This window comes from Elgaria multicarinata, chromosome 3, assembly GCF_023053635.1.
Source record: "Elgaria multicarinata webbii isolate HBS135686 ecotype San Diego chromosome 3, rElgMul1.1.pri, whole genome shotgun sequence".
Taxonomy (NCBI): Eukaryota; Metazoa; Chordata; class Lepidosauria; order Squamata; family Anguidae; genus Elgaria; species Elgaria multicarinata.
The window spans coordinates 43,029,406-43,101,494 of record NC_086173.1 but is presented as its reverse complement, the minus strand read 5'-3'; the positions used below and the strand labels follow the sequence as shown (position 1 = coordinate 43,101,494).

Genomic DNA, 72,089 nt, shown 5'->3' with positions numbered 1-72,089 from the left:
GGATTGGCCTGCTCCGCCTTACCCAGAGGCGGAGTAGGAGCGGACCGCGGACCCCTAGAAGCAAGGCGAAGAGAAGCGGCCATTTTCGGAGCGCTTCTCTTTCCGCGGAGCGCTCCGATCGCCATCTTGAAAACATTTCGCCATAGGATTGCATTGCGGCAAATAATCGCGGATAACTACGTTCTTTTTGAAGCTATCGTTCTGGAAATTCTTGTGCTCAGAGAGTCGTGGATGGGGGTCATTTTGAGACCACTCTCACCTCTCTGCGTCGTGCGGGTCGCGTGCTATATTTTTTTGAAAATCGGGTCAACCGCGCGGCTCAAACGGCGTTTTCGGCTTTTCGCCCATAGGATTGCATTGCGGGAAAGACTCGGGCATAACTGGGTTGGTTTTTAAGCTATCGTTCTGAAAATTCTTGTGCACAGAGAGTCGTGGATGGGGGTCATTTTGAGACTACTCTCACCTCTCTGCGTCGTGCGGGTCGCGCGCTAGAATTTTTGGAAAAATCGGCGGGAAAAATACCTTTTTCAAAGGGCTGAGGGGCAGAGTCAGCTCCCGGTCATAATCACATGATCCCAAAGTTAGAGGAGGGCATAGGCAAAATGGGTGACTTGGGATTCTGGGAAACTTCTCTTTCTTCATCTGAACGGACTTTTCCCAGTGTTTTTTAACACAGTAGCCCCACCAAATGCACAAACACAACCTGAAATCATATACTAAGCCAAGAATAAGAGATAGAAACACAGCACTGCTACCCACCCTAACTTTGGGGAACAACTGAAAAGATGTGGTGCAAGGGGATGAGCTCCCCTAGGGCATCTCATCGTGGACGTGCCCCCACTCTCTCCTGCACTGGAAGGCCATTAGAGCCTTCCAAAGAGAGTAAAACGGTGGAGCAATGCCTATTATGAGTCGAAGTGAGCGTTTACTTCTTAGTGGTGGAGCGATGCCTATTATGAGTTGAAGTGAGCGTTTACTTCTCAGAGCTCTTGGTGAAGCAATGGCTGTCTTGAGTTGAACTGGCAGCTACTTCCCCCTCCCCTGGGCACGTCCCCCTATTGCTGGTAAAAGACAGATATAGCCTTTTTAAAAAAATTCTTCTTGCTGTTTATTGAGCAACACTGCTGCTTTTAATTCCACCCCTCCTTTGTTTATTTATTGATTTATTCCATTTTATATGCATTACTGGCTTATCCTTGGCTCACTTCCTTATGCCCCCAGAAATGCCAGCTGCATGCCTGCCTGCCTTCCCTCCCTCCTCCCCTGCCCACCTCGCAGGGATGTTGTGTGTGTGTGGCTTTGACTCAGGGGAGAAGTCCTTCCTGCGCTCACTTGGAGTTTTGGAAGTTCCAAATTTTGCAGGTTTAAGCCCTGCCAAAAAACAGGGGATGATGGGACTGCCTTGAGTCTCGGCGTGTGGCGTATGTATCCCTGGATAAGCTGTCATGGTGGTGAGTTTGAGGTTTTTTTTTAACGTGCAAAATTGACGGAGCTATGGAAAGGGGTGTTGGATTTTCATAAATTCCCCAAAAATCAGGGGATGATGGGACTGCCTTGAGTCTCGGCGTGCGTATGTATCCCTGGATAAGCTTTCATGGTGGCGTATTTGAGGTTTCTAACGTGCAAATTGACGGAGCTATTGAAAGGGGTGTGAATGGGGTGCCCGATTTTCAAAAATTCCCCCAAAATCAGGGGATGATGGGATTGCTTTGAAACTTGGCGTGCATGTGTATACCCCCATGAGGTGTCATGGTGCCAAACGTGAGGTTTCTAACTTGAACAGAAAAAAAGTTGTATAATTTTTTAGCTTTCAATGCAAGCCTATGGGGGGGGGGAAATGGAGCTCCGATCCGGATCCGGAGCTCCGAGCGGAGCGGAGCGGAAGTGGGCGGAGCGGGGGCGGGGCAGAGCGGCCCGATCCGAAAAATGGCGGATCTGCAAGTGAAGCGGAGCGGGGGGTCTGTGCACACCCCTAGTATACAGTATGTTGGGACATGGGAGAGGGCTTCCTCTGTTGTGGCACCCCAGTTCTGGAATACCCTTCCCTTGGAGGCCCAACTGGCGCTGACACTGGCTTCATTTCGGCACCAAGTTAAAACATGGCTTTTTAACAAAGCATTTGATGGCTAAATTCATCAAGATTGCACATTGCTTTAATTGTTTTACTGATTTCTACTGCTTTTAAATTCTCTACTGGTTTTAGCTTGGTTAATGGTTTGACTTGTTTTTATTGTTTTACAGTGTCTATATGATTTTATCTGTACGCTGCTTTGAGATCCCAGTGATATAGGCCAGAATACAAATGTTAAAATAAATAAATAAACTCTTCAGACCTCCCCCACAACTCAACCACAGCAGTGGGACATGTTCAGTAGGGGCGGGGCCCTGCTCTGCCCTTCCACATAATATTAATTCTTGGTTTTGAACTCCCGAGTAGGCCTGCTATGTGAGCACAAATTGCATGTGCATAGGCTCGCTTTTTATTATTCCAGCCCTCAGTCCTACGGTTCGTATGTACATAGGCTCCTCAGACCTTCTGCCAAATGTGTGTTGTATGGAGGCCTTGCCAGCAACCCAAAGTGGGCCTGATCTTACTCACTACATGCACACATTTCAGACAAACATCTGAACAGTGCTTTTACATGCTCTGCCAATATATGAGCAGAGGAGATAATGAAAGACAAGGCATGGGTAATTGTGTATTGAGGGGTTAAGATATTTAGCACATGACTTACCTCTTTATTTATGAGAGCCAGTGTAGTGTAGTGGCTGGAGTGTTGGACTGAGAGTCAGGAGATCCGGGTTCTAGTCCTCAGTTAGCCATGGAAGCTCACTGGGTGACTTTGTGGCAAGTCAATGGCTCTCATCCCAACCTACCTCACAGGGCTGTTGTTATGAGGATAAAATAGATAGGAGGAGGACAATGTATGTTGCCTTGGGTTTCTTGGATGAAAAAGGTGGGATATAAATGTAATAAATAAATAATACAGAAACCCTGATATCATATGGAGATTCTATGCCATAGTTCTTGGCTCTGGGTTGTTTTCTTTCTTAAACTGCCATTTCAAACTTCATATATTTTGGAAAATCTAAAGTTTATGTGTATACGTGTGTGCGTTTGCATGTGAAGGACAGCTGTTGGAGCAAAAATAATGTAAAATTAATTCTGTGCTGAAGCAAGCCAGGCTCTGAAACTGGGCTTTGGTGAAACACATGCCAAGCACAAGGGATAAAATGATCTTCAGTGCAAACGGCCGATCAAAAGCTCGTCTCTCAAACCTGTTCTCCTACTTGCAATGAAGGCACATGTTGGCCTACGTGAGTTGAGTTTGCTGGCACTGCTGGATAGGTGACAGCGGCTGTCCTATCAGAGAGGAAATATCAAGTGTGTGAAGCAACAACTTTATGGCGGCAGGATTTCATAAGCACAAATCCTCTCTTGGCTGAAGTGTTTCCTCTTGGGGAAGAACATGAGCAGGCACCCAGTAATTAAGCCAACTATATGACTGGAGCACTCCCCTCCCTCTCACTCCTCTCTCCTTCCCCCAAGGGGAGAAAAAAGGGCTTTGGTTATTTGTGCTTGTATTATTCCAGACATTGGGTGTGGGAGGGGGGCTGCATTTCTTTGTCCCCTTTCGCTCTTTGTGCCACCTGCAATGAGCTAATCAAGTGCTTGTCCTCGAATTCTGGTCAGGTTGGCACACACTCAGCGCAGCTGTCTGGGATTGTATGTGTGCTGCCCATTAACACATAGTATCAGGAAAGACATGGAGCAGAGTGGGGTGGGTGTGTGGAGAGTGGAGGTTTTCTTGTTTGGAAAGGGCTGGGGGGAGAAGAGGGGAAAGATTGGCTGGAGGAAAACCGCCTCGACATCTTGACAGGCAGCGGGCAAAGTTGAAAAGATCTCAATTTGCTAAACTGCTTTTTTTTTTTAAAGAGATGAGGGGAGTGTGAGTGTGTGTGTGTGTGTGTATTCTCAAGTAGTTCCCCTTGAACTCACATTAGATTGTTGGGTTGCACAAACACTAGGGCACTGGATTGTTTTATCTTTTGAATGTAAAGAAAACCCGTGGAAAGCACATTTTAGGCTTCTTACTCATGATGTGTGTGGGTTTGTTTTTGTTAATTTTTGCATTGGAATATTTTTTTATTTGGGGGGCATTGCATTACTCTCATTCCTAAAGTGCAGCAGCTACGTGTGATGCTCTGTGTGTGGCGCCTGGTGAACCAATTGATGGTCTAGTGCCTTTCTTTGACTTCTGCAATGCTGAATCACTAGAGTTTGCAAAGAATGCAGCGATTCACACAGGAAGCTGCCTTATACCAACAGCTGCTACATTGTCCATCTTGCCCAGTGTTGTCCACTATGTCAACTCGCAGTGGTTCTTCGTCGTCTTTGGCAGGGGTCTTTCACATCACACTGGAGATCCCAGGAATTGAATCTGGGATCTTCAGTATATAAAGCATGCACTCTCCCACTTGTGCTTGGATGTATGGGTTTTCATCTGTTCTCTCTGCATTTCATGGATTGTTAGGTGCCTTTTGTTCCATTATCTGCTCATTGATGGGATTGGAATTTTTTCTAATTTCCCAAATTTCCACAAATTCACAGGTCTTCCTCAAAATATGCAAATACCCTCTCCCCCCCCCCCCCCAGTTCACATTTTCATGCTTTATTCTATGGGGAAATGCACATTTTTGGCCTGTATCTTTTTAGTTTTTTTTTAAACATATTTTTCTAGAACTAAATTTGCACGGAATTCCAGAAAGTTAAATAAAAAACTGGTCCACAGGTCTGCGGAATCTGTGCAACTTAGGAAAAACTGATCCACTGCAGGGTCTGCAGGTTGGATTCATAGACATTTCTCTGACATCTCTAACTATGACCCCTCTTATGGACAGTTGTAGAAGCAGTCCAATTTTTCCAGAGTATGTGCTAATCCACTCCCTACTCCCTCCTAATCACAGGAGGCCATATTTAACCCAAGGAAGCATACATATTCCTCCTCTCCATTTTTATCCTCATAACAACCACCCTGTGACTGGCCCAAAGTCACCCAGTGAGCTTCCATGGCCAAATGGGGACTAGAACCTGGATCTCCATATAACATATTTCTTGGGTTTGTATGCATGTATAATACTAATAAATACGGATAACATTCTGAAGTACACACACATTATTTATATGTTAGATATATTTGCCACCCAACTGCCAAACGTCGTCAGCTCAGTTTACAACCATAAACTCCAAACCAACAATAAAATAATGCAACCAATGTAAATATTTTTACAAATTAAGATATTAAAAGCATTGAAATTGTAAAGAGCCCATGGTAAAACTGATAACAAAGACAGCAAATTAAAGATTAAATGCCTGCCTGAAGAGGAAGGGCTTAGGCTGACTTCAAAATGTATACAATGAAGACACCAGGCAGATCTCCCTGGGAAGGGCATTCCACAGATGGAAGGCTACTGCAGAGAAATCTCTTCCTCTGCTGCTAGCCACCTATCATACCATTGGGGGATGATGGCAACCAGATAAGAGCCTCCAAAGATGATCTTAGTAATCAAGCAGGAACATATGTGAGAAAGTGCTCCTTCAGGTAGATTGGTCCTAAGCCATTTAAAGGACACCACCAATGCTTTGATTTGGGCCTAGAAACTGACTGGCATTCCTGGATGCTACCTGAATCTGCACACACACCCTTGCATTACTTAGGTAACATTAAAAGCTCAAGACCATGGAGTCCATGACATGGTGCTCCTTCCCATGCCAGTGTGCCCCCCCTAATTGAAGCAATACTGGCAAGGGAAGGAGACATGTTGTGGAGGCATCCCACATGTGCTGGAACCTCGCATATTACCTTCACTGGAGAGGTGGAAAGTTTTACAAAGTTAACATCAGAAGAATCTCCCAACAACAGCATTCTAATAGCCTAGGATGACCATGGAACAGAGCTCCTGTATCTTTAATAGTTGCATAGAAAAGGGAATTTCAGCAGGTGTCATTTGTATGTATATAGCACCTGGTGAAATCCCTTCTTCATCACAACAGTTAAAACTGCAGAAACCCTGCCCTCTTTTGTATCTGGTCACGCTTGGCAGGGCTCCTGCAGCTTTAACTGTTGTGATGAAGAGGGAATTTCACCAGGTGCTGCATGCATACAAATGACAGGTGCTGAAATTCCTTTTTCAATACAACTGTTAGATTGTATTTGCCTCCTTTCCTCCTGTCCTCCTTTCCATATGGCCACCCTATCATAGCCAAGTATTCTGTCCCACATGCAGTTTGGCTTTTTCTGAGTTGTTCTGGATACTGTTATGAGTTAAACATAAGCCCTTTCAACCATTACCCATGCATAGAATACATGCATACACAAGGCAGTGGGGAGTACACAGCTCTGGTCCTGCCCCACCATTTGCTGAGCCCTATCAAAGTGGCTTGTAGTGCAAAGGAAAACCCAGTGTGATTGTAGGGAGAAGGCTTGCATTTGGGTTGAACCTGAGGCCTTCCAATTGCTAGCCACTACTGCGGCTCCTTATACATTTCCAAAAACGAGGACATAATTTGCATAAAATTTGCACATGCATATGTAGAGGAGCAAATTTAAAATGAATAACAATTATCTCAATAGAAATACAAGATTCCCCATAGTGAAGAGAGTGATCAGGTGATCTGTACACCTGCTTGCTCAGTCTGCTGTCCAGGTGTGAACTGTTGATTGGCGACTTTGAGGACCCTGTGTCCCCTTCTTAGGGTTCTTGATTTTTAAATCAAACTTGGACTAGACACCTGTTCAAAGAGGGGACACCTTCAAATAGAGGACCTTCCTCTGCCAGGTCTTCCAAATAGAGGACTGTCCTCTGTAACAGTAGCCACTTTACATCATACCTCCTGCTCAGCCCCAAAGGGAAAGAAATTGATGGCATGGCTGCTTTTGGCAGTGCCGTGGCATCTTCATGAGATATTTCCAGGGCCTGGAGTGCAGCAGCAATTGTGTGTGTATTGCCAGGAAAGTGTGTGTGTGTGTGTGTGTGTGTGTGTGTGTGTGTGTGTGTTACCATTACAGTCAACCTGTAAAGACACGTGCATCTTCTATTTGCCAGACAAAACCCAGGGTGATATTTAACAGATTAGTTTCCCAAAGGATGTTGAGCCTCTCAGGGCTATGTGTCTGCATGTTTATGGGACTCAGGATTTTACAGAGCCTCTCTCTCTCTCTCTCCCTCCCTCCCTCCCTCTCCCTCTCTCCACTTGGCAGAGCCCGTTGTGAAGTTTGGTGACACTGAGAAAATAATAGGAGAAGAGCTTGAACAAAACTGTCACCTGTTAACAGCCCTGAGAATAAGGGGCAGGGTAGGAAATAGATGTTAGCCACAGGAACTTCCTTGTTAATGACAGAGCTTGACACATCACTTAAGTTTAAAAGCAGCCAGATGAAGTTAGGTCTCCCCCCTCCCCTTCTTTCTTTTCACATGCTCCACCCAGAGAGGTCACCCAGGGATCTAGCACATGAGGCGGTGGTGAGAGTTTTCACTACCCCTCCTTTTTTTTTTTTTAAAGTCCTCAGCCTTTGCTTAATTTTCAGAGTGAAAGAAGTTATGCTGAGGCCCAAGTTGGTCTGAAAAATTAGTTTGAGGTGGAGAAAGGACTTTACATTGTTTTAAACAAGTCCTTGGGAAAGGTACATTGCAACGTTAATATTAGAAATTCCTGCACTTGGGTGGCAGGCTAAAGAACAGCTGCAGGTAGCTGATTCATTGCCCAAATCCCTGGAAAAAAAGAAAGGGGGAAAAAAGCTGCAGGGCCCCCTGCCAAAAATGAGCAATGGTTTTTCAAGCTGGAAAAGGCCTCAGAATAAGACGGAGTTTGGGGGGGGGGGAGTGGGGAAGCAAAGTTCTGGAAGCTGGTGCATATTTAATAGGATTAGAGCACATGGGTTTCAGGCCGAGATTCCTCAGACAGGACTCGTTAAACAGCCGATGTGCACTCGGTGCCTGCTCCTGAAGTGGGGACAAGGAGGTGTGAAGTGGACAAGAAACAGATCTCATTCAGAAAGGATTGTTTCAGCACAAGCAAAGAGGTGGCAAAAAGGTATCACTTGCTCCTGTCCCTCCGCTGCATCGCCATAAACAGAGGACGCAGGTTGCATAACATTTGCATATGCAAATGTATATGTATAATATCTGAATTTGGGGGCCTGGCCTGTAGTTGGGCTTCTGTATTGCTTTGGAACAATCACATTTCTCCACCCCGCCTCAGTTCACAAGTTCAGCTGGGCACAAGGTTGAAAGAGCACGGTGGCATAGCAGCGCATGCGCCCCCTTTCCGGCAGGTGGTAGGGTCCTTCTTCACTCCGAAGTGGGCCCTCCATGTGAGTGGCATTGTGCAGGGAGTCCGCAGTTCATATGATTTCTCCCCTTTAAAAAATGGGAGGGGGAATTGGGTTTCTGCACTCAGAGGTCCAAATATGGTGGCATTGCCAAAAAGAGGAATTCCATCACCACATAAAGAGGACACAGGTTAAGAACATAAGAAGAGCCCTGCTGGATCAGACCAAGGGTCCATCTAGTCCAATACTCTGTTCACACATTGGCCAACCAGCTGTCAACTAGGGACCCACAAGCGGGATGTGAGTGTAACAGCACCCTCCCACCCATGTTCCCCAGCAAGTGGCATATATAGGCTTACTGCCTCTGATACTGGTGGCATAACATTTGCACATGCAAATATATGTATAAGTGCAAATTTAGAAATAAGTATAAGTAGAAATATAAAATATCTCACAATAGTGGTGAGATGCAAATTGCCTCCCTCTGCATCATTTGCCCCATGCTTGAAGGCAAGCTATGTTATTTCTGAGCAGAGCTATTTTTTTTAGAACTTCTGTGCAGGTGAGATGGTCTTTGAAGGTTACACAAATGGCCCTCCTTGAAGTTTTCTGTTTAATTTAAGATTTCCTACTGTGTACAGGGGAAGTTGTACTGCAAATCACCCAGCAGAAGGCGCTGTCCCATTCAGGGCTATGACCAGGGAGGGGGAGTTTTTCCATTATAGACTATGTGATTACCCTCTCTGGCCATGTAATGCAGCACCATTACAATTATGTAAGAGAAGCAGGAAGCAAAGCCCTGGTAAGGAGCACGATTTCCCCTTATTCTAAAGAAGCTCCGTATGTTCAGGTGAAAGCTGGGGGTAAGAGACACTGAGTGGTGGCTGCTCTATGTCTCTGAGAACATATCACTCAGCTTTAGGTAGCACAAAGTTGTTTTCCCAATAATAGCTAATGACTTGTGGAAATGGTCTTAGAAAACATACTCTATAATACAGCAGCCCGTTTTAGGGCTTTGCTTTCCAGTGAACCCCTTAGTCTTTTCATTATTGAGCCAGCCTGAGTTCACAGTTTGAATAATGCAAACTCACAGTTTCCTCACATGTGAATTCAGACCTTAGTTACCCAGCTGACTTTGTTTTTGAAGTATAAACATGGTTTCTCTTTCTGCTTGGCTGCTGTAATGAATTTTGGTGAACAAATAGTTTAGTAAGGTTTATATATGTATATTTATTTTAAAAATCCATGAAAAACACAGCTGACTCAAAATATCTCCCATAACATACAATTGTGCAGAAGCAGGAAGCAAAGCTCCAGTAAAGAAACATGGTTTCCTCTTAATCCAATGAAGTTCTACTGATTTATTCTTTCCACAGTGTGTGCACGGATGGTGCCTGTGACACAAAGGTTTCTCCAGTAGTCTCTTTGCAATATCCCATAAAGTAGTAATACTGCATTTTATAATATGCATAAAATAAGTTTTAAAATAATGACGACAACAAGACAATTGTCCGCTGGGAATATTATATATAAACCTATCTACAAACCAGTTAAACCAGAGTGCTTGACTTATTGCCTGTCATCTTGTTTATTGCCATTGCTTTCAGGATGCTAAATCCATTTAATTCCATGTTTGCTGATTTAACTGGTTCATGGATCCTAGACACAGTTCTATCTTTCACCAACCTCATGTTTCCCTCATAACACTAATGTGGGGAAGGGGTCCTTGTGACAACCCCCGCCTCATAGTGCTCCGTTATTCCTTTCCTGAATCAAAGGACCCAGCTCAGGTGCAGGTGTCAAGGTGTTTGGAATGCTGCAACCATCCCTGTGACACACACCTTCCTCTACTTAGGCGCCACAGCTATACAGCTCAGCACCTGAGCCCCAAATTCTCCCTTCCGCTGCCACCATTAATCTGTACCATTCCCAGGTACTCCAAGGACCACACCAGTTAGAATTTAATGTAATTTATTAACAAGAAGTCTCATGTACAAAAGCTTAATGGTTCCCTCAGTTCAAAAGCATGATGGCTACAAAGCATATTGGTTTCAGTCAGTACTTTCACTTAAATATTTCAAATGTAACTTAAATTTTCTCCTGCCTACTGTACCCCTTCCAGGCTACACTATTCTCTCTCCCACACACTAGTCCACCCAAAACAACAAAGCACGCAGATCCTTCCTTTCTCTACTCCCAAATCACTTCTCTCTCTCCTGTCAGCAGAACTATATATACCACACAGTCCTCTGACTCCTCCCATGCTCTCACAGCCAATCCAGACACTCCACACAAATATCCAATCAGCACTCTGCTTCCATCCAGCACTCACTCCCCCTCTATGACTTTATACTTACGAATCTGCTACAAATACAAACACAGTGAGTAATACATTCTTTAAACCTTTCCACTAATTATATTCATAAATATTAATACCCTATTTCTTCGATTCTAAGACACACTTTTTCCCCCATATAAACATCTCTAAAAATGGGGTGCGTCTTAGAATCGCGGGTGTGTCTTAAGTTTTTTTTTTCTGTTGGTGGTACTGAAATTAGTGTGCGTCTTACAATCGAAGAAATACGGTATCAGCCTTAACAACACAGTGTAGTGTAGTGCAGTAGAACATCACAGTCCTAGCTGGGGAGAATACATGTGCAGGAAAGCTGTGCTTCATGTTGTCCCCGTCTGCGGATTCTTTGCTGCTAAAGGCCCCCTTACCACCTGTTTTTGTCTGATTCTCCTCCCAATCCACAGCCAGGCATCCAAACTGGAAGCCAACCCAGCTGAGGGAAAAACAGCCCAGGTGAGACATTTCCATTAGTGAATTGGCAGGCATATGAGGAGTCAAACAACTCTCTTGGGCACCCTGTCCACTACACCGAGCTGGCTCTAGGTTTTATGGGCACTGAGCAAGAGATGTGAAGTGTTCCCTAGGGTGGCCACTTATGCATCACCAAAAAAGAGGACAAAAGAAAATACAGACTTATGTAATATTTGCATATGTTAATTTATATGCATGCATGCAGATTTTGAAATAATTACTGTAATTGGCATAGAAATACAATACTCCTTACCCTAGTGGAGAAGACAATGACTGGGAGACCGGTGTGCCTGATCTGTCTGCTATTCAGTGGGAACTGTCATTGGGCATCTAGAAGGACCCTCTTCAAATAGAGGACAGTCCTGGAAACCTTAAGTGCTCCACTCCCTGCTGTGCATGTGTGTCTACACATTCTTTCCACAGCAAGGGATTGTGTAGCCTCATGTGCATATTGGAGGATACACACAAGGTGAATCAAAACGGCAGCATCTAAATGCCATTGAATTTGTGGTTTCTATCTCAGCATTCCCCAACCATTTGCTCACCTTTTGGACCACAACTCCCCAACCTGGTACTCTCCAGATGTTTTGGACTACAATGTATTTTATTGTTGTAAGACACCTTATGAGGGCCTCTGCCCTGGAAGGTGGCCAAGAAATATTTTAAATAAAAGAAATAAAACTCCCAATGTCCCTGACCATTGGTCATGCTGGCTGGAGCAGATGGAGGTTGAAGTCCAAAACATCTGGATGGACCAGGTTTGGGGAAGGCTGAGCTAGCCAGTACTAGGCTGCTTGGCAGGGCATTGGCCCCAGTTGGTGGCCCTGATGTGGGCCCTGGGCTGCATTCCCTTTTTCATGGCAATCATGGGGTTTGGAACTCACCGTGATTGAGCTATTGTCTAGCTCAGTCCTCATAGTCATCATGACATCTGTTTGTGGAGTGCAGATCCTTAGTGGAATTTACACAAAGTTCTGCATTCTAGTTTTACTGGGGATCTCCCCACCCCAATCAGATGAATCTCATTTTGCTGTGAGCTTTGCAGGTTATACTTACCAGGCTGCCTGTCATTTGCATTCAGCTATCAATTTAGTTCAATGTGATGCTTGCATAAGGCTTTTAAAATTAGCACCGCCTTTCAAGCTGAGAGGGCCAGAACAGAGTTTGCAAGCCATAAAAGCTTCTTATCAAAGCTTATTTCCTCAGACCTACCTTTCATCTTTTATAATATTTGCTTTGTAAATCCTTGAACTTAAAAGGATTAAACAGGTTAGAGAGAGAGAGAGAGAGAGAGCGCGCTAGGATGCATTGAATTTAGATTGTCAGTGGCCTGTAAAAAGTTGTAGATAAGGATTAAGCAATTTAAGGCACTTGTGCTTTCAGGATCACTGAAAGCTTTTAGTAAGTTTGAAACCGTCTGTCTGTTGAAATGTTAAAGGATGGTCGTGCACTATGGCTGAGGAAAGTAACCCATCTAATTTTCTTGGGCATAAGCAGGAAATGGCCATAGCTCACAGGCAGAGTATGTGTATTGCATGCAAAAGGTTCCAGTTTCAATCCCTCCCAATTCCAGGTAGGCTGGGAAAGGCATCTGTCTAAAATCTTGGAGAGCCCCTGCCCAAAATCTTGGAGAGCCCCTGACCATAACATAGACACTGCCAAATTAGATGCACCAACAATCTGACTTGGTAACATGGTTGCCATTTGTCAGGATCTGCAGGCTTCAAAACATGGCCAACACATTCTCAGGCTTCAGCTATGGGCCTTGCTAGACGAGGCCTTAGCGCGCTTTGTGGGCCGGTTTCCCTGCTGTGCGTCCACATGACGCACAGGGGAATCCAGCCCCAGGACGCGCTAAGGCCTCCCTTAACGCGCCATAAGCGAAGTCGCTTACGGCACGCTTTTTCCACAGCCCCGGCCTGAGGCCGGGGCTGCGGAACGTCTAGCTACTTCCATGGCTTTTTGCGGCTACTCGCTTACTCGCGAGTAGCCACAAAAAGCCGCGGACTGCGCACAGCGCTCAGCGCTGTGCCCATCAGCCGGGGTGGATCCCAAGGGGGGGAGAGGGGCAGTGGGAAGGCCAGACCTGCCAGGAGAGAGGGGGGGAAGCCGGACATCGACGATGGCAAGGGAGGGGGCAAAGATCGGGGACGGGGCTGCTAAGGGAGCAGGGGAGAAGATCGGGGACGGGGCTGCCGAGGGACGGGGGAGAAGATCGGGGACGGGGCTGCTAAGGGAGCGGGGGAGAAGATCGGTGACGGGGCTGCTGAGGGAGGGGGGAGAAGATCGGGGACGGGGCTGCTAAGGGAGCGGTGGAGAAGATCGGGGACGGGGCTGCCGAGGGGGGGGAGAAGATCGGGGATGGGGCTGCTAAGGGAGGGGGGCAAAGATCAGGGACGGGATCGGGGATGGCGGATGCGGGGAGGACGAGCGAGCAGGCAGGGGCCTATGGGGAGGGATCAGCAGCGGGTGGAGGGGCTAAATTAAAAAAAAACTTACCTTGTCCGCAGTCTTCGGGCCGCACGTGGCCCCTTTAAACTTAAAAGAAATGGCTGACGCTGCAGAGCTTCCGTTGTCCCTGCGCGTTGGCCGTCTAGGAGGCGGGGCGGCGTGCGCTAAAGTTAATGCGCCGTCGCCCCGCCTCCCTGCCGGCTTATCCCGGCAGGTCTAGCAAGGCCCTATGTATCACTGGCTTCTGAGCAACTTCTGACCATCATCAGTGGATACTCCCAGCCTCTTGTTAAAACATGCTGCCATAGATGATCTACATTAGCAATCCTCTGGTTGGCTCCCAGATACAATAATTCTATTCCCAGCCACAACCCTTTGTTTGAGCATCTGCCATTTCTCTGATATTTTGATGTGTACATCGATTTACCTGCTTACACCTGTAATCTGCCTTGCTTTGCTGTTGTTGTTTCAATGTGTCATGCCATGAAATGATGTTCCTTTACCCACCTAAGTGGAGCTTGATAATACTACATTTGCCTTGGATTATTGTTTACTTATGAACTGATTTTACCAACGTTTTATCCTTGTTAACTATGTATGTGGCATTCACAGTTGACTCGGGTACCAGTTTTGATGTTTCTGCAAAGACCTGGCTTGTTCTGGTCATGTTGACTGGTCACACCTTAATGGGGTTGTGCTCCATTCTCCCCCACCCCAATTCCAAACTTTAAGACTATCATGCTGTAGCATGCCTTAAGTGATTCATATTAGATGCTAAAAATCACCTTTTTAGAATCATAGAATAGTAGAGTTGGAAGGGGCCTATAAGGCCATCACGTCCAACCCCACGCTCAGTGCAGGAATCCACCCTAAAGCATACCTGACAGATGGTTTAGCTGCCTCTTGAATGCCTCTAGTGTGGGAGTAACTGGGTCCATTGTACTACTCTGACAGTGAGGACGTTTTTCCTGATGTCCAGCCAGAATCTGGCTTCCTATAACTTGAGCCCATTATTCCATGTCCTGCACTCTGGGAGGATCGAGAAGAGATCCTGGCCCTCCTCTGTGTGACAACCTTTCAAGTATTTGAAGAGTGCTATCATGTCTCCCCTCTCAACCTTCTCTTCTCCAGGCTAAACATGCCCAGTTGTTTCAGTCTCTCTCCATAGACTCTTTGTTGTGTTGTATTCTGACAGTGGGGCCAACCCTGCCCCATAAAGTTCCATCTCCCTCAAATACAACCGTGGGTTTTTTTAATCAGAACTCTGTTCTTTTAAATTTAGTAATTTTAATATGGCGTTTTGATTCTTTTATTCTAACTGTTGTTTACCGCTCCAAAATCTTTTGTATGTGAAGTGGCATATACTGTAGATATTGAAAACAAAACACACAGCTCTTAATATTTAGCAAGAGGAGAATTTTGGCAGTAGAATGATGTCTCTTTCAGGGCAGGAGATTAGAAAGATATGTCCTTGTGAAATCTCTCTGTCATCATCATCATTTCTAGGAAAGAAATACATAGTATCCAGAGTCTGGGAAGCTCATCACATGTTTTTCATTTGATGACACTGGATTGCTTAGTGTAATCCCATCTGCCTTTCAGCAAAATACAGAGTCATACAAGTGAAACTATTTGTGCATTCTATGTACAGTTTTCTAGTAGTGGCTCAAATGTAAATCCAGGAAAAGTGCTTCGTGCAGACTCTTGTGCCTATTTATGAAATTTTTGGTAGAAGATTCCCCTATGTTAAAGAACTGTTTTTTAGATGATGGTGATGCAGCAAAGCTCTGCAGATTGAACTGAATGTCCTTTACGTTACAGCATCACTGAAAGGTTTGGGGAAAACACGTTTTGAATGGCTTTTTAGCTTTATTTTAACGCGTTAATCTGAAAATCCTAACCCTTCCAACCACCCTTGCTGCAGCAACAGGTGTGATAGTGCACCAGTGTTTGTTTACAGACAAGGATGGGGAAGGTAATTCTAGGGAGCTTTGCAAGGTGCTCTGGATTAATCATTAATCACAAACTCTATTCTTCAGCTTCTCTCCGTGGATTTACCCTCTCCTTAAAGAATGTTTTGAAGTAGCCGCATTTATAGCAACAGGCCAAATGGGGATGAAGAACAGGCAGGGGTGCAATTATGCGATAGCAATAGGACATGTAATTCGCTGTTACTACTGTGCCTTTGGGTGGTCGTGAATCACCTGGACACATGCCGAATTTTCAGTTGCACACGTGCTATTGATTGGACAAGAATAGGTTAGTCAAGCGGCTGCAATCCCATAACCCAAGGGTGCTGAACATCTTTCAGCCCGAGGGCCAAATGGAGAAGCTTCTGGGAGCTGCATTCCAGTGGTGGGCGGGGCTGAAGGCAAAAGAGGTGGGGCCAAAATGCCAGGCTATTGTAGCTGACAGCTCTTCCTGCCAATAACTAAGGCTGTTTGGTCATGTAAAGGTGGATTCCTGCATTAAGCAGGGGAGTTGGACTCGATGACAAGATGGGGGGTGTTCTACCGGTTCTGGATGGAATTGCACTCACCCTGAAGGAGCAGGTTCGTAGCTTGGGGGTTCTTTTAGATCCATCATTGTCACTTGAGGCTCAGGTGACCTCAGTGGCATGGAGTGCCTTCTACAGACTCCGGTTGGTGGCCCAGCTACGCCCCTATCTAGACAGGGATAACCTGGCTTCAGTTGTCCATGCTCTGGTAACCTCCAAGTTAGACTACTGCAATGCACTCTACGTAGGGCTGCCTTTGAAGACGGTTTGGAAGCTGCAGCTCGTGCAAAATGCAGCGGCCAGATTGATTTTGAGAACCAGAAGGTTCGATCATATAACACCTGCTCTGGTCCGCTTGCACTGGCTGCCTGTATGTTTCCGAGCCCAATTCAAGGTGTTGGTTTTGACCTATAAAGCCTTACACGGCTTGGGACCACAATACCTGACGGAACGCCTCTCCCGACGTGAATATACCCGGTCACTACGTTCAACATCTAAGGTCCTCCTCCGGGTGCCTACTCCGAGAGAGGCTCGGAGTGTGGCAACGAGGGACAGGGCCTTTTCGGTGGTGGCCCCCAGACTATGGAACAATCTCCCTGATGAGGCTTGCCTGTCGCCAACGCTGCTATCTTTCCGGCGCCAGGTTAAGACTGTCCTCTTTGCCCAGACATATGGCGGCACATCTTAATTACCCACATGTTTTAGTTTTTTAACATTTTTTAATGCTTTATGTGTGTATGTTCTATGTTTTAAAATTTTTAAATTTTGTATACTCATTTTAATCTTAATTGTAGAATTTCTGTAAACCGCCCAGAGAGCCCTGGCTATGGGAGCGGTATATAAGTGCAATAAATAAATGGCCCTATAGGCCCCTTCCAACTCTACTATTCTAGGATTGTAGGATTCTATGAGACGTGTTGAAAATGAAATGTGTGCAATTGCAGTCCCATAATACCAGAGTGCAGATAGTCTCATTTTAACTGATGCTCCTTCACACACTGTACTTAGCCTCAAGAGACTTCCCCCATTTGGTTGCTAATTACAGCATATTTATAAGCACATTCCTATCCTGTCTTTCTGTTTTAATAAAATGCCTGAGGCAGCTAAGAAGCATACTTTTAAAACACTCAAATTTAAACAAAACTAAACCAAGACCGAGGATACTTCTAGATGGGCGCTTTTCCCTGCGGTAACTTTGGAGTGGTGGCAGGTGGCAGCTGCCACTCCAAAGGGATCCAGGGGCAAAGCCCCAAAGCTCCACACTAAAAAAGTCAGGAACTTACCTTGACTTTTTTAGCTTGGAGTGAGGCGACGACGGCATCTGCTATCTGTCGCCCTTGCTACGGAGCTGCTGCAAGGTGTACCACAACCTATGGTGACCACTGCTTGGTCGCCATCGGCTGGGCAGGGCAGAGGGTGGACCAGCAAGCTGAAAGATCACTGGACCACCTCTGTGGACCCTTGTTTCTTTAAAAAAAAATTTAAAGGGGAGGGGTGGATATTCTGAGAGGGAGGGGGCACCCTGTTCCTCCCCCCGCAATTTAGCGTAGGGTGACCGGAGGACAGGGCTCCTGTATCTTTAACAGTTGCATAGAAAAGGGAATTTCAGCAGGTGTCATTTGTATGCATAAAGCACCTGGTGAAATTCCCTCTTCATCACTACAGTTAAAGCTGCAGGAGCTATACTAGAGTGACCAGATTTAAAAGAGGGCAGGGCACCTGCAGCATTAACTGGTGTGATGAAGAGGGAATTTCACCAAGTTCTCCATATATACAAATAACTCCTGCTGAAATTCCCTTTTCAATACAACTGTTAAAGATACAGGAGCCCTGTCCTCCTTTTCATATGGTCACCCTAATTTAGCTGTAAATGCAGCCCTTCATACTTACAGCTTAAAAAACAAAAACAAAACGTAGGCCAATATATATATATATATATATATATATATATATATATACCCTAACCTTGGGCATGGATGCTCCCAGGCGCCCCTGAACTGCAGGTGGGCGCGGCAGCGGCACCTTCAGGAAAGGCCGTAATTGCGCTCCTTCCGCTGTAGATGGTCAGAAGGAGCACCCATGTGGGTGGGTGTGCCACCTCGTAATGCCCCCACGCTGCTGACCTGATGGCATCAAGACAAGGGTCAAGGAGAAAACAGACAGGAGCAGCAGATAAAAAGCACCAGCAGAGAGATAGCCATAATCAAAGTCCAGCCAAGTCAAAAGCCTGCTGTAGAAAATGTTGGTTTATTATCAGCCATGTAAGGACCTGACAGATCTGCTGGAGCAAGGACTTTATTGTATGCTAAAGAACTGAATGAGGGGATAATGAAGAAAGAACAAGACTGGTCCCCAACAAACATGTTGCATATGTCATAATGGCCTGGGTGTGACACTGAAAACCATGACCATAAGGATAGTTATTTATTTATTTATTTATTTATTGCATTTCTATACCGCCCAATAGCCAGAGCTCTCTGGGCGGTTCACAAATATTAAAACCATTCAAAGTATAAAACAACAGTATAAAACCATAATATAAACTACAATATAAAAGCTCAACCAGATAAATGTGAATCAAGGGTGGGAAAAAGTAGATCAGGATGTACTGAGAGATCTCTGGGTGATTTAAAGTATATTGGTCAGGGTTTTCTGACTCCCAATTGTTTAACAATGGCAACAAATGAGCATCCCCAAATTATACTGTTGAAGATATTTTTGTATGTGAAAGGACTATGAGCTCAGTTCAGTTCTGGTACTGAAAACAAATTTCTAGGTTCAGAATTCTTTAATGCAAAATGTATAGCTTTTGCACCTAGTTTTGATTGGTAGATCTTGGGGCTGTAGGAAAAACCCCAAAGTAGATCCCATAGACTCTTGATCTAATTGCTCTATAAAAGGCAATGCACAGAAAAACATCTCAACAGGTAGCAACATGATTGTGTACTTCAGTCCTGTATGAAATAAAAAGACAGCAAGTATCTTCTCTAAAAGAAAGCTACCTCCTTGGTAAAACTTAGACTAGCTTTCCCCAACCTGTTGACCCACAGATGTTTTGGACTTCAACTCTCATCATCTCCAGCCAGGATGGGCAACAGTCATGAATGCTGGGATTTGTAATTCAAAACATCTGGGAGGGGGCGTACCAGATGGGGAAGAATGGTTTAGATTGCCTATGTCAATCTAGAGCAGAAAGGCCAAAGCCAAGTTATTAATCAAGGGCCATTTTTGGTAAAATAAAGGGAGCGGCTTACTTTACAGGTACTCCTTCCTGGGATTCCTATGGCTGGAAGCAGGCAAACTGAGAAGGTATCTCCCCCTGTCCCTTGGTAGATTATGCTCACTCTATAATGCCAGGTGCAATTGTTAGTTGCACAATGAACTATAAATTGTTAAGCTGTGTAGCAGCAGTACAATATAGTACTGTATGGCAGCATTATATATACCATATAATCCTATAACAGCAGCATAAGGTAATAAGTATTTTGTACAGTAATACTTTATTATTGTTTTTTATCATTGTTTGTATTGTTTTTCTTTTATGTTGTACATCAACCTGACAGCTTCAGGTATGGGGCAATGCAAAAATTGAATGAATAAATGTCATTGTAAATTTAACAAGGGATTAATTAATTGTGCTTCATCACATGCACGGCCATTGTTACACCTCCCTAGAGAATGTAAAAAACCTGAGGTGTGGTCTTGACTAAGATCTGAGCAGAGAGGCAGAGACAGGTATGAAAATGGTATTTAAATTCCTTAACTAGTAGTTGACTGTGAGGCAGCACCTTTTATAAACAGGATGGTCATTTGAATAGATTATTCTTAAAGAGGACTTAGTGCTTTAATGCTGCTTGATTGGCCAATTGATTGGCTGACAGAGGAAATAGATCCATCAGTTTAGGTATTCCTGACTGTTGCTAAAAATAGCTGCTCAGTAGCTGTTAAGCTAAACAGGGAAAAATGACGGGCTGCTTTGAAGTGAAGTGACTTAATTCCACCAGACGTTGTTGACTCACAAGCTCCCCCCCCCCCCGTTCATACAGAAACTTACTTCTTCCCATGTCCCCTCTGCCTCCCCCCCTTCTCTTTCCGCAGCCATCTCCCTAGGCAAAACACAGGAAGTTGGGATCGCCATGGACATTCAAGGCCCAAAAAGGTCAAAAACGCATTCTGATTGGAGTTTCCCAGTGTGTTTGCTTTGCATGCCCCATGGACCTTCTGACAGAAAGCGAGTCAGGGACTGACCCTTCTGGTGACCCATAACTGGACCATCCAAGCCCCTGATTGCAACCTTCTGGCTGATGTAAGAGGTTTTAATAGAACCCTCTTGAGTTCAGGCACTCCAAATGGAGCTTCCAGAGTGCCTCATTGCAGAAAAAGAGTTTCCCCCCTTACCTGGATCAAAAAAACCCATAGAGCAATACATCAAGAAACCGTGTTCCATACACCATATTCTGAGATCTCTTTAATTAGAGCTGAACCCAGTATCATTTTACAGCTATCTGCAAATACATCCAATTTGCACTGAGCACATCTGGTGGCTGATTATTCCTAGTGCTGTTCAAGGTTCCTTTTTGCTCTGTACTAACTAAATCATGGGACAAAAAAGAGGAATCTTGATATAATTAAGGTTGCAGTCCTGTAAGCACTACCTGAGAGTAAGATCTACTGACTAAGTGGGACCTACTTCTCCGTAGGCATGTATACAATGGATCACACTGTTAATGCACATCAATAACCATAGAATCATAGAATAGTATAGTTGGAAGAGGCCTATAAGGCTATTGAGTCCAATTCTCTGCTCAATGCAGGAATCCACCTTAAAGCATCCTTGACAGACGGTTGTCCAGCTGCCTCCTGAATGCCTCTAGTGTGGGAGAGCCCACACAGCTGTATGGTTGTTGTTTTTTAAAAAATGATTCTAATAGAAAACTGTGGCAAAACTACAACACAGGTGTAGCAGTCTGAACAAAGTCAAGAAATGGTAGGATCCGAACTCATTAGGACCATACTGCAAAAAGGAGCTGGAACCCCCATATCTAAGGAGAAACTCTGCTGTAGATAATTTTTGAAGGCACGCCCTATTTTATAGAGAAAATGAGGCTGGGGTGGGTGGGTCAGAATAGATTGTTTGGCAAAGGGCTCCTTGTTTTTTAAATCTGCCCTCTGACATTTCTTTTCTGATTTAGCCACTGTTTCTCTGTTTTTCTATTGGAGATTTACAAAGCAGAAGCTTTCTTTAGCACTGCCCTTTAGAACAGGGGTGGGGAACTGCAGGCCCAGGAGCCATAACTGGCCTTCCTGGAGTCCCCATCTGGCCCCCTGGGATTTCCCATAAGGCCCTCAACCACCAAACATGTAATGGTTTCACAGTTTGGGGGCAGTCCTTTTGCCCCAATTTAAAAGGCTGAAATGCCCTACCTAAGGCTTAGCTACTGGCAGTAAGACCATTAGGACACAATCCAATGCACGTTGAGAGAGAGAGAGGGAGAGGGAGAGGGAGAGAAGGCCTGGGGAATGCTGGGAGTTGTAGGATGTTCTTCTGTCTAAACTGGCATAGGGTTGCATCCTTATCTCTTTCTCGCTCATGGTTGTTTTTCTCGCTCATGGTTGTTTTTCTAAACGGACATGACAAGCATTGCCAAGTCATGCTGCCTTTTACAGATTCAGGAATTTCCTGACAATTTAGCATGTTTTAAGTATGACTACTTTCTGGATTTTGGTGTAGATGTATTTTGGTAGGCCCAGTTTCAGAAGGTTTTCTGTATAGTTTTTTGATGTGATGCCGGTAACTGATGTGACTAATGGAATAATTATGACCTTTTCCTGTTGCCATAGTTCTTTGACTTCCATGGCCAGTAGTGTATATTTTTCTCTTTTCCGCTTCCTTTCCAACATTTTTGTCATTGGATATTGCTATGTTGATGAGGTAAGTGTGTTTTTCTTTTTTGCTCTTTGACTGTTACGTCTGGTCAGTTGCAAGGTATTGTTTTGTCAGTATGAATTGTTCTGTCCCAGTATATTTTATGATCTGCATTTTTCAGGATTGTTTTGGGTGACTAGGTATAGTATGGTGTAGGTTGTTTGATAAGGTTGAATTTCATTGCCAGTTGTTGTTGAATTATTTTTGCAGCTGTATTGTGTCTGTCCATATAGTCCATTCCTGCCAAAATTTTGCATCCTCCTGTTACACGGTTTATTGTTTCTTGGAGTTGATGGCATTTCCTGCATAGGTCTGTTGTTATATTGTTATCTTTTATGAAGTATTTTTGGTAGTTCTTGGTCATTATTGTTGTTATTATTTGTATTTTTGGCCCCAACATCTTTGCTTTTGGCCTCGCTTACCTCTAGAAAGCAGCCCCTGAGAGCTTCTTTGAAATGGAATAGGGCCCTCGAGCTGAACGATGTTTCCCACCCCTGTTATAGCAGAACTAAAGGGGAAGAATGATAGCTCAGTGGTAGAGCACCCGCTTGGCATGCTGGAGGCCACAGGTTCAATCTTCAGTATCTCCAGGTAAGGCAGGGAAACACTCCCATTTGAAAGCCACATCTGGTCAGTGTGGTTGAGACTGAACAAGATGTAGCTGTGGTTTGAATTGGCATATGGCTGCTTCATGCTGTATTCCCAGTGGTAGGATGCTGGTAGCATATCGACGTTACCCGAGTCCAAGAAGGGCAATCATTAGCATATCAAAACACACTTCTCTGTGTGGCCAACCCTTCTGGAAAAAGGCCCAAAGGTGATGCATGGGCTGTATGCATGGTTCCTTTTTCTAGGTTGGGGCCATATACACATGCCTCAAACAGCTGTCAGCTGATCTCCCAGTCCCCCTTGGGTTTTGTACGCACACATTTAAGACAACAGATGTCTCTCTGGTGTTTCTGCTGAAGTAGTGCAAAGGGGGAAAGGAGGTGTATACATCTGCTACCTGGTGCAAAGAGGCCAAGGGAAAGCAGGCACTTCATGTTTCTTCGCTTAACACAGTGACATACAGCAGTGTGTGTCATCGGGATGGTGCTCGTGATCCCTTAATGCAGTCTCAAGAAGGCTAAGTGGGAGTACCAGAGTCGATTGGCTCTAACATTATGTTGTCCCATGCTGGGCTGATTGGCAAGTGTTGCAATACAGAATGTGCCCTGGGGAAGAATCAAAGGCATGGATGCTCCTCAGGGTCACCATCAAAGCCGTCTTTCCTCTCTACACTAGCCACTGATGTCCTTTTTTCTGTTGTTCAGCAGGATGGATTACTGGGGAGAAGAAGAAAGCAGAATTCATGTTGTGCTGTCTTCCTGGTTTGCGGGCATTAGTTGAACGCACCTGTTTATGGAGTCATCTGAGCTCCATTTTCATACTTGGTGGCCCATGTTCCCCAGAGGCTTGAGTTTTTTTGTCACTGGTGGGCATCTCTCAGTGCTTTAGTGGTCAACTGATGGATGGGTTGAGGAAGAAGAGCCATCAATTTAATATTCATAAAGGTATAATTTAATATTCATAAAGAATATTAAACCAAATATGGTCAAATTGCCATGTGCATGCATGCACAGACAAACACATATTCCCACCAGATGCTGCAGCCAATAAGCTGCACTGTCTGAGTAAGCTTGGCTTCCATTCTTCTCAAGTGATGCGTAATGAAGAAGTCCCTAACAGAAGTCATTGGATTCTGCATTGTTCTTCATAGGGATGGCATTTCTCACCTGCTCTCATGAGGACTAGCTTCTCCAGAGTTCTAAAACGCTGTGATTTGAGGACATTGCTTGTTTGTTTATGCAATCATATGCATAAGCCCTCCTAAGGTGACTCATGACATATTAAAAATGTCAAATTTCTTAAAAGGTATTAGAATCAATAAAAACAATAAAGAAGCAAGTTCTTAGTAGCAGTAGCAGATAAAACAATATAAACGACATCACATTTAAGATATTAACTAAATATAGTTAACTACTAAAATGAGAGATTAAAAAGCAGCAGTTTAATACAGAACATTAAAACATCAGTTAAAAGTAGACTGGAAAAGAAAAAATCCTCAAGACCACTTAAAAGCAGGCAGTGCAGGGGGCCATACATCTTGGGAGGAACTTCCATAAACATGGGGCGGCCACTGAAAAGATCCACTGGACTAATACTCCATGGGTAGTGCTTCAGAGACTGATTGTAAGGTACAGGTACATTTGTACAGGTGGGTCCCAAACCATTTGGAGCTGTAGAGCTAACTGTCAGCACTATAAATGGGCCCCAGAAATGAACAGGTAGCCAATGTAGCTGGGACAGTATAGGTGTCCTGTGCTCTGACCGCTTCGCTCCCACTAAGCTACTGCATTCTATACAAGCCAAAGCTTCCAAATTCTCCTTAAGGGCAGCCCCACATAGAGCATGTTGCAGTAATCCAGCTTCGATGTGACCAGGGCAGGTATAACTGTGGCATGTGGCAAGGTCCACTGTCTCTAGATAGGGTTGCAGCTGGTGAGTCAGCCTAAGTTGATAAAAGCCTTTGCGGTTGTTTGAGGATGGAGAAACAAATGACAGAAACAGGAAGAAACATTCTTCAAGATTATTATTCATTTATACAATGGAGATGAAACTTTAATAATCAAGTTATTCATGCTGGAATGATCTGTGGGGAAGGGGAACAGACATCTATGCATTCACATCTGCAGATCTGAATCTAACAGTACATTAATGAGCACATCACAATGCTCATTCAGTCTCTGTTGAACTGATTAAGTGGAGGGGAATTGTGGTAGGTGAATTGCATGCTGGGAGTTGGGAATGCACACCCATAATACTGTTGCATGTGAGTAGGGCTTTGATCCAGCTAACTTGGGTGCCTCTGCTGCCATTGGTCACCCTTGGTCTGTGAGGTGCGCCAACTGTGGCATGCTTTAGGCATCAGTTAGGCTATGGCTAGACAGGGCGCTATCCCAGGGATCGTCCCTGTGCATCCACATGGCGCACAAGGCATCCTGGGAGCAAGGAGGGATGATCCCTCCCTTTCCCCGGGATATCGCCCTACCCATTCATTTTGATTTTTCCATGGTCTCTTGATGATCCCGAGATCGCAGAATGTGTGGCCCGCAGTTGCGTTTTTTTTTGGCTTCTCGCGAGTAACAATTTCGGTGGAGCGCACATGCGCTCCTTCTCCTTTAAGAAAACTAAATTCAAAATGGTGGCCGCAATGTCACGTGCCACATGTAGATGAGGGTGACGATCTCGTAATCATAAAATTGCAAGATCGTCGCCCTCTACTCCCCCCACCACCACCATCTAGACATGGCCTTAAAGACCTATCTTTTCACCCTGGTCTTCCTTGTTTGTGGACTGTTAGTTCTCCAACTTTTAATGTTTCAATTGACGATTTTATCTTTTGGTTTTAAATGTTTTTAACTGAGATGTTTTTATCTGTTTTGAATTTTTTTCACTGTGGATGTTATGTATTTTAAATTCTTATGTTGGAAACCACTTCAAGGTGTTTTGTAGATATAGCTAATTAGTCCAGAAGTTGATTAAACAAAATAAATAAATACTTGCAAGCCTACCATTGCCGTTCGGGGGCTCTGCTCTTGTCACCATGCCTTTTGAAGGGCCACCAATATATTTGACCATGGATTTGAGTGCTGCAGAAAGTAAAGGGATTATCAAAGCCAAGGAATTGCTGTCTCATGATTTAGACACTCTGAAGTGTTTGCCCTTCCTCTAAGTGCAAAATTGAAATTTGAGATTGGGGACTCGGTGCCTGCCAAGCAGCTCATTCTAGCACGAAGGTCAGTAGCAACTGAGCTTCAGCCAGATGTCATTCAGCTCAGCTTAGTTCCATGTTAGAATCGCAGTTATTGGCCCTGTGCTGGAGCAGAGGGAAATCCTAGAATTCTTCTTAGGATTCATCAGCGAAAAGAAGCTGCCAGTACGTTTTTGAAGCGCTTCTCTCTCACCACTATTGTTTTGGCAAGCCCCAGCACAGGGAAATCCTGACAGATCTTCACTATGGCAACAGTTCCATCATATGTTTATGTCACAATGGGCCTGTTCAGGTGACACAGTAAACAATGGTTAGGCTGCTAATCCTTTTGCAGCAAACAACTAGTGAGCATGTTTAAACTGTGTTTATGTAGCCACCATGGTTAGGAATGGTTCACATGGCACACATAATACGTACCGTATTTCTTCGATTCTAAGACGCCATCGATTGTAAGACGCACCCTAATTTCAGTACCACCACCAGAAAAAAAGCTTTATTCTAAGATATAATAAACTCACCCGCGATTCTAAGACGCACCCCATTTTTAGAGATGTTTATATGGGGAAAAAAGTGTGTCTTAGAATCTAAGAAATACGGTAGCTCAAAATGCTTAACCATCGTGGCTTAGCATGTCATCTGGACAGGGTCAATATTTTTTGCAGAAAACACATCTGTCAGCCTTTTATTGTCTTTCTTTTTTTTGCTAACCACCTTGTGGAAGAATAGGCTATTTATTACAGTAGGGAGATAGCCCTAGTCATGGTAGCATTGATAAGAATGCTAGAAGATCAGGATTCTAAATTGCACTGGGGACCAAACTAAATTGCACTGGGAACTTGAAGTGGTTTACAACATAAAGCAGTCTCCCTGCTGCAGAAGTTACCCCTTCAATGTATGGAGGGTTGTGGGGATCAGCAAAGAGGGATGCAACAGAGTGAGGTCAATGGGCTCATTTTCAGAGGTGTGGTAAACTCTGAAAGGCAGGCGCTCATCATGACAGTCCCCATAGCCACACCCCCAAGGAGAGTCCAAACATTGAGGCAGCTGTGTTGCTCCATATCAACAAATCAGTTCTAGTAGCTTTCATCTCCATCAGTAGCAGGTCTTTCATGAATCTAATGGGTCTTAATTCCCCACTCAAGACTAAGCCACTGCAAGGTATATTGTATTACAACATTGAACAATATATTGTTGTTGGAGACGTTCATTCTCCCCACCCCAGCTACTGTGAGGATTGCAGCTAAGCTCAGAGGGAACAGGGGAGTCTGAGGAGGGTGGCAGATGATGTCAGGGTCCCTGCTAATAAAAAAGTGTCAAGGCTACATATGTCCCTGTGAGCCCTGGCTCAACTATACCTCTGCTCTCACGTGATTTTAATTGCATGGGGCCAAACCTTTGACTAAGGCTTATGGAGGTGTTTCTGTTCACACCCCAGTCTGTGACATTCTGGGATATCCTCTAAAACCTCATGTGTCTGAGGAAATGTTCTTTCTCTACCATTGTATTGCTAAACTACAATCACATCTGCTCAGTTAGGCCAAACCTATATTGGATACTCAATGAATACTCAAGTGGCGCTTTGCTGGGGGTTTTCCAAGTACAGAACATGACATCAGTGGTGGTGGTATTGGAGAGAGATGAGCTGCGTGGATGCATTTAATGGTTATAACCCACGGGAGACCATGGAGCATTTTCAGGCCTAGATACAACAATTGCCAACAATTGCAGATTGGGTGGGGGGCAGGTAGTTGAGGTGAAAATATATATGCCTATATTGCAAAGAAAGGGGTGGGGGCTGAAGCTGAGAAAGGGGCACATGACAACCCTATAATATTGTCCACTGTTAAATATCCTCATATTACAGGTTGGTGGTTATGACGTTTATTAACATCTCCACATTTCAGATGGGGCCTGAGGTTAAGAACTTGCTTGTTTTGTACCCCTCCTTTCTACCAAAAAATGGCACTCAAAGCAGATTATAGGCACAATTAAAATTAATTAAAGCAATAAAACAATACATTAAAATACAGTAAAAAGATATCATCATCATCATCATCATCATCAATTATTTATTTTTTAAAAAGAACAGCACCCAAACCAACAGATTCACTTACAGGCAAAAGACCTTCTTGAATAAAGTGGTCTTTTGCCTGCCAGTTGAAGGGCAGCGGAGAAACAGCAAACCTAGCCTACTTTGGGAGGATGTTCCACACACTGGGAGCAGCCATCAAAAAGGCCATCTCTCAGGATGCCACCAAACTCCCTTTTAAAGGCAGGAGTCTTGAAAGAAGGACCTCTCCAGAAGTTCTTAAGCGCCAGGCAGGCTTGTTTGGGAGAAGGCGATCTTTAAGGTAGCCTGGTCCCACCTCATACAGGGCTTTATAGGTCATAACAAGCACTTTGAATTCTACCCAGCAACAGACCGATAGCCAGTGAGGCAACTGTAACAAGGGGGTCACATGCTTACATATGTAAGAAAAGCCCTGCTGAATCAGACCAAAGTCTTATCCTAATTAGTCCAGCATCCTGTTTCCCAAAGGGGCAGCCAGATCCTTCTGGGAAGCCCATCACAAGTGGGACATGTTGTTCCTCTCCCACTGTTGTTCCCCAGCAACTGGGGAACAACAACAATTCAGAGAAATGCTGCCTCTGGTGCTGGACATAACATATAGTCCTCATAACTAGTAGTGATTGATAGCCTTCTCCTCTGTGAATTTGTAACCCCCTTTTAACGATTGGTAGGTAGTGACTTACAGCTCTCTAATAAGAGCTGTCACTTACTCTGCCTTTATTGGTTAATTACAAGGCCTTCTCCATAGTGGAAACTGACATGATGGGCATCATTTTCCTGCTAGTTGATACTGGGAATTGTAGTCCCAGACCCATCTGTGGCAGGAATGGATGCTCTATTCCTTCCCAGTGGTGCAGCTCAGTAATAATAAACCCTGGACTTAATAGTTTGATGGGGTGTCAGGCTCAGGCTCAGGCTCATTCTCCCTCATGAGTACCCCAAATTGGACTTAGATCCTGAAGAAGAAGAAATAGACCAGCCAAGACAGGAAGCGGGGGAGGAAATTCTCCAAGACTCTCTAGGAGTCAAAGAGGAATCTTCCCAGGAGCTTATCAATGTCTATTTACTGAATAAAGTTTTGTGGATTGCACAGCAGACCTCTTTATTGTCTCATATTTTTTGCAGGATTTATATGGCCTTAGCTCACTTGTGAAGCACACTATTGACATTTCTATTCCCCCCTCAGCCCAACTATAATTCCATGATTTACAATTGCTTCTACATTGCTGATATGTTTGAAGAGCAAAAACAAACATGTTTGCCAACCCTGATTTAAGAACAAAATATTATGAGGGAAGGTTACAACAGCTGAGATTGTTTAGCCCACTACCTCCAGTATCAGAGGCAGTAAGCCTATATACACAGGTTGCTGGGAAACATGGATGGGAGAGTGCTGTTGCACCATGTCCTGCTTGTGGGTCCCTGGTTAACAGCTGGTTGGCCACTTTGTGAACAGAGTGCTGGACTAGATGGATCCTTGGTCTAATCCAGTATGGCTCTTCTTATGTTCTTACTTTGTGTGGTTTTGCCATTTTGAACTCACTTAAATCATGGCACCATCACAACTACAGGAATAAAATGGAGTTTGCTTCATTCAAGATCATCTGAGGCACTCTGGGTGGTCATCTGGCGGGGGAGTGGACTTTTGGACTTTGCCCCCAAGGTCCAACCCTAAATGCACTACCGCTCTTGCCTCTTTGGTCTTCCTGCCAATGGAGGTAAGTTATAGACCCTGGGATGGAGCAGGGGGCTGCAGAGGTTCTAGAAGTGGACTCTGGTAAGCACGCTTGAGCTTTTTGCCAGCACTCAAATGGCAAAAGACTTGAATTTTGTGAGTTCTCAACTCAAGCACTCTTTTCTGGTTGAACTTTAGGATGCTTCTGCATCTCTAAATGCTTGGTTAGATGGACAAACTGCCTGACTGATATCGGGCAGCTTCTCATGCTTTTTGTTTTGAGTGGCAGGGAACTATTCCGCACCCCCCCCCCACACACACACACCCACGCACCCAAATGCTTCTGTTCTCATTTAGCAAATTAAAGGACTGCTTCTTCTTTTTTAAAAAGTTTCTTTCTCTCACATACAAACACATTGATCTTTAAAGAGACCCCTTTTCGGCAGCTGGGATCGGAAGCATGCCACGAGTGGGTGCAAGCATCCCCAACCGTCCCCAATTAATTAATTTTGAAACTATGCAGAGGGCCAGTTTGCATTGGCGAAAACTGTGTGAGAAAGTGTCTCCCAGCATTTCTGTGTTGTCCAGGATGCAGTTTTGTCATCTGAGGCTGCTTTGCATAACAATGCACCAAGCTCTAATTATGCACAAGGGATGCTAATGGGGCCTGGGCATGTTGTATCGCCCTGGGAAAAGTATCTCTCTGGGAGAAAGAAAGAAAGAAAGAAATCTACCCATTGAGACAAAACCACACTGTGGAGTGGGGGTTGGAAGGAGAAGGGAATGTTGCATGGTGTGAATGTAACAGATCAAAATTATTATTGCTATTATTTATAAGGCGCAATCAAAGTATATAGTTCTATACACAGGCTCATAAGCAGAAGACAGATTACTGCCTCAAGGAGATTACAATATAAACGTAGACAGTATAAGAGAGAACAGGTGGTCTGGGAGGAAAGGAAGAAAGAGAGGCCAGAATTAGCTATAATGGAGGATACATGGATTCTACCATAAACAGCAACACGGGCTCTCCTGTTCCTCTCCCCCTTGTAACTTCTTGCAATCTGAAATATAAGAGGTGACACCAATGGTGAGCCAATGGCAGAACTGGATTGGGGGAAATCAAAGCATAATGATATAATTTAAAACATTATTACTAGGCATTAGTGGGAAGAGCGAAGATGTGGGGCGGCTAGTTTGGGTGGCAAGTTTGCATCCTTTATAATGTCTTATTCCATCCAGGCAGAAGAGTGCAACAAGGAACAGTTCTGATGTTCTCTGATGCGCCCATACTGGATAGGCCCATCCTTAGTACCATTACATCTTTAGGATTTGCTTCCCACCCACTTTGCAGTGATAAGACCGAGCCATCCGTGCTCCAGACATGGACGCTTTGGAAAACTGCTCTTCCAGCCTGGCCCAGCTGATTAACCAATTGACTAACAAAATCGTGATCCAATTTGTCCACTGATTTAAATCCGGCAGCTCCCGTGGCGTCACACCTTTCAGGTTCATCGGAGGAGTGAAAATATTTCACGGACTTTTGAGTGCTCCATAATATTGTTAAGTTTTGTTAGTACTTGGAAGCCTCCAGAATCTGGGACAAAGAGAGCCATGGGACTGTGGCACTTGAAAACAGGAATGGGAGCGGAGTGGGGGCAGGAAAGAGAAGAGTGAAAGCTGGGATTTGAGAAACCATCATATTTGAATGTGGTGGCTCTGGGCTGTTCTCTGAGAAAAACAACAACTTTGCTCCCCTTGAGGACAGTCCAAGTTCGCAAGCACTCTGCCCACCCACCCCCTGCTGCGCTCAGAGATGCTTATTGTTTGATTGGGCTGTGAGACAGATTAGAGGCCCCAGGTGGAAAGTCATCATAATCTGCATTTAAATGGGCCAGTTATAAAAGGTAGGGAGCTCAGGAGCCCATGGCATTATGCTGCCTTCTCTAGGCTCAGTAATCACTCTTTATTTTCCCCGTAGTCTGACCTGGGGGCACAGTTTCTAATTGCCAGGTCACTCCTGCTAATATTGTCATTTCCAGCCAGTGAGTGCGAAACCATGGCAACACCACATTTCGTTCCAAGTATCTAGAAGAATGAAATTTCCCTTCTCATTGCAGAAAACGGCTGGGCTGGACTTCTGGGGGTTTTCAGAGGTTTTGCTCCCATCCCATCCCATCCCATCCCATCCCTCAGGCCCTGTAGCTTTGTGGCTTTGGGGATTGTTCAAGGGGCTTCCTACAGAGGTGAAACATCAGTGCATGCTTTGGTTTCCAATTGATGAGCAAACAAACAAGAAAGCTAGCAAGCAAAACTCAAATGCAGTGCTGAATGATCACCTAATTTGTTGTAGTCCTAATGAAGTATTTGTGAAAAGGAAAAGCTATTGGGATTGGGGGTGGGGGGAATCACGGTGAAACTACAGAGCCATTCTTCTGAAGTTATTGCTGGTATTTTCGCATCATTCATGAGGCTCACCTGTGCATGTGTAGGTCTTACAACAACAGTACTTTTATTAAGACTTTGTTATAATTAATGATCTGGCTACTACTAGCATTTGAACTTTCCCTCAGGCCAAATATTCTATATATGGAGAGAGGGGTGGGTGAGACAGTTACAAATCTCTCCCTTGAAACAGGGGGAATGAATGATCCCCCCCCCAAATGACTATGCTCTGACTAATAATCTTAAATTTCATAGAGTTCGAAGGACCTACCAGGACCATCTAGTCCAACCCTCTACAATGTGTAGGAAAACCAATTAAACCATCCATAAGAGGTGGCTCCCCAGCTTCTTCTTAAAAACCTCCAGAGATGGAGGACCCAGAACCTCCATAGGTAGACGGTTCCACTTTTGCACAGAACTTACCATCAGGAAGTTTTTCCTTTTATTTAATTGAAATCTAGGTAGCTTTAACTTATACCCGTTATTTTGGCTCCTAATGTCTGTGTCAATGGAAAATAGTTCTTGTCCATTTTCCCAATTTGATGCATGCATCATCCAAAACACATTTACTATGATGGCATATTTTCTCCTCTCTCCCTCAATCTTTGGGACATAAATCTGCCTCATAAGCATGTCCAATAAGCAGAAAACAAAGCCACATCTCCAATAGAATGCAGAATGGTAAGACTAAAAACCTTTCAGCAGCTTTGAATGGAAGGCAGAAAGTCTTTGGGGCAGACTACATTTAACATTGGAAGATCTGTGACTGGTGTCCCATTTTTATTTTTTACTAAATGTAGCCAGTGCGTGCACACATGTGTGCTTGGATGTGCTTTTGCTAATTAGGGAAGGAGCATGGGAGCTGCTGGTGTTTAACCCTATTGTAAATCATGGGACTGGGAGCAATTTAGATCAGGAAAACAGCACAAGAGAGAAGGCTAAATCCTGTAAATCCTTCCACTGTTTTTCTGATCAGCTTAGCTGTCTCTGCTGCCATGGCTCCATATACGGAGAGATCAGTCATAGATATCCCACTATAACACAACGTTCAGCCCCTTGACTTAGGGAAGTCTTCCTGAATCCGGTGCTCTACAGATGTGTTGGACTCCAACTCCCATTCTCCCCAGCCAGTGTCGCCATTGGCTGGGAAGGATAGGGGTTGGAGTCCAACATACCTGACAGGCACCAGGTTGGCGAAGGCTGCTTTTGAGTCTTCCACTCATTCTCTGCTTCTTAGCTTTCCAGGTGAGCTCATGGTTCTGCTCTGTGTTTGGATTTGTACTTTACTCTCTTTCAACTGGACACTGGACTCAAAGTGTTTTAAGAGGCAAACCTGGAATCACATTCATTGATTTTCCAGCTGAAAGGAGTAAGTTAATTTTACACTGCTCACTGAGGCTTTAAAACTCCTGTCCAGCCTTATTATTAGCAGCTTAAAATTTATGAAGTGAGACTCTACTTGGTGATAGCAGTTTGATGTTCAAGAAACTTGGAGTAATTAGTCCCCACACCGAGGAAAGAAAACCCAATTTGATACTTACTGCATCCATTTCAAAGCACACTGTGCTGTGCCCAAGGTGCACATGGCTCTAGGTCTGTGATGAAATCTCAAGGGGATTAAATGGTACAGTGTAATGGATGGCAGATTGTTGGAGTATGGCAGGAGAAGGTCATGTATGGCAATTGGCAACTGTATGCTATGCATTGGAGCAAATGCACCTGGTTGTGGGGGGATTTCTCTGCCACAAATGAGTAGGGGAGAGGCAGAGGGTCACCAGCTACAGTGACCATATGAAAAGGAGGACAGGGCTCCTGCATCTTTAACAGCAGCATAGAAAAGGGAATTTTAGCAGGAGTCATTTGTATGCATGCAACACCTGGTGAAATTCCCTCTTCATCACCACAGTTAAAGCTGCAGGAGCCCTGCCCTCTTGACCAGATACAAAAGCAGACAGGGCTCCTGCAGCTTTAACTGTTGCAATGAAGAGGGAATTTCACCAGGTGCTACATTCATACAGTGGCACCTGCTGAAATTCCCCTTTCAATACAACCATTAAAGATACAGGAGTCCTGTCCTCCTTTCCATATGCTCACCCTAGTCACCATTATTTGCCCCAAGTATAGAGCCATCTCAGAGTGCTAGGCTTGTGCTGGGGAGACCAGAGTTCAAATTCCTATCCTGGACCAAACTAGAAATGACACGGATGACACGTGGAACCATCTTCTTACATTTGGGGGATTTTTTGAACTGAAAAGCAGGCATGGGAGGCTGCAATGAGAGAAATGAAATGGCAGCTAGCAAGGGCAAAATGCACTAGACTGGTGGCCGCATTGTAACTGGCTGCCATCCCCCCTCTGAATTGTGCCCCGTGAACACAATGTGGTTAGCTGAAAGTGTCCATTGTGCAAAATGAGAGAGCTTCATCATCATTTTTTGTCAGTGAACACAATGGCACTGGGTAGGATTTTGTTGAAGTGCAGCCAAAGGCTGAAGGTTATTTTGGGTGCTGCTGTAGACTGGAAAGAGAATGGAGAATGAAGGAAGATCAGAGAAAAAGACTTTATGCTGTGAAGGAATGCATTATTGGGTAGCTGCAGCATTCTTAAACTATGGAATTTGCTACGAGAAGATGTAGAGATGGCCACCAACTTGGACAGATTTAAAAGGGGATTTGGCAAATTCATGGAGGAGAAGTCTATTAATGGCTACTAGTCATCATGACGGCTAAATATATTACTACTAGAGGTGTGTGCAAATGCCCTCTTGAAATTCATGACTCTATTTGTGGGCAAAGAAATTCCAGCGGGAGGAAAAATTCTGGAACAATTTCTCACCTGTAGGGCTCACCGTTGGCAGGGGTTATAGCACAATTTCTTCCTTTTTTTCATAAGGGTTTCTGGTTTTCCTGTGCTGCCACTGCAAGTGGCAAGATCATCAACTGTGTTCTGCCTCATTTTCAGGGCATTTTAAATTGTATTTGGGCGATGTTTTTGAGTTTACCTAATCCTTACAAGGCAGCCAATGGTGCTGTATGTGTGTGTGTTAGGGATCTTGGAGAAATTCAAAAAGGACTAAACTGAGAGCATCATCAGATGGGTGGATTTTCACATTTCCCTACTGTCGCTATGGTCTCCTGCTGCTGTCCCACAGTAGCGATGGTCTCTTTATATGGGGAGAGAAAGAGGAAGCAGCAACTACCACGTGGCCCATTCAAGGGCTATTTATATCGTGCCACTTTTCCTGCATACGGCAGGAAACGGTGGCAAGTTTGGTTTTTTAGATGACGAAAGCTCACATGCACATCCATAAGTGGGCAGTAGTGAGCATGCAATAAAACACTCATCTAGTGATGCTCTGAGTTTGGATTTATGAGAATCTAGCTTGTGCATTCTGCTGCAGATCAGCCTCCCCACGCCACCCAGAGTCCACGGACTTTCAGCATTTGTTTTACTTTCCTGAAATTTATGCAAATTTATTTGCACAAAAATACTCAAGTTTCTGGTGAGACATAAGCCATGCTGGCAAATATATGAGGGGACAAATCAAAGGGAATGGGCTAAATATTACATACTAGCATAAATTATGTAAATTGTTGTAAAGCCTCTTATGGAATTATTTGCTTATTTTTTTGCATAATGAAAAAGAAAATCCAATCAGAATGTGAATGAATGCTGGAATGCACAATCCATGGGGGGGGGGGGGGGACATGTGACAGATTTCACAAAATCCACTTCAGGCAGTAAAATGCCTTGGGCTGACCTTGTTCATGGACTGGAACTCTAGATTCCTTCCTCTTCTCAGCCTCCATTTCCCATCCATTTAACGTTTTGATGGATCTTCACCAAATGGTTTTGCGGTCTGTATACATAGTACCTATTCTCTTTCACCATGTACCTGTAGTGAAACTATGAGCCGCCCCGTAACAGACAGCAGGCACAGGTGTCACCACACTGTCAGGCATTGATGTAGCTGAAGGACCCTACAGAACAGGTGTTTGCTTCAAACTTTAGGAGGACTGGGACGTGAGTCCATTCACAGCCTGGAACGTCTCTTGTGTTTCCCCCAACTTGCTTGAAACTGGGAAGGTTACTGTGCATCTGTGCACGTGTGTCTCAGCTCGTGATTCAACGTCACTTCAAAATGTCATTTCAAAAGGAGTGGAGTTAATGTGAAAGCCTTTAACCTTTGTGTTGAAATGTGGATCCAATCCTGAATGTACATTTCTCAGGAACGCATCTGTCAGTGTCACAAACCTCAAGAGAGGGGCAGTTTGAAAAGTTTTGGCTCAGCCCATGTCTGGGATGAGAAAAGCAGCAGGTGTTCCGGGTTAGGGACTAAAGCTTTGTTTGTAAAATCAACACGGGGTCACTTATTTCAGAGCACAGCTCAAATTACTGTTACAGTTTTTGGCCTGGAAGCTTTCAGGAAGCTTTCCCGGGCTACAGAAGCAGGCTCTGTGTTGTGGGCCATGTGGGGAGTCCGACGAAAGGAACCCTCTTTGATTTCATAAAGGGAAGGGCTGTAACTCAGTGGTGCTGCCTGCAAAAGGTTCCAGGTTCAATCCTCAGCATCTCCAGGTAGAACTGGAAGACTCCTGTCTCAAAGCCCAGAGAGCCACAACCTGGCAATATAAACTAGAGGTGCAGAACCTCCAGGAGTTGCAGGGCCACATTGATTCCCCCCTCCCACAACCCACCAGGGCACATACCTCCCCATCACCAAAATGTCTGCCACCAAATTTACTGCTGAATTTGCCACAGTGACAAAAAACCATGGTGATTTTTCAAGGTAACAAGATGCGTACTCCCACTGTGACAGCAATATGGACTGAAAGGGATTATGGGAATTGGTGCCCTCCAGATCTTTTGGACTATATGTTGCCTACCCTTGGTGTAGACACTACTGGGCTAAATGGTCCAGTTGTTTGATTTAGTATAAGGCAACTTCTTTCCTATCAACATAGAGTCAGAGACTAATTATCCCTTAGCACCTTTAACTAGGTTGACCATATGAAAAGGAGGACAGGGATCCTGTATCTTTAACACTTGTATAGAAAAGGGAATTTCAGCAGGTGTCATTTGTATGCATGCAGCACCTGGTGAATTTCCCTCTTCATCACAACAGTTAAAGCTGCAGGAGCCCTGCCCTCTTTCGTATCTGGTCATGCATACAAATGACACCTGCAGAAATTCCCTTTTCTATACAAGTGTTAAAGATACAGGAGCCTTGTCCTTCTTTTCATATGGTCACCCTGCCATTAACCATTCTGCTGTACTGACAGTCAAGATTGTGAAATATGGCATGTTTTCATGGATGAACTTGGGGTTGCAATAAATGTCAATGATTGTGAGTATGGAACCAAGGCAAGGGACTAAGAAAGATAAGGTGGTCAAATTGGATGCAAAATGGCCATTTCATTTTTACGACAGTCCATTTTTTTAATGTCAGATGTAGCCTGTGGTTGAAATAGAATCCTAGATGGTACAAAGTTAAAGGGCAGACAATTGTTAGTTGGTAGATTTTGCCAAGCTAATTTAACTTATCTTTTAATAAAGTTTAATTTTTAGATAACTTTCAGAACAATCCTATGTGTGTATTCAATGAGCCTTACTCCCAGGAAAGTGTGTATAGCAAAAATAAGTCCTATTGATTTCAATGGGACTTATGCCCAGGTGAGCAAATATAGGTTTGCAACCTAAGTTATTTAGAAAAACCTCGTGCAATTTTCACCAAACACATTGCTAAGAGGCCTCTAGCTGCTCACATCATCTTTTCCTATAAATGCCTCTTTATAGGAGAAGGGCTTTGAATGTCACAGAGAAGTGCGGTCAGCTTCATGTGTGTTCCCATTCCTGCAGTCGAAAATTGATCCTTATTCATCTCATCATAAGAGGATCGTGCATAGAGAGGCTGGGTCCCCTTTGTATGTGATAAATGAGCACTGACCACTTGACGTAGGCAAGACTATGCACTCACTGCTGTGATCCAAAGCTGCACATATTCTCTTTATTTAGTTATTGTTGCATTTGGGTATAATATTTATTTGTCCCTGTATGATCTATTCTCACTATATTTGTATTCCTATTATATCTTGGATTATTATTTTTAATGTATTGTGTCTTTTATCATCTTAGGATATTCAGTAAAATGTTATTAGTAATCTATTCCGTGTGTCTGTCTGTCATGTAGACTTGAACTTAATAGGGAACAGAGCGAAGAGTGTCTATCCCAAACTCCAAGACAATATGTTCCACAGATAGCCAGATGTACATCACCGCCTTACCACAGGCAGAGCCAACATGTGCAGTCCCTGTGGTCATATGGACTGGCCCTAAAAAGTAGCAAGAGAGAAAGAAAACAGATCGAATAGCAGATCCTGAGAAAGCAAGGGAAGCAAAGACAATTCCTGGGGTGGGGTGGGGGGCATTTCTACATGGGACACCAGTCCTATACATAGGGAAGTTTTTGCCTCCTTTCGTTGCCAGGCTGTGAACCTTCATATATTACTTCATTGGTTATGTATTTATTGATTTGAAACTCATCTTTCCCACCTTTATTTAAAATGAATTCAAAGCAGCTCACAACCAAACCTGAAAGGTGCACAAAACGTAGTAACAGCAAAATCAAAATTAAGCAGAATATGAAGATAGTGAAATCATGGCATCAAATTTAGGTCAACCACTGCGGGCCCGAATAAGAAAATCATCATTGTTGTTTTTGTTTGCTAAGCTGCTAATGTTTATACATTATTATATTATATTAATTATATTATATTATATATTATATTATATTATATTATATTATATTATATTATATTATATTATATTATATTATGTAGTTAATGTGCCCTGAGTCCTGATGGTTCTACTACAGTGCTTGGATGGAATCCGCAGCACAGACCATATCCTGGTTTGTAAGAGGGGGACAAATGTCTCTGTTGGAACATAACACACAATAAAAATGTGTGTGAGCAGAAATTCCACCAATGGCATTGTGTGTGTGTAAGAGAGAGGGGGGCGGGGGGGGGAGAGCAGCAAAGCTAGGGCTTTATAACATAGAGGTTCAGGGAATGATTTCATCTGTTTGTTTTGCTGGAGAGGACCTAAGAGTCAATATGATCTTGAAAACTCCCCAGGTGATTCATGCCAAAGCAAACAGTCTACCTTGCATCCTTCCTCCACCATGCTTGAACCACCCATGCCACGTTTACACGTGACTTGTTCCATTTTCTTTTTTCAGGCCACAACCCAGGATAAAGTTAGGTGTGTACAAATCCATGGGAATCAGTAGCATGAAGTATCTATAATGCTGTGTTAAATTATAGCCTCTGTGTTCAAAAGCACCTTCCATTCCTGATCTGGATCGTCTCCACATTGTCCTTATGGACTAAGTCTTTTTACAGATGGAACTAGAGACTGCCAGGCATGTGGTACCCAAAACCACTACATGGTTTCTTCATACAGCTCCAAGTGATATTGGGACACCAAGCCCAAGCCTACTCATGAGGCCACCATGGGTAATGCCCACCTCCTCTTGACTCCATATTCTTGTTATAAACTTGGCGTCTTCCCACCGCCCCTTCCTTTTTGCAGATGCCAAACAGCTGAGGCTTCTAACTTTTTTCCTTTAGTGCTAGCAAGGAACGATTATGTCTTTGTGTGAAAAGGCGAGCTACAAGTGAAATGCTAGCGTACATAACAGTGCCCTGACAGCATCTTAAAATAAAGCCACTTTCATAGGGAAATAGAAGTGGAGAACTGTTAAAGGAGGAAGTGTGTGTGTGTGCGTGTGCGTGTGTGTGTGTGTGTGTGATAGAGAGAGAGAGAGAGAGGATGAACTGGAATGTTGAACAAACAAAATAAAAGCCTGGGACATTTTCTCCTTGACCATTAAAATAACAAATGCTCTGGTGTCCAGTGGTCCATTCTCTCTATCTTGGTCAGTCAGGAATTTAACTAGCTGGTCTTGGGCTGGGAGTTGATCCCATATAGGAAGTGGCAGGAGGATGTGACTAGCTGTTGTTTTTTTCTGTGATTTGAAAACTCTGTGACCAATTTAAGAGTTTCTGCAACTGCCACTAGAGAATTTTCTCAGGAGCAGACCAGGTGACACCTCGATGGAAATTAGCTGTGTACATGTAAAAACATGAAAGGTTGTAGAATCTACTCTGCAAGTTGTATCTATGGCATAATTATGTCTATGTGGTGGTGGGGAAGGGATTAATCTATCTGTTTTAAGAACATTATGAGCAGGTTACAAGACTGCTATGTCAGAACTGGATACAGTTTGGGAACTGGAGAATCCTGCTTTGTTGGATCACCAACAAGTGTGGCTTGACCTAAGGCAAAAATAATTGGTGCATCCTTAGTAAAAAATGAAAAATGGATTAGCAATGAATACCGCAGTTAAATGAGCTCAATTTCATTTTGAAGTTTAATACAATGTATATTTATTGCAAACAATATACAAAAAAAGTAAATTTTACAGAGAACCAAAAAGATTTGCAAACATAATGAACAAAAAACAATGAATACCTTACCTAAAACTGATTTTTTTTTAAAGGACAGGTCTTTTAAGTTACAGAAATACTTTAAAAAGATCTGCTTTTTTAATATAGAAATAGAAAAGATACCATATTATAAGAGCGCTTTAAGATTTTCTTCTACTGAATTCCCTACAAAACTGTTAACAAATATATCTTTTTTTAAAAAATAAAAAAGTTGGCTATCTTTTTTAAAAAGCAATCCTTAACTGTTCATCCACAGCTTCACCAATGTCAGCTTCCTCCCCTAACCTTCTCCTCAAATCAAGTAGTATGAAGAAGTGGAAGGGTACATTGGGAGCTATCGATCCCGTTCTGCTGCTCTGCAGCGTCCATTCATTTCAAGGGGGCTTTCATGGGACTAAAAAAAGCCCTGTGGAAATGTGCAAGCCCCATGAAAAAGAAGGCGGCTTGCAGAAGAGCAATGCCGTATGGATGCACCCACTGTTCTCTCGGACTGATCAAGCCCTGGCCTACCTACACAGCAGAATGAGGCAGAGGAACCTTGAGATAGGAGAGTGGATTGTGTACCACTTTGTTTGCAAGTCAGCGGGGCCATTTTTTGTAAATTCCTCCATGTAAAAGAATTCATTCCAATTAAAAAACACCAAATGAGGGTTATTTTTATTTATTTTTAATCCTGGAGAGCATTTAAAAATAGCAACCCCCATCTTTAATGGTAAAGTCCATTCTACCTCCTCATTATCTCCCCATACTGCTGCATGTGTAAACCTAGGTCCAAGTTGTGAGTCCAGAAGAGCTGAGGCGGAAAACCAGGCAAATGACTCAGTGATACACTACATTTGCAATCTTTTGTTTGTACAATGAGAAAACAAGAGAAAAAAAGAAGAGCTTTCCAGTTTATTTTTAAACAAAAGAAAAACAAATAGAAGCTGATGTATTTGTACAAACCTAAGACACATTCTGAAGGAATAATAATAATAATAATAATTAAAAAATACCCCACAAAAGAGATAAATAAAATAAGGGGTTATTGATTTAGACCATAATTTAATGATTAGGCACCATATACCCTCTGAGTAAGTCTCTGGCACTTCTGTTTACATTACAAGAATGTCTAATGTGGAAGGAGGGAAATGGAAGAAAATATCTTGATTAAAAACCTCTTTTTTCACAAAATAAATATATTTATATATAATATATTTTTTAAAAGAGCACCTATGCTGTCATCAATGAACCTTGCTAAAGTTGATCTTTCCCACTGCCAGCCTGTCTTCCCCCTACAAATGGGTTTCATGGAGTACAGAATCCTGTTCTTAATGGAATTTGCAAGGAAGGTGGCTTTGGGGCTGTTAGCATCCGCCTTTCACGTGGGGGCCCAGTGCTGGACCTTGAAGGGAGGGAGTCAGGGAAGGAAGTGATGGTCTGTGGCTTTATAACCAGGTGCTGGTAGTTGCCAAGAAAATATATATATAATCTTCTGACCTTAAAAACTGAGCTCTCTTCTTTTAGAACCTCATCTTTTCTCTTGGCAGTGAGGGAAATATTTGTGCAAGTCTCTTGGAAGATATCACAGGGTTGTTCTTTAAGGCTTTCTGTTAGTGTTACTTTAAGGCTCACGGTGTTAATTGGGGTTTTTTTTTCCTTTAGATTTCCCCCAAAGGCATCTCTTACTTCCCAGCTAGAAAAATAAAGTCTCTTTCCAGAACTCTATCATCGCATTGAGCAACTGACCACTGGTTAGTGAGGAGCTGTGTTTCTTCTTCTTTTTCTCCCTTTTCTTTGACTTTATGCACTAATTTTTGCTTTCTACAAAGCGAAAGGCAATTAACTATACAAAAATACCTCTGACAGCAAGAATAAGGCTAAGGCATACTGTTTTGCTAAGTGTTGTTTAACTGTCAAAAGAAGAAGGAAGGAGCATTTTATTTAAAAAAAAAAGTTTCTCTAAAAACAAGAAGTAAAATTACATATAAATCCCCTCAAAATGGTAACGAATCATACACAGTACATACTAAAAAATATTTAAAATAGAGAATATTCCTCACAGAGGAATACTTTGAGTTTTGCAATGTTTTTTTTTCTTTTCATTTTTTTCATTTTTAGTTATTGTTAAAAAATAATTACCAAGTCCATACCTAGGCAAACTAAGCTGGTTGTATGAAGAAGATATTTTTTTTTTTAAAAAAAAAAGTCGCCTTCAAATCAAGGTTCTTAAAGTCCATCGTGGAATGTTTGTTTACTGAGCAGAATGATCTGGCTGATGCTGTAGTGCACAAGGCATGCTGGGATCTATTTATTTTTGTCCTCATCCATTCACTTTTAGCTTTTTTAAAAAAAATGCTTGCATAAGTCTGCGAAGATTTAACCGTCGCTCAAAAGCTTATGGTCTAGTGAGCTGCGTGTAGACGGGCTGTTCCCAGTGCTGTGGGCTGTGGGTCTGAGGAATGGAAGGCACCCCTGTGGTGTCTGCGATGGGCGTGTACATGGGCCTCTGGGTGGGGTTCATGTACGTGAATGTGGAATAGAGGCTGGCGCTCTGGCTGGCAGCATGACTGTAGTAGGCGTTGGAGCTCTGGTGGTCTGTGTAGTCGTACTGCGAGCGAGTGATGGTTGGGTAGGAGGAGCTGTAGTGCTGGAGGTTGAAGGAGCTGTAGCTGATCTGCTGAGGCGAATGCTGCTGCTGCTCGCTGTAATGACTGGGGCTGAGCTGCTCGGTCTTGATGTGTGTCCTCTGCTGGGCCTGCCCTGGCTCGCTACTCAGGGTGGTTAGGGTATGCTGCTGGGGCGGTGGCTGGGGTGCTTGCTGAGCTTGGGATGGCGGCTGTTGAGATGGAGGCTGGGGTGGCTGGGGCGGCTGCTGCTGCTGCTTGGACATCCAGACGTGCCCAGCACCAGCCGGTGAAGCGGTCGTACTGCTGATTCCGTAGCTGCCGGTGTAGGTGACTTGGCCTGGCTGGCCGTGAGTAGCTGGAACACCTGGATGGCCATTGGGTGGGAGATACTGGTCAAACTCATTGACGTCGAAAGTCTCGATGGTGGAGATGACGTCGCTGCTGAGCTCGCCGATGTCCACGTCTCGGAAGTCAATATGGGGTGGTTGCCTCCCTCCTTCTTGCAGTGGGCGGCCTTCTCGCTTGAGGTCCTGCTTCCCAGGCTGGACATCTGTTTTAGGGGTAGTGGGAGGGGTAGGTGGCCCTTGAGATTGCCCTGTAGGGAATACAAAGGAAAGTACATGTTATAGCAAAGGTGCTACTTTTTATGCCTTTGAAGTCGAATGGCAGTCTAGCCGCACCCGGGTCTATCTTTCCCAAGTGATATGGGCACCGACAGAGTGCCATAAAGCTCTGGAAATCTAATGGCAGCCATTCTTAATAAGCAGGAGGTGTTGTACTACAGTGATAATTCCATTAATGGTTAACTCTGGCTGGAGGTGAGGGAAAGGAGAGGGTGGAGGGCTAGCCAATAAGACTTAATTGCTGTTGAAGATAGTTGCATAAACCAGTCGTTTCATAGAGCCAACATGTGTTTTTGCAATCCGCAAGAGATAGCAATCCAGCAAAAAAAAAAAAAAGAGAATAGTGCTGCTTACAGGCTTGATTTGCAAAGTGGAAAAATAAATTTTGAAGTGTTTCCATACATCAAGACATTTTTGGGGGATGTGCTATGAGTAAATGATACCGTGTGCTATTGTCTCTGCATATCTATTTTCTGTTTAGAAGTATGTGGCTGTGATATATAATGATTTTTGGAGAAGTATCATACATATGCACCAACTTTATATTTATAGCTCAGCCTTCTCCAGCCTGGAGCCCTCCAGTTGTATCGGACTGCAACTCGTCTGATTTCCAGCCAGCGTTAATTAGCCATGCTGGCTGGTAATGGTGAGAGCTGCATTCCAATACATCTCAAGGACACCAGGTTGGCAAAGGCTGCTTTAGCTGCCTGTCTTCTGTAATCCCTGCTCTGTATGATGCTCCAAGATGCACATTAGGGATCGGCCAACCAATAAATCATTAACTGTGTGATACTATCCCACTTTGTGTGGGAGCATCTCTGATTTATTTTGAAAGCAGAAAGGTGGAAGACGGCGCACTTACCAGAATGTTCTCCAGGAGAATGCACTTCACTCATGCTGGATGAAGACTGGGGAGAATCCGCCTGCAGGGCCTTGAAGATCGCGTTAGGGGAGATGTGGGTTTGCTCTGATCCTTCCTCTTGCTCAGCCTGCCCATTCTTGACCGACTTTCTCCTTCGTGGCTGGTACTTATAATCTGGATGATCCTTTTTATGTTGTACCCTCAGCCGTTCAGCCTCTTCCACAAATGGGCGTTTCTCACTCTCATTCAATAACCTGAGCAAGACAAGGGCAAAACAGAAAGGGCCTTGCAATTACTTATCTGAAGCTGAGATTTCCAGAATAGGACACTTAGGCTAGTTTTTCGTTAAAAAGTCGGGTGGTGCTTCATAGCCAGCACTCTCCCAGGCACTGTGGGAGGCTGAGCGTTTGTGCAAAATGAGCTGTTGGGCATAGAAAGGTCAAGATCTAGACAAATGTGCAAGGATGGCATTATGCCCAAAATGCCAAAGAGCCATAACGAAGCTGGCAGTCAATGCTGTCTTCAGACATCCCGCCACCCCAGCATCACCCTCTCTGTCTAGAAGCTGATTGGAAAGGATCGGATGGCAAGGAAAAGGACTTGCCATCCGATCCTCCCGGGTGCTCCTGCTCTGGTCCCTCTTCTGCATCGGTCCAGCCTCATTAGGTCAGGGCCCCTTCTAGATCTCCTCTCGTTCCCCAAAAAACTAGCAGATTGTTTTGGTGCTCAACAAAACACAACCAAAAATGAGCCAATACACGGGCTCTCAGCTGTTCACCTTAATCAGAACGTGGTTAGTGCAGACCCCCAACCCACCCCTCCCACATGCCCATGAGCACAGATTCAATAACAGATTAAGTAACCAACACCTTGGATGCTTCCAGGCATCCACACAAACCATCCATCTAAGCTCAACAAAAACCCTTCTTCATTTGCAAATGCTTTCCTACCTTCCTCTTCTTCTTTTCCCAGAGAGTCACAAGCTTCTGCTTCAGCCAGGTGACTCACTTAAACTGCTCTCTCCCCCCCCCCAGCACCTCCTGCTTCTGTTGCAAGTCATCCTTCCAATCCAACCTCCTATTGGTCCATGCTTGCCAACTTATGCCAATAATCATCACACCCAATGTGCGCCATTCATGTTTTGCCCCAGAACAGGTCTTGATTTGTGTCAGGGCTCAGCCTCATGGTTTGTTTTTCAATAGTCCTAGGGTGCATGGAGTACGTAATAAAGAGAAGTTGCCTCTGGGCATATGCAGAGTGCCTTTTAGAGTAACTCCAGGGTATCTGTACACATTTACAGTGGAATCTTATTCATGTCTACTCAGAAGTAAGTCTCACTGCAGTCAAAGGGGCTTACTCCCTGATAAATGGGTAGAGGATTGCAGCTTTAAAGAGGTAAAAAGAACTCCTTTCCAGCCATATGGTATGACAGCTTCCTAGCCAGGCTGATCTCAATACCTCTTTTTGCTTTTCTTTCTTCAAAATGAGATCTCACACTGCCCCTCCTTAGAAGCGGCCTCGCCTGTTAGCTCCTCTAATTTCCCTTCTTGGATTCCAATCTAACGCAGAACGACGCAATTCTGCAAATCCAGAACGGTCTTTCTCTCCTTCCCCCGAGCTAAACCAGGATCGAAACCCCGGACAGACGTCCCAAGCGGACCCCATTTTGAGCCAGAACCGTTCTTCCAGCCCGGCCTTCCCTAGGCACTGGCGAGCATGCCCCGCGCGTCCTATGGCACGGATTCCCAAGTGTGCCTCGGATTGCAGCCGGAGGTCTCTCGCCCTCACACACCCTGCAGGAGCCGGGCTTTCGCCCGCTCTCCAGGCTCAAAGAAGCAGGGCCTCGCTTTTGAAGCCAATCAGCACCGTGCTGCAAACCTCGCCACTGTTACCCTCCCGCGCGCAAGCCACGCGTGGGTGCTTTCCTAATCAGAATAAAATTATTATTATTATTATTATTATTATTAATAATAATAATAATAACTGGTCCTGCGTGCCCGGTCAGCCCATGCAGCGAGTCGCGTAAAGCAAGCAGACCCCCGCGATCCTCCCGTGGGCTGCGATCCTCCGCACACTTTCCCCCTGCTGGGAGTCGTCAGCCCCCCTGAGCGCCGCGGGGCTGACTTCCGCGTGGAGATCATACCCAAGCTTGCGCTCCCACCCCCACCCCCGCCACTTTCTGGTTTTGGCTTACCTCCAGAGTTTCCCCAGCGTCTTGCTCAGCTCCGCGTTGTGCAGGTGGGGATACTGGTCCGCCAGCTTCCTCCGGGCGGCCTGAGCCCACACCATGAAGGCGTTCATGGGCCGCTTGACGTGGGGCTTGTTTTTACTGGATCCGTTGACCCGCACCGGCATGGGCACCAGGGTCCAGTCATAACCCTTCAGGACCTGGCTGACGGCTTCTCGGATGCAAACCGGGAACTTGTCCTCGTCGCTTTCTTTCTTCAGGTCCTGGTCGGTTTTGGGGAAGGTGTTCTCTTGGGGTCTGGTGTTCTCCGTGTCCGATCCGGACCCCGAAGGGCAAGGAGAGCCGGCGGAGTCGTCTGACATGGTGGGGCTGGGAGCGCCAGACAGACACTTCTCCTGCTCTTCTGTCATCTTCATGAAGGGGTCGAGGAGATTCATGCGAGAAAGCGGCGGAGCAAAAATATTGGGGGAAAATGAAAATCGAGGCGAGGAGGGAAGAAGGGGTGGGGGAGGAGGAGAAATGGGGAGGGGTTAAAAATCGAAAGAAGCAGCGTCGCTTAATGCAGCATGAAAGGAAACAAGTAAGGCAGCAAAAACAAAAAACAAAAAGCTTGCAAAGGCCAAAAAAAAAAAAAAAGTATGTTTTGTCTGGTTTGCAGAAACTTGGAGGAGGGAAAAGCGAAGTTGGATCGCGGGCGCGTTGCAAAGCCGCTGCTGCGGATCCTTGCTCTCAAGAAATGGACATGTGGACGCTCAAAGAAGGAAGTGGCCGGACGGCAATCGAAGCTGAACGGGGGATATTTTTCACCCCTTTCACAAGAAGAAGAAGAAGACGACGAAAACGTTCCTCGGCGTTTGGAGAAGGGTGGGGGAGAAGAAGGAAAAAATGGTTTGTTTTTAAGGCTCCCAAAATCACCTAGTCAGTTTCAAGCTCAGCTCTCCTAACTCTGTCTCTGGTCTCTTTAATAAATACTCTCCTCTGCTATTTCACCTTAGAAACTTTCAGCCAATGGCAGCCCTGCCACGGGAGGGCTGGCACACAGTTGATTGGCTGAAAGGGTTTCTCCCCCTCCCGCTTGGAAGGGAGGGGAGCAATGAGCGCAAAAGCGAAAGGGGGTGGGGGAAGCGAAAGTCCCTCGCGCGTTGGGGTTGTGTCTTTGTACTTCCAAACTCTTGTGAGATATGTGCCTCCGACTGAATTTCTCCTTTCTTTTTCTGCTTGTTGATCTAGGCAGATTTCTGTTGTTACTTTCCGAATGAAGAAAGGGCATGAAATCTTCTCTGAGAGATAACGTCATCTCGGGTAAAACTGCACAGCAAATGCTGCCCCACGCACCCCCGGTCCTCCTCTCTTGCCCTTGGTCTTAGGTCTTCCCTGTGTCTCATCCTCCAAACCCTTCCCCTCCACCACCACCCCCGCCGCCATACACGCCGTTTTGAAGTCAGTGATTTTGTGACTCACCTCTCCTATGGGAGGGTTTTGTTTTGATTTTGCCCGTCCTAATGCTTTATCCATGCTTAAAAGTTTCAGGAAGAAGGCAACGATGACTTTTCAGCGCGGGGCTGCGATTCACGGAAGGGAGGGGGAAGGCGGGGTCGGATCCGTAGTGCCTGGTTTGTTTGAAAGAACTCTGCACTTTCCTAGGCTGTGTACTTAGGAGAACTCCTTTTTTTTAAGGCTTATCGCTTAACACTCTCTCTGGATAGTGGCCTTCCTCCCCCCTCCCCCTTTCTTTTCGGTTTTAAATGAGAGCAACACACACACACACACACACACACACACAAAACAGCATACGAAGAGTGTTCTGTTATAGGAATAGATCTGGCCAGTTTTCCCTTTCAGGTAGCTTCGATGTAGAATTTCCACATTCAAAGTCGACAGATAACGTTGAGGTTAGACTTCTCTCCACACTTAACTTGGGAGAAACGCCGGGATTTACCTTTCCCAATAAACTAGCGCAAGACTCAGGCTGTGCATCTTTCAAAGGAGGAATGACAGTCAGTTATACGATCAAGTCCCTGTGTAAAATGTCCCAGACTAAGAGGTTTTTCTTCTCTAAGCGTGGGCTTTTATCATAAAGACAAGATACGAATTCACACGTGCTGTTTACTGACAAACTATTCCAAGGCCAGTATCTCAAGCAGATGCAGGGGGTGCAATATAAACTAATCTTCCCCAGACCCCTCTCACTTCGATCAAGGAGAAAAACAGCACGTTTTCTTCTTTATTATTAAGGGGGGTGTCTATTGTCAGTGGTCAGTTGTTTTAATTTTTAAGGTGAGCTGTCAGTTTGTTTTTGCTTTAATTCAGATGTAAAATATCCTAACTTCAGGCCTTATTTTAACTTACTGGTTGGATAGCGTTTTCAAAAACTTTCTCCCCCCACCCGACCACCCCGCCTCTAAAAGTAGGTGAGACGGAGAAGGAATAAGAATGCGCCAATGAATATAACGTGAGTTATAAATACATTCCTACCGCGATGCTTGCTGGCAGAACTGCACGAGTTGGCTGCGCACTGCAAATGTCAGAGTAAAGAAATTAGGCATACCTTGTGATTGATTAGTCTTTTGCTAATCACACGTTCATCTAGGCGAGAGACATACTGCGTGGATCATACACGCACGCAGGCGCACCAATTTGGGAGCCGGTCAGCGGTGGGCGCTTCCGGCATTGTAAACTCTTTAAATTATTAGCTGTCATGTTGTCTTGCAAAGGAGGACAGACGCCTTTCCATGGCTTGGCTTTCCGTGCGTTTTTTCCACTCTCCTTTCAGTCTCGTTTCTTTTCTTGGCACTTTTACAGTTACTTCTATATAAACAAATCACCTTAGCTGCAGATAACGTGTAATTCTCGTTCTTATCCAGAGGGGGAGCCATTGGCTCAGAAACTAACCCCGAAGTGTTCAAGTCAAGACTGTTGGAAGTTTCTCCGAGGTAGTTAAAACACACGCGCGCACGACCGCCCCTCTCCCCAGTACATACACCCACGCATGGATTAGTCTCTAGCGATTTGATTGATCAGGGCTTCGGTCATTATATGACACCCCTCCACACGCGCGCGCGCGCGCGCACACACACACACACCTCCCAGCCTTCAAGATCCATCTGTAAAGTTTAGCCAGAGCCCAGATGAAATCGCTTCAGAGTCAATCAAACTGATCACGGTATCAATGAGTTCCTGAGAGACAGCACAGTTTCTGTTTAAACTTATTGCGCACGGGGGTGGGGGAGTGGGGTTGTCATCTTGCTATAAAGCTGCTTCAAGGCATCTCTCCCTGCCTAGCTCCAGACATTTTTGCTCGTACCACTGGAGTAACGATTGCTTTCCTTGCCGGTTGCACCTATTTGCACCTCTCCAGTTTAAAAAAAAAAAGGGAAAGAAAATCAAGGCAACAATCCCGTGCGACTCGCCCTTGCACACAGCGGCGCGTACGTCTAAGGAAACACATTTAGGATTTAATCTTTGTCCTGGAATATGCAAAATTTGCGGCCCCATACACACTTACTTATGCATACAATGGAACTTGATCTTGAATAATTGCGCTTAGGGGGTTGCACTGTTAGGCTGCAGCCCTTACTTGGATTTTGGAATGAAGTTCCGTTGACCCCAGAGGGACTCACCTCCCAGCCTAGGTGGCGTCAGAGGGGGGATAGGAGGGCAAGTGACCCGCCAGACAAGTAGCTGCCCCCCTCCTGCCCCCTTAGTGGATCCCTTGTGGTTGTATGTATTATTGCATTTATATTCCTCCTTTTTACCTCCAAGGAACCCAAGGTCGCGTACATAAGCCTCCTCTTCTCCATTTAATCCTCACAACAACCCTGTGAGGTGGGTTGGGCTTAGAGTCTGTGATTGGCCCAAAGTCACCCAGTGGGTTTCCATGGCCAAGTGAGGACTAGAACCCGGGTCTCCCGACTCCCAGTCCGACACATTATTATTATTAGTAGTAGTAGTAGTAGTAGTATTAGTATTAGTATTAGTATTGCATTTGTATACCGCCCCATAGCCGCTCTCTGGGCGGTTCACATAAGTAGCCACTACTTGAAGGAAAGGCACTTTTCACATGCTCTGGCCCTGTCATGCATTTTGCCCCTTCTGTGCCCTTCGCGCACCCCCCCCCTTGATGCCACCCTTGCTTCCCAGGACACAAGGGTAGGATCGGGCTGGCACATGTGTTTTGAGGTTCGGGGCGAAAGGAATCTATACATGCATTTCCCCCAAGAATCCCGATGGGACTTGAGCGAGACTATTGCATTGCTGCCTTTAGGCGAGGTAGCGGCATGTGTTTGCACTTAGCTTCACTCGGCGTGCTGCGAATGCTCCCGGCCTGAACCAAACTTAAGGCGCAGAGCTTGTCAGGGGGCTTTGCTCTGGCTTCCCGCAGGAGATTTCCTGGATGTTCCCTTTTCGAAAGGGATGCCATTGCTGGGATGGCCCTGGTCTTTCTGGAACCGTATGTCAGAGCGCCCCTCGACAGGAAGACTCAACTCGGAAGCTGAAGTTTTTAAATGCAGTGTCTTCCGAAATATGTTATTCTTCAAAGAAAATAATAATAATAATAATAATAATAATAATAATAATAATAATAATAATAATAATAAATAATAATAATAATAATAATAATATAAACTTTGCAACTTTTCTTTAAAAAATCTCGGCTGCATTTTGATTTGTTTCCTACCCTTCAGTTAATGCCCGAGATGCGGAGAGAATTTTGGCTCCGATTAAAAAGCTTCCAAGATCAGCTCCTGGTTTCCCAGATCTGGACTGCCCCAGCCTGTATGCCAAGACGTCTACTCCCACTTACCTGGGAGTAAGTCCCAACCCCGCACTAGTACGCCCGATCCTGCATTCCAGTTACGTTGCTGGAAACCTTGTTGCTTCTTTCCCCTCCCTCAGCCTTGTTGTGCGGCTCAGCAATTCTCAGAGGCCCTCTCGTTTCCCTGTGAGAATGCCAGCCTTTATCTTTCGGAGGAATGTCTGCTTTGAATTTTCGATTAGAAATTATACATGCAGTAATATAGGAATGGAATGAGGTCCAGGATCTGTTTGTGAGACACCCGTTTTCCTTTGCTGTCTTCCCAAGGAAGGAGTCTCTCCTCTCAAATCTTTTGAAATGGTTAAATTTAGAAAAGGATAAAAGATAAACGACTCATTGGGGGGGGGGGGGGAGGAGGAGGAGGAAACTTTATCAGAAATAATTCGAAGGGGTAATCATGTTTTATAGAAGATAATATAATCTGATCCTTCGTAATACTTAACAGTACATTTTCACTCCCTTAGAGCGACACAAATGATTTGTTTTGCACAATGTGTTCCAGCAGAGTTTTGTTTTGTTTTGAAAAAATCTAGAATTTCGAATAGGAAGTGGAAAGGCTAACCTTCTTTATGAACGACTTTTGGACAAAGCATTTTTCTTTAGTCGGGAAGATGGTTTGTTTCTGTGCTAAACTTCAGGCACAACGTTCATTTATATTGAAGGGGGGGATTACTGTTTCCCACGGTAAAAACAACAAGTACAACTAACGGATTTTTATTGAAAACTGAGTAGATGAGTCGGAGAGACAATAGATCCATGGGCGTTATGGCTTTATGGATGACTGGCAGAAAAAAAACAAAAAAACTACAATCGTTTTGTTGGGTAAAATTAATGAAACACGACAGGCTTTTTAAGCACGTTTTCGTTCTGAAAAATCATTTGTCCAAATTGGGGAGTCATTCATAGACATTATTTAATAATAATAATAATAAAGTTTCACAAGACTGTGACTTATAACAACAGCCGCCTAATATCTATACAATAGGATCGTCTTAAATTTGTTCATCTTCAGTTCTTCACAGTGTCGTGCTATTATCCTTACGGACCTCACAACCTCCCAAGTTTAATCGGTGTTTTTTGGGGGGGAGTTTATTTTTTTAAAAAAATATGTTTTAAGCGCACGCACACACACACACACACCTTGAAATGATGTACGATTAACAACATGCGTTTCAAGAGCGCAGTGAAACGAGCGAGCCGTTTCATCCGAAAGGGGGCGGGGGTTGCCCTGTCGGCGTTTATAGCGTTAATTCGGAGGGCTTTCCCGTGGTGCTCGTTCAGGTCAGCCAGTGAGGGACCCGGGGGGCGAGGCGGGGGCTCCATCTCCCAAGCCCCGGAGCAGGGAAATGAATGCCAGGGGAGGGTGAACGGTTTCGTTCCTCCGGATCTCCTTCAGAGACCCTCCGATCGTCGAACCGTTGCGCTTGGGGCAGCATCTCTAGAAGAAGCGTAACGCATGCATAGATCTCCTCCCGTCGCCTCCTAAAATTCATTATTATTATTATTATTATTATTATTATTATTATTATTATTATTATTATTATTATTATTATTATTATTATCTTGTTTGTTTTCTTTTCCTGCAAAGTTTAGGGATTTCTAAAGCTCCCTTGTCACGTCTCCGTCTTCCCAACCCCGTTCAGCCTGTATGATCATTCAACACGCTGCAATTGCAGGCACCAGAGAGTTTGCAACGTGGGTGATGTCACCCACGGATGCTGGTGACGAAGCTTTGGAGAGCTTTAATCAAACGAAAAAGCAGGGACTGGGAGAGGGGAGGGAGGGGGGGTGTTAGCCACTTGGGGAAAGATGCTGGCTGTTTTGTGTCTATGGGAGGGAGGGAGGGAGGGAGGGAGGGAGATGACGGGGTGGTGGTGGGATTTCTGTCCTACTGCGGTATGAAACATGATTTTCTAACTGCTGCCTAATGACCACTTTTCTAAAGGAATAAAAAGCAAGAGCATAATTCTATTTTGGAGGCACACTCGAAGCAGCTTTTAAACACATGCACACCCCAAGCCAGAAGGTAATGGGGGGGGGGGGGGAAAAACCCTGAATTTGGCTTTATGCAAATGTCTCCTAACTAATGCATTCCAAGAAAGAGCAGATCACGGATAAGATTATACCATTTTATTCCCCCCAGTATTTCTTAGGCATGCAAATCCAATTTTGAATAAAATATATTATGGATTTTCATTTATTTATTTATTTATAAGCTCACCTTTAATCTTCTCAACTGAGTTAAAGAAAGGTAACTTTAGTCATCTCATATCTCTTCATAATGTTTTATTTATCCCATCTATCCACCCCAGGGGAGGAGCTGGAAATATGTTAGATGAAAATCCCAAAGGCCTTGATTTAGTTTTGCTCAACCGAAGAATGGTTTTAATGTTCTCATGGAGGATATAATATTTCTATCTGATGCTTTTGATTGTTCAAAATTCAGAGAGATCACAGCAGTGTGGCATATTGTAAGTTCCTAGCTCACTGCCCCCGCCCCACCTCCTTAACAAACAACATCCTAGTACAAATAAAAAGTGTCAGATATTAATCTGCCCATATGATCTTAAAGGCAGGCAGGGGCTAAAAACTTCCTTGACATTAAGAAGTCGCATTTAAGTCTGTGAAGGTTGAAACCAGTTTTATCAGTTTTGGCACCCAGTATAGAAAATAATAACAAGAAGATCAGTGCGTCCTTCCAGTGATAGGAGAGGGGGCATAGTGTGGCATGTTTGGATGGCTAAAATTGGTTTCTAGCTGTGGAAATGAGCTACAGTACAATAGCTTCTCCTTATGAGATGTTGATAGTTTCCTGAGCAAACCCAATCAGTACCACTTATGTTGGAATCCCCCAGCTCAACTGTAGCCAGTCAATAGTTCTAAATTTTAACTGTATGGTTTAAATTAGAGATGGACAGAAGGTAGATCATTATCTACTACAGATTTCTTCATCATTTGCACTGTATTGTTAAAGCTTTCCTAACTCCTAATAGTTTAAAAACAGCAAGTAAAATTGAAAGTAAAAACAAAATCTCTGCCATGGCTGACCTTGTGCTAATCACTCATCTCTTGGCCTCAGAATTACTCACCTGTAAAGTATGTGTATTGGTGGCTTGTATTTCTACAGGTCTTTGTGCAGCTCTACTGACCGGTTTGAATTTTGTGTTAGATTCTCTGATTTATAGTAAATCTCATATGTAGATTTGAGATATGACAAATATGTAGATATGACAAATCTCATATGTAGATTTGTATTTGTATATGCAGCAGGGAAAGTAGGTAATTGCCTTTGCCCCCACTCAACTATTTTGCACCTGGCTTTGATTAGTGAACTTTGGGGTTCTAGCAAAAGTATATTGAACTAGCCCAAAGTCTATTGATCACTGGTTTAAATGTCTTGTAGATTGAAGCATGAAACAACCTGTACTTTCTACCCACTGCTGCTATTTCTTCCGCAAGTGCTTAAAATATCTGTATCCCTTTCTAAGTTCTACCCACTCCCCTAGGTGATGCATCTGTGGATGGGGGGCAGGGTGGGGAACAGAGTTAGTTTACATTTTAGTGCAATGGTTGTCATTTGATTTTTGATACTATGTATATAAGCCACCTCGAAAAACCTTTGAGCTGGTATAAATATATCAAATAAGTAAAATAAAATTATTTAGGACCCTGAAAAGAGAAAGGTCCTCCTGAATTGCGCCATTCCACAATATATACTATTTGTCAAATGCAAACTTTAAAAGGCCATCTGTCTAAGTTATTCCTTAAGTGAGGTTTTCGTGAAGTTAAAATGAAGGACTTCGACATCCTGCTGATTTCAATGGGAGAAGTAAGAATGTGTTTCACTCTCTTCTATTGCAATTGGTGGGCTGTGAAAATGCTTACCTTTGGCTAACTCTGGATCACAGTTCACCACCAGGGTGTTCTGGCTGAACCCATGTAAATGGCACTTCCATGAATCTGGCTCTCTGATTATCCAGTGTTTTGGGATACATTTCCCTAGAGATATAAGTGAGGTTTTAGCTGCTGTTATGTTGAAATCTAGTGATGTGGAAATGAGAGCCAGACCACTTGTGTCTCTTGAGCTTATGCTTATATATTAAAAGAAAAGAGACACAATTCTGGCTTTACTGCTTTAAGGGTGCCTTTTTATGCACAACATCAATCCCTAGAAGTGCATCACTCTTTGTACTTGTTATATCCAGAAAAAGGGATATTGTAACATACAGATGAAGTAGAGGATGAAAAAGAAATGTAATAAAAACTCTTTTAGAATTAAGGCCCGACTTTTGTAACTGAGTATAAGTTATATATATTTGCAATATTTCTGAATAATACCCCCTATCTATCATCTATAACATCACAGTAACTATTCCAGCTTTGAAAAAAGGATTATGTTCACATATTCCAAACCAAAAATATAACACAGCTGTATGGTGTGTGTATTTTAATGCACCATTTACTAATAAGCAAGATAAACTATTGCATTTAAAGTGGTACATGTTGGTAGATTTAATTGTGTTTTTTATTTATTGGGTAGGAGGTTCAGCTTGATGCAGGTATGTTTTGTAGAATGGTAAAGGGAGGCTAGTGAGTGATTTTTAAATCACTGCTTTTAAGCAAATCGGGAATCTCACAACACTGAAATGTTAATTCAAAGTCTATTCCATGATTTGTTTCCAAAAAAGTTTAGAACTTTTAAATACTGCTTATGCCTTACCAAGTCTAGAGGAAGTATCAGCTTAGAGGATATCTAGAACAGCAAAATAATCAGAAGTTTAGATAAGGCAGAATGCAAAATCTGTTTTTACCTGGGGCTTTTTGTTTTTACATGTAGAGGAGAGGCACACACTGAATCTATGGATTAGATGAAGCTAATGGAGGTTTAATGATCACTCTATCAGTGTGTATGATTTTCTGCTTCTTTTATCCTTACAAATAATAAAGCTGCCAACTGTTTACAATGTGTGTGTGTGTGTTTAATCGTTTTGGGGAGGGTTAACACAAATAAGTTCTTTCACACTATGACCTAGCTGAATGTGTGCTATAAAACATTTAAATGGCAAAAACAAATAGGCAAAATGCATTAAAACATATTTAAAACACATTGGGCACTATCTAGCAAAGTTGCAGTATGATGTGCAAAGTTAATAAGCCTTATTTCCATGGGACATAGTTGTAACTATGCAGGGCTATTGGAGCCAACATTTCTTGAATCAGGAACTTACATTCTATATAATAACAGATTCACAGTGAACCGGATTAGTTAATCCTCTCAGCTGTACTTTACAACATTTCCTGAGAATGCCTGCATTTTAAAAGTTGTCTTCAGGCTAAGTATAATCATGCAGCTAAGATTGCTCTTAAGGTGCCAAACTGTAACATTTCACCTAATGAGAAAGCACAACTGTAGTTTTGCAATATTCCCCTTTAAAATCTCTCCTCACACCACCACCATTCCTTCAAAACCCTGCTTGAATGTCTGTATAACTCTCCCTACTTTCAAGCTTCATCCTTGGCTGGTCCTTGATTCTGCTGATGTGGACACTTGCATCCTCTCTTCTTTCAATCCCCCTAGAGGACAGCCTGACCAATATTCTAAGATTCATAATTCAAGGCCAAAAATATATATCCTCACACTGCCTTCTGCTAGGAATTAACGAATACTGAAAGGAATTCTGAAAAGGCACTAATATAAATTTTGTTCATTATTCATCTCACATTTCTCTTGTTGGAACAGATTTTGCTTAGTAGAAATAACGAACTGGAATCACTTGCTAAAATGCACCAATGTACCTTGACTCTTTTAAATCTCTCTCATATATGTAAAGGTAACTTTCCATGACATTTTTGGAAATGATGCTTAAAAAGGAGGGCTGTAGGTCTTTTAAAATATTAACTGGCTTGCTTTTACTCATGCAATTAATCAAATCACTTATCACAATATCTAAGTACAGGCAACATTGAAATTATTCTGGTGATAATTTGTGGATTCATCATAATGACAGCTAATAAAGGCAGCAGATAGTTTTTACTAAGCAAAAAAGTACTATTGTTGTATCCAGTGTTAAGTCTAATTTAAGTACCATTAATTTCAATGGGTCTACTCTATGTAGGACTATTATTCCATTGTTATTACTGGGCATCATCCAGTTAACGTGAAGCACTTTCAGTTCCCATTTATTTAAATGAAATTAGTGGATTATAAAAGTACCCAACTTTGGCTGGATTGTGCCTATTATTATTACTACTAGTAGTAATGACTCGCTAAACATTTGTCTGATCCAGTGATTGTTATATGCATAGGAGATCAAATGCACATACAGAAAACTCAGGTGTGCAAGGGCTTCTTCATTCGCAAGGGGCAATAAGCACAGAGCTTATTTACTACTTATACTGCAGTGAATGACAAATACCTTGCTTCCATGGAACCATCCTGAATATTTTGGAGCAGGGATGAGCAGATCTCCAGATGTTTTGGATTTCAACTCCCAGAAATCCCTGCCAGCATGGCCAATTGTTGGGAATGCTGAGAGTGGAACACCACATATTTGGACATCTACTTTCTGCCCATCCCTGCTATGGAGGATCTGGCGACTCTGGTCTTGAGAGCATTGGGGTTCATTCTCGCAGGAGAACATCCTCTTTTAGGTTGTTTTTCAAGTCTCATTTATTTCAGTGGAGCTTGTGGAGGAGAAATTCCCAGTGGATCAAAAGTTATAGATGACTTAAAACTAAGCTATCAGTAAGAATGCCTCCTCACAGAGAAGAGAATCCACTTAATATTAGCTGATTATTTTATTCTGAATGTATAGTCTAAAGGTGCACAGTTAAATCTTACTGGCTCCTATTCATCCAAAGGAAGTTAATTATGCCTAAGTCCTGTTGAAGTCAGTGGGGGCAAGCTAGTTCATTATAACTGTCTTAAATCCCATTGATTTCAAGGCAATGTAGGTACAACTGACTTTCTCTGGTTTGGGGTCATTGACTTTTGTGGTATTTAATTATTCTAACTGCAGCCTAAACTATTAATACTTTTAGCCAGTAAAAGGCATTAGTATTTTTAGTAAATCAGTCACATACAGCAGGGATATAATGGTAACACTGAAGTTATAATTTCTGTTCCCTAATTTTTAACTCTTCTGTTGCTTTAACTTTTCCTTTTTACTCACTCAGTTCACTTTCCAGCTTTAGGTTAAGTCCCTTTTTTGCTTTCAGCATTTGTTCCATGTGAAGATATTATACAGATTGAAATATTTTCAGTGACAATTCATGCATGAAAACATACAGTGTAATCTTATGCATGTCTGCTCAGAAGTAAGTCCAACTGAATTCAATGGTACTAACTGTCAGGTGAGTGTTTGTATGATTGCAGCATTACACAATGTGATTTGAGTTTCTCAGGACAAGGAATTTTATACAATTCCTCAATATAATATAAAACAAGAAATTGCTAACCTTCTTTTTTTGTCAGAATGATATAAAACCATTGTTCTACATTTACATCCTTCATCACATTCTTCATCATTTTATCATCATCATCATCATCATCATCATCATCATCATCATCATCATCTCTTCTACTATTGCTGGTCCTGGAGGGTTGTGGGTTTGTTTTGTTTTTAAAGAAAACCCACCATATTTTTGTAAGCAACTGTTAAATTATGACATATACGTCAAAGCTAACATGCTGTGAAAATTATACATGATGTTTCATAGTACATACAGATAAATAAATGACAGTAAGTTAAAACTAGCCGTATTCTGTTTAGGAACCTGGCTAGTTTTAAATTACTGCCAAGGAATAGTTCAAATTACACGGCCAAGCTAAGGCTTACAAGAAATCCATCAGAATTGGAAGAGAGAATAGAACAGCCATTCTCTCTACCTGTTTGTGTAGCTCCTTGCTAATGCAGGACAAGCCAGACTGTTTATTTGGAGAAGTAAAGTTGTGGAAATATACTTGCAGGGTGTAATGTGGACAGCACGTGTTCCTATGAGCTACCTGAAGTCTGTGTCCTAATAGTTTGCAGATGTCCCTGGGTCATTGATTTCCTATGGGCCAAAGAGCACAGCCCCCTCCCTTCCAGGTCTTCAAATTAAAAGAGGGAGAGAGGGAGAGAGGGGGGGAGCGAAGGGGGAGCAGGGAAGTATTCACTTCTGGAACTTGTAAAATTGTTTGTTTGAGTTGTTTCCAACACTGCATCAAATATTGAATCATTTGGAAATTCTAACTGCCAGGACCATGCTCATTTGGAGCAATGATTTATTTGAAAAATAGAGAAATCTGCTCTGGAATCACTTGAAGTTTGTTCAAGGTGGGGAGTTTATTTACAATGGGGGAATTTATTTAAAAATCTCCATTTTGCCCTACTCCATAATAAACAAGGTTTCTCAAGTATCTCTCTCTCTCTCTCTCTCTCTCTCTCTCTCTCTCTCTCTGTGTGTGTGTGTGTGTGTGTGTGTACACACAGGCCAACTTCTGTGTTTAGGTACACTTGCACACATATAGGGGCACTCACGCTTTTTTTTAAAAAAAGTATATGTGCTATCTGTTGATATTTCCAATTGTTTACTCCCTCTCCCCCACACACATACATTTATAGATTAGGTGTGTGGGTGTGCATGCACATGCATAAATGAAAATGCTTGAGTTTTCCTGAATGAATGACTAGACACATGGGAATATCATAACTGTAATGGATGGATGATATTCTGGAGGTGACAGACTTGACCTTGGGGGAGCTGGGGGTGGCGACAGCCGACAGAAAGCTCTGGCGTGGGCTGGCCCATGAAGTCACGAAGAATCGGAAACGACTGAACAAATAAACAACAAAGGGAATGTCTACCACAGATAGTAATAGGAAGAAATTAGTACCAATGTAGTCCAAGTTGCAGAAATGTCTACAAATGTGATACTTTTAGGCCTCTTGTCTAAAATGAAATAATAATAATAATAATTATTATTATTATTAAAGGCCAGTACTCCAATAGGCAAGAAGATAGCCCACAGTCTGACAAGAGTGCATGGGAGTGAGACTCCCCCCCCCAAAAAAATTCAACAATTATTTATATGTTAAATGTTAATTCCATTCTTTGTCCAAGGAGTTCAGGGTAGCATTCATAGTTCTCTTCGCCCACCCATTTTACTTGCATAACAAACCTTTAGTGTAGCTTAGACTGAAAGAGCTCGGCTGACACAAGGCTATCTACCCAACCTTGTGGCCAAGTGAGGATTTGAACCGTGTCCTCCTAGTCTGGCACCCTAACCACTGCCCTAAACTAACAATCCTTGGATTAGGGACATGAAAATTTTAGGTGGCAATCTAAAACGTACCTATACATGCAGAGTATGAGTACTAGCACTTAGTTACTAGTGTATAAATACATTTGTTTGTGCATATTCGGTCAGGGCTTCATCTAGTCCCATTGTCTATGCAGCATCTACATGTACATGAAATCCCCAAAGGGCATAACAGCAGCCTGTTTCCATTTCCCCTTGCCTTATGGAGCTTGCAAATAGTCACTCAGTGTACCACTACGCTGTGGTGGGGAGATGCCCATAGGGCTTCCATTCCCCATAATGGCCTGGCACACAGGCTGATAAGAGAAGGACAAGGGCTCTATTCTCCCCTAGGCTGTGCTCACAATAGGACCAAATCACATCCTCATTTTAGAAGAAGACACACAAATCCTGCTGATTTGAAAGCTTGGAACTAAATTATCCCATTGAAATATCATTCTAATCCACAATCAAACATGATCTAAAACCTGAACCGCAGTGGTTTCTATTCTTCACAATTTGGCAGCCTTTACAATTACATCTGCAGAACTCCCTGCCAACCACAGAGAGATATATGTCTGATAGAAGGAGATGCATAAATACATATATCTTTGTCTGTGCGTGTGTGTAAATGGAAAGCATATGAGTATATGTGTGTTTGCTTATGTCTGCCCTTCTTGCCTTCCCATATTTTGCTAGGTGAAGAAATTTCATTCAGAAAAAAAGCACAAAAGTCGTCCACAAAACAGCAGCACCACCAGCAGTTTAGCACCTACTAAACTGAACTCTCCATCAAAGGGTATCATTGCATCTCCTACTGTTTGTTACAAATCCTTTGCAGTAGAGAGCACCTTTATCCAAATGGATTGGGAGACATCCAAATCACTAGGATAATTAGGCATTTGCAACATGGAATTATCTTAACGAGATTCAACATAGTCAAGATCAGATAAACAAGAGTTTGACAAGAACAGGATTTAGATCATGGAGGATCCTGCTACACAGGAAGTCTTATTGTATATGAGCATCAATCACATTCACTTTAAAAATAATTTCCCTTAGCAATGTAATATGAAAGTGTTTTGGTTATAGGAAAGTTGCAGCTTGCTCCAGGATCAGGTGCATTATAATGCTGCTGCTAAGCATTTAAATAGTGCTGTACAGTGCAATAATATGAATATTGACATAGATGGGGATAAATGTTTCAATGGGTTGTGTTGCAGATGAAGATCAATCAAAATCTCTCTCTCTCTCTCTCTCTCTCTCTCTCTCTCTCACACACACACACACACACACACACACACCCACCCACACCCACACATCATTTCAGTAACCTGAACGAGAGCCTTGTACAATTACTATTATAATCATGCCCAAAATTGGAGATATAATAGTGGTTTACACAAGGTCATCTAGTGAGTTTGTAGGCATTTTAGATTTGAATCAGGACTTCATGATTCACAGCTCACACTCTTATCCCCTGCACAATACACCCCTCAAGTCCTTTGTAAATTTTCTCTAGCCCAAACGAGTTTCTTGGTGCTTCCAAACAGAGGGCTCCTAGCATTGCCAATCAAATGACATTGCAAAATGATTCTGTCTTTCTGTCCTGAATAGGTTTTTTTTTTTTGGTTAAAAAAAAAAAGACAGAAGAAGCAGTGGGGGAAACATGGGAAGGTTACAATGGAAGATGGCACCAACATTTGGACCACCTGTGAATGAAGCAGGGTGATTGCACAATAAGAGCCTAATCTGAAAGCACCTTCTGTTGTAGGTCTGTCCCATTTCCCCAACCATACGCTGAATACCTTTTCACATTTTCCTATAGGAATATACTAAAAGGAAGGGAAATCCAGCACCCTCCCCACTGTAAAGGCATGTTTAGATTAAGCATCTCTTTGAATGAAGGAACGAAGTGGGATCATCAGCAAATGTACCCAGAAAAACGAAAACATACCTTGACGAAGAGGGCTATCGGCTTTGCTCTTGTAATTAGGAAGCTGTGCTGCCTTATTATTATTATTTTTAAAAAAAATTTTTTGGCAAACACTTCTTTGACAGGAAGGCTCTGGTAGAAGAGTTCTTAAATGCAGTGTTTTAAAACATGCTTCAAAAGCTAGCTGCGATTATCCCCTCACAAAGCTGTCCCCAGGTAGTTAACATTCACCAAAATATTGATGGCAGTCACCTTTCCTGCCAGTGCTTATCTGAGAGGGTTTGAGAAGGAGCTTGGCAGAGCCTGAAAGGACCTATTGTGTTACCTTTATTTTGTAAAAGAGGAGGGGGGAGGGAGCCTAGAGCACAGGTTAGAAACAAAGGAAGAATTTGGATCCTTTCTCCTTATGACAGGTTCGTGATGACATTCCTTGAGAATGGCTTATTATTTTGTCCTCTGAAATTGCCTGGCTGGGCCTGAGTGAGAAAAGGGTCTTTGATGATGGTTTCTGTGGCTGATAGTTCTGTATAATGAACAAACTGCTCATCCTGATGTTGTGGGGGCAGGATGGGGCTGGAAAGTGCAGAGAGTTCTGGGAGGTACATTGTGTGACCTGTGAGATTCCCCATCTGTCCAATGTCAGAGATGGGGTTTCGCCATCACTTCAGGTGTGTGGCTGATAGAAGCAGCTGCATAAATAGGCCAAGTCTGTCTGCTTGTCTGTGTGTGCATGGATGGCATATGAGTGCATGCGTGTTTGCTCACAATTGCTCCTCCTGCCCTGCTATATTTTGCTAAGTGAAGAAATGCCATTCAAAAGAAAGCACAGTGGGGGACCTCCCCGAAACAGTAGCCACACTGAGCATTATGTCATCTGTGGAGAACCCCTCCCCCCAACAACATAGTCTACTACATATTTTATCACACATCTGCAGTGTGTGGCAAAATCACACTTGGTGATATTATAGTTGATGAAGCTAGTCCAGGGTGATCTTTTGGGTTCGTTTGTATGGGGTCAGAAATAAAGACTAGTCATCTGTAAAGTCTAGTCTCTTCTGACAGGCCTACTCAGATGAATTTTAAACCTAAGAATTTTAAGAAGTTGTGATTATTATTTTAATATTCTATTGATTTTATATGCTCTTTTAACTAGTTTAATGTATTATATTATATTTAATGTTGTTCCCTGCCTCAATCCAGAGGGAGAGGCAGGTAAGAAATAAATAAATCTATTATTATTATTATTATTATTATTATTATTATTATTATTAAAGATAATTGGGTCACTGAAACCCCATCACTCGTTATCTGCATGAAGAGGTCTCCATAAGAAGCAGGGAAGCAGGGATGTGCTGCTGGCCTCACTCATGATGTCATGTGCCTCCCGTTCGTCCGAAGTCTATGGGCATGTCTAGACCTGGGGGTCGGAGGGGGAAGAACTCACGATATACTGATCACGAGTTCCTCCCCCTCAGTCTACATGCAGCGTGCGACGTCCTAGGAGGAAGAGGATGTCGTGCCCACCATTTTGGGCTTTCTTTTTAATAGAAAATGAGCTCACGAGCACTCGATTGCTAAAGGTGAGGTGCCTAGTTACTCGCGAGGAGCTGGGACTAAACCAGGATGGCTGCCCACATGTCCCACAGTCTTGGGACAATCCCGAGACTGCGGGAAAAGTCAGGATTAAAGCCGCCCTAGTTATTCCAGGGCAAGGGAGGGATCATCCCTCCTTGCCCCCAGGATCGCCAGTGCGTCATGTGGATGCACAGGGATGATCCCTGTAAACTGCCCAGAGAGCTTCGGCTACGGGGCGGTATATAAATGTAATAAATCATCATCAACAACAACATCATCATCCCAGGGCGATCACCAGGATAACTACTCATGTAGACATGGCCTATGTGTTCATTTACTGCAGCCTGGATCTAAATAATACAAGAGATGCATGGCTGCCACTAAAAACATAAATCCTAGAGTATCCCTCCTCCTTTCTTCCTGTTGAAGTCTAGAGGAACCAAGCATAATCTGAAAACCCCACATGCGTTAGCCCTACCCCTCCTCACTGCCAGTGCTGACAAGTCCAGCAAGATTGGCCTCGGATCCCACTTTGTGTGGAGCAGCTTTATGCTCATATATTGGCATGCATCTACCATTGCCCTCACTGAGTTTCAATGTGCCCTTATTGCCCCTGCTCTCTAGCAGATATTGTTCATTCTATTCCGTGATAGATCTTAGATGTTCTTTTAATCTGCTGGTAATGTGGCATTAGTTTACCACTGACTAATTTCTATATTTTGCCATATGTGAAGAGCCACAGCTGTATAGTGGTTGTTTGGCTTTGCCGTAGTAGTTTGGTAGTAGGAGACAGAAGTAAGTCAGGAATAGTGAGAAGACAGGAGGGACAGCATGTGGGCAAGAAATACTCAGGAGATACCCATTTTGCAGGATGATTGGAACTCCAATTCATACAACTGATAATGAGATGAGTCCTTTTGCCTGAAAGAGCAGCTGTAGGCAGGGTAAATCTTGGTGAGACTAGCAGGCTAACACCAAGGTCAGGGCTGCATCCTGTAAGGCTCCTCAGAAAAAGCCAAATAGTCAGGAGTGAACCTCCTACGAGGTCCTGGCTACAAAAGTTCCAGACAACTTCCCAGAAACGAGGGCCAACACAAGCAGCTATACATTTTAGTAAGGCAGTGACTTATCTGTGATCATTGGAGGCCGGGAATTAGAAGCTCTAGTAAAATGAATGCAGACATATATATCATATAAGAGAAGGAAATATGCTTAACACCCAGTGATGTTTTGCAGTACACATTAATTATATAGTGGGGGCCTATATTAATATAGTCCTGTATAGATATTGTCCACAATCCAACATAGGCCTTAGCTAGACCTAAGGTTTATCCTGGGATCGTCCCGGGGCCATCCCTGTTCATGTAAATGACACACAGGGGAACCTGGGAGCAGGCAGGGATACCCTGGGATGATCCCGGGATAAACTGCAGTGCTTTAGGTCAATGTGACGTCTGAAAATACTCTTAGCATTTTTACAAAGAGACGCAGAAGCAGGATTAATAGCACAACACCTTATTTTGAGCAAGAAGAGTTAGTCTTATCTAGTCCTCAACCATCTCCTTCACTGTCATTCCCCAGATGCTGGTTAATTTCCAACATCTTGTGCCTGACTTAGTGATCTAAGATCATTGACTCAGAAAACAGGAAAGGTCAGTTTGACTAACATCCAGCCCAGAGGCATTAGGCCTCACCGCCAAAACAAACAGACGTTGCAAAGGATGCAACCTCCCAGAATATGATCCCTGTGTTGCAAGAGAGAAAGAGGCAGAATCGGGGGCGGGGAGGGGGGGGGAGAGAGAGAGAGAGAGCACACACAAATGAGCAAGAGGATATTACGTGATTTCTCAAGCATGCTGCCATCATGAAGACAAATGAAGTGATCCATCTTGGATGATTTCTTTGCGAAGCAGATGGTGGTGATGGTGACCAATGCGTGGAGGTCAGGGGGAGCTAGATCAAGGTGGAAAATGGAAGACACAGCAGAAGAGGAGAAATAAAGAATATGGCTAAGGGATTTGTTTTGTTAATTAAGATCCAACTAGAATCTTTCAGCGATCCAAGGCAAATAAAGCATCTTTGTTTGGGGCAAAAGACATTGGCTTTAATTCTCATTGTGCAACATGGGCCAACACCCCCCTCCTGTGTGTCTGAAGGAATGTTGGCCATCCCAACAGAGCAGGTGGGAGGCAACCCAGACAGATCTGTAGAGAAGAGCAATTCCCAGGGCTTTTACATGCTGGTCCCAAGGACACGGTAGAATCATCTGAGGCCCGCTGTAATGAATTTGCTAGGCACTTCCAGAATAAAATCTTTTGCATCCGCCAGGACTTAGACTCCAGTGTTATAGCAGGTGAATCTAGTGAGGTGTCCAGAGTACAGTCTTGTCCTGTAATCTTGGATGAGTTTCAGTTGGTACAGCTCGAGGATGTGGACAAGGTGCTTGGACAGGTCCGCGCAACCACCTCTGTACTGGATCCTTGCCCCTCTTGGCTAATAAAAGCTAGTAGGGATGGAACAGCCGGCTGGGCCAAGGAGGTGATTAATGCCTCTCTACGAGAGGGAGTGGTCCCAGACCGTCTAAAAGAGGCGGTAGTGAGACCACTCCTGAAGAAAACTTCCTTGGACCCGGAAAATCTTAGTAACTACAGGCCGGTAGCAAATGTTCCATTCCTGGGCAAGGTCCTTGAGCGGGTGGTGGCGGGCCAGCTCCAGACACTCTTGGATGAGACTGATTATCTGGATCCATTTCAGTCGGGTTTCAGGCCCGGCTTTGGCACGGAAACAGCCTTGGTCGCCCTGTATGATGACCTATGTCGGGAGAAGGACAGGGGGAGTGTGACTTTGTTGATTCTCCTTGATCTCTCAGCGGCTTTCGATACCATCGACCATGGTATCCTTCTGGAACGTCTGGCTGAGTTGGGAGTGGGGGGCACTGCATTGCAGTGGTTCCGCTCCTACTTAGCAGGACGGCTCCAGAAGGTGGTGCTTGGGGGACATTGCTCGGCCCCGTGGACTCTTCAGTATGGAGTTCCGCAGGGATCGGTCTTGTCCCCCATGCTGTTTAACATGTACATGAAACCGTTGGGTGTGGTCATCCGGAGTTTTGGAGTGCGCTGTCATCAGTACGCTGACGACACGCAGCTCTACTGCTCCTTTTCATCCTCATCAGGTGTGGCTGTGGATGTGCTGAACCGGTGCTTGGCTGCGACAATGGACTGGATGAGGGCTAATAAACTGAAGCTCAATCCAGACAAGACTGAGATGCTGCTGGTGGGTGGTTCCTCTGATCGGATGGGGGGTGTTCAACCGGTTCTGGATGGGGTTGCACTCCCCCTGAAGGAGCAGGTTCGTAGCTTGGGGGTTCTCCTAGAACCATCTTTGTCACTTGAGGCTCAGGTGGCCTCGGTGGCACGGAGTGCTTTCTACCAACTTCAGTTGGTGGCCCAGCTACGCCCCTATCTGGACAGGGATAACCTAGCTTCAGTTGTCCATACTCTGGTAACTTCCAAATTAGATTACTGCAATGCCCTCTACATGGGGCTGCCTTTGAAGACGGTCCGGAAGCTGCAGCTTGTGCAAAATGCGGCGGCCAGATTGATAGCTGGAACAGGGAGGTTTGAGCATGTAACACCGATTCTGGCCCGCTTGCATTGGCTGCCTATATGCTTCCGAGCCCAATTCAAGGTGCTGGTCTTAACCTATAAAGCCCTACATGGCTTGGGACCACAATACCTGATGGAACGCCTCTCCCGACATGAACCTACCCGTACACTGCGCTCAACATCTAAGGTCCTCCTCCGAGTGCCTACTCCAAGGGAAGCTCGGAGGATGGCAACAAGGGAGAGGGCCTTTTCAGTGGTGGCCCCCCGACTGTGGAATGATCTCCCCGATGAGGCTCGCCTGGCGCCAACGTTGTTATCTTTTCGGCGCCAGGTCAAGACTTTTCTCTTCTCCCAGGCATTTTTAACAGCATTTTAACAGCATTTAACAACGTTAAGTTTGTTTTTAATGGACCCCACAATTGTTTTTTTTAAATGGATACTGTTGTTTTTATACTGTTTTTATGTGTGTGTGTGTGTGTGTGTGTGTGTGTGTTTTAAATTGTATACTTTTAATGTTTACTATTTTTAAATGTTGTAAACCGCCCAGAGAGCTTCGGCTGTGGGGTGGTATATAAATGTAATTAAATAAATAAATAAATAAATAAATGATTTCTTTGCGAAGCAGATGGTGGTGATGGTGACCAATGCGTGGAGGTCAGGGGGAGCTAGATCAAGGTGGAAAATGGAAGACACAGCAGAAGAGGAGAAATAAAGAATATGGCTAAGGGATTTGTTTTGTTAATTAAGATCCAACTAGAATCTTTCAGCGATCCAAGGCAAATAAAGCATCTTTGTTTGGGGCAAAAGACATTGGCTTTAATTCTCATTGTGCAACATGGGCCAACACCCCCCTCCTGTGTGTCTGAAGGAATGTTGGCCATCCCAACAGAGCAGGTGGGAGGCAACCCAGACAGATCTGTAGAGAAGAGCAATTCCCAGGGCTTTTATAGCATGACTATCATTTTATGTTTGTGCAGACAAAGGGAATGCAGGTGTTTGCCTAAGTGGAAGTGCCATGTCTGAGTCATGAGCTGCCTTGTAGAGAGAAAGGATGTGTTCCAGATCAGGAATCAGGTAATTCAGTCATAATTTTGGGCAAGGCAAGACACTGCAGATCATATTTTCAAATAGATGATTATACATTGTTTCTTAAGGATTCTTTATCTCATTCATTAACACATCACTACCTTTAGTGAGGTAGTTCACTGTTCATTCCTTTTTAAAGATGGAAAACTAAGGCTGAAAGATCATGGCTTGCCTGAAAGCAATCTAAAGACTGTTGGCTGAGCTGGGACCTGAAGACTGGTTTTGACCTACTTAATCCTGAAGCACCTGGGCTCTTTTGCATGGCAGTAACATTAATGAGACTTCAGTAGGTGTAGGGTAGGGGCGGACAATACCTGACCAAACAACCCCCTTCCAACACACACAACCATTTGATGCCTTTAGCACTACGGTGTGCTAAAAAGGGTAAATTTAATACATGTATTATTTGTTGGGATATTTAAAGATTGCTAACTCTCTCCCCCTTTCATTAAATAATTACAATGATTACCGTGTGTTTATGATGGGTGTTTTATTGCACGCTCATTACTGGGCACTCATGAATTTTCACAGGGTCCGATTCACGATGTTGTCTATGTCCCACACACCTCCCAACCCTTCTTCACATGACAAAAAAAGACCCCGGTAAATCTGGATTATTTTTGAGACGGAACTTGCTGCTATCTCCCACTGTGTGCAGGAGAAGCTGCACGATCAAAACGGCCCATTGAATGGGCCACGTGCATGTTGTTTACTTCCTCTTTTGAAAGGAAGTAATGAAGGGCGAATGTGTGGGCAGAAAAGCGATGGAAAATGAAATGCGATTCTCCTCCATGTGATGATGCTCTGTGTGGTTGTGGTAAAAGATATTGCTTTGCTATGTAGTAATAACATTTTAAATTAAAGCGTTTTTATTCATGAATCCAATCAATTAATGGACTAAACATTGCTGCTGTAGTTTTTAGATTTACTTCCTTAGAAGTCATTTTAATTTCTTTCTAGTGACTTCAGCTTGAATATTTTTTGAAAGACTGTTAAGTTTACAATCCTCATTTCCCGGATCTTTTTTTAATTTTTAAAATTTTTATTGTGAATATCAACAAACAAAACAGAAAATACATCGTGAAAACGGGAAAAAACCATAGATTGTGTATATAGAATTATCATAATTTCCATCATATACATATGTAAAAAAAGAAAAGAAAAAAAAGGGAGAGTTATACAAAGGTTTCAAGAAAAGCAGACCAAATATCCGTATATTTATCCTCTTGCAAGTTGCATCTGTATAACACTCATTCAAAAGTTGATAATGTCCATTGCATTATAGGAGGTGTAGTTTTGTCCTTCCAATGTGATAGTATAAGTCTTTTGGTTGTCATAAGGGCTCTGAAGATCCATCTGCGCTGACCATGCGTTAAATTCCAAGAAACCGGTAGATAATTTAGAAGGACATGCACGTCCTTCCATATTATAGATAGTTTCAGTACAAAGTCATCCTTATTATAACCTCCTCCCCAAAGGGGGCAACTACTGAGCATTGCCAAAACATATGAGTTAAAGAAGCATCTCCAACAATTATGCAAGTTAGACAAACTCTTATTGAAAGGCGTTGTGGAGTCCAATAAACCTGAAACAAAACTTTTTGCTGAATAAGACGTAGCCTAAGATCCATAGAAGCTTCAGAAACAGATGTTAGAGCAGCTGTCCATTAGTTAGGCAAGATAGGACACTCCAATTCCCTATTCCAATCCAGTCTTAAACTATAGGTATCATATTTACTTGCTGCTATTAAATATTTGCATATGTGAGTTGTGGATCTGTGTGTCGGTTCAGCTGTTGAAAGTGTTTCTAACAATGCTGGAGGCTCTGAATGCTGGATCTAATAAATCAGCTTTTGTGGAAAAGGCACAAGGGCTGTTGTCCTCTGCACCTAATTAAGCCACCATCTTCCACTTGCTTCAGAACAGGACCATTGACATCAACTGAATCACAGGGCAGAAATCGTTGATGTTGCAAATACTCAAACATACCTGTCTGGTGGGTTACATCTTGTAGTGTAGACACAATCCTCTAACTACTAACCATACAATCCTACACATGTCTACTCAGAAGTGCCATTGATTTTTTATAGGGCTTGCTCCTTCATGTTGAAATAGATGGGGCTTATTTGTATACGCTTCATAGGTGCATGGCTTGATGAACTGTGTCTTTGTTCCTTCTCCTTCTTGAAAAGCTATGTTGTTTCATATGCCTGCATTACAGTGGCTCCAACACTGACTGGAGTAGCTTCACAGTTTGTGCCATGGTGCTGGTCTCAGAACCTCTTTGGCTTTCAAGGTACGCTAAAAGTGGAAATGCCATGTTTGCCTCTGTTCTTGGCAGTGTCAAACCAGCTTTCAAGGAAAAAGCTTGTCCTGGCTTGAGAATGTGGCCCTAATGAATAACGAGGAGACCAGCTTGCTGGCAAAATTGCTCCATGTTTATATTTGAAATGGGATAGCATGTTTCCACTACAGTTCCACCAACCCAGACCCTTTCTTTGCCTCCCCGTAGAGATTAGATTTCTAAATAATCCAGGACATTAGAGAGAAATCAGTAGCTGATTAGCCATCCCACTTGACTGCAATCACACCTTTCAATATTAATTATCCATTCCTTGAGTCTGATGACATTGAGCATTGGCGGCAAGGACTGCTCAGTGTTTTGCATCATCAGTCTAAGACAATGATTTAAAGGGACAAAATAACCTGGTGAGCAGGAAATGAGAGCTCATTTGCAAATGTGATTGGAGAACCCAATCAGAATCTCCAGTACGTATAGCCTGTGGGTAACCAGTCCAGTAACACTACTTGGTATATGAAATACAGATAGGCTATAGTAGCTTTTGTAAATGTTTCTGGACATAGTCCTCTTTAGACAGTCCAAATCCAGCTAAGGTCAGTGCCATCCCACACCATTTTAAAATCTGTTCACTAATGGAGGAAAAAGGAACCTAGGAGCTC

At 43.6% G+C, this 72,089-nt stretch overlaps 1 protein-coding gene across 2 annotated transcripts; it reads right to left on the bottom strand.

The window, feature by feature from the left end:
* Window positions 1-40,530: 40,530 nt before the first annotated feature.
* Window positions 40,531-62,952, bottom strand: SOX9 (SRY-box transcription factor 9). 2 transcript variants are annotated; one of them, XM_063120061.1, is made up of 4 exons: window positions 62,885-62,952; window positions 46,835-47,637; window positions 44,641-44,894; window positions 40,531-43,750 (listed from the first exon to the last, which is right to left on the bottom strand). In XM_063120061.1, exons 2-4 carry the CDS (start codon window positions 47,263-47,265, stop codon window positions 42,924-42,926), a joined length of 1,512 nt encoding a protein of 503 aa, XP_062976131.1. In that variant the 5' UTR covers window positions 47,266-47,637; window positions 62,885-62,952; the 3' UTR covers window positions 40,531-42,923. The 2 variants fall into 2 exon arrangements, with proteins under 2 accessions (XP_062976131.1, XP_062976130.1); XM_063120060.1 differs by lacking the exon at window positions 62,885-62,952 and having other exon boundaries at window positions 46,835-47,768.
* Between the last annotated feature and the right edge of the window lie 9,137 nt (window positions 62,953-72,089).

Bases quoted from the DNA above. Each gene is read 5' to 3' on its own strand.
- SOX9 (XM_063120061.1), bottom strand. From the start codon at position 47,265: ATGAATCTCCTCGACCCCTTCATGAAGATGACAGAAGAGCAGGAGAAG. The intron at 44,895-46,834 runs GTAAGCCAAAAC...TGTCTTGCTCAG, and splicing joins ACGCTGGGGAAACTCTGGAG to GTTATTGAATGAGAGTGAGA. The intron at 43,751-44,640 runs GTAAGTGCGCCG...TATTCCCTACAG, and splicing joins TTCTCCTGGAGAACATTCTG to GGCAATCTCAAGGGCCACCT.